The sequence below is a fragment of the Alnus glutinosa genome, chromosome 11 (assembly GCF_958979055.1).
Source record: "Alnus glutinosa chromosome 11, dhAlnGlut1.1, whole genome shotgun sequence".
NCBI lineage: Eukaryota > Viridiplantae > Streptophyta > Magnoliopsida > Fagales > Betulaceae > Alnus > Alnus glutinosa.
In genome coordinates this window covers 26,207,194-26,276,484 of record NC_084896.1, presented here as the reverse complement: position 1 = coordinate 26,276,484, position 69,291 = coordinate 26,207,194, and the positions used below count along the sequence as shown (strand labels likewise).

Here is a 69,291-nt window from a genome sequence, read left to right as displayed (position 1 = left end):
TGGCCTGGCTTTTTTTTTTTTTTTTTTTTTTTTAAAATAAGTTTGTTTATTTATTTTAAAATAAGATACGTTTAGCAGGCATTGTCCTCTCTCATCACAAGAGTACAAGAAAGTCGGAATTTCACTTGGGAGGGAAGATCACATCGAATAATAACAACAAAAATAAGTACCATGGATAAAACACACACAAAAAAAAATAAAAAAAAAATAAATAATAAATAAAAGGCTTCTGGGTCAGGGATATGCTAGGAAACTACTACGGCAGCCGTAAGCTGTAAGTAGCCACGCAACGTGATTTTAATTAGTAGCATCGGACGGCTGCTTTAATTCACCTGTTGGAAATGTCGATGTGGGAATTGTCAAGAAGGAAAAATCCAATTTGGTGCCTAGATTTTCATCAGATTTTAATTTAATCCTTTCAAGTTTTCAATTTTAACAATTCCGTCTTTACATTTTTCTCCGGTTTTAAATAAGTCTGTCTACCAAACTCATTGTACGTGTAATTAACAATATACCAAATCAGACAAATAAATTAGAGATATAATACATTGCCACTTCAAGACACAATTTCTAATCACTTTTGCCCACGTAGCAACTTATACCTTTCTTTTTTTCTTTTTTCTTTAAGATAAAAAAAACTCTAAAGCTAATTAGGGAATCACCTTGCCACGTAGATAAGGTGGTCAAAAATTGTGTCTTAAGATTACAAAAGATCATATCTCAATAAAATTAATGTCACGCGACTCTCATCATGTACCCACTATACGTGCTACGTGGCACAATTACGTTAAATTACAAATATAATATTTTTATTTATTTAGGATATATTTGTAATTTGACGTCTCATATTAGATACACGGATATGTCATGTTTGTTAGTATGTTTTACGAGGGTTTTGAAAAAATATTATGATATAACATAAAAAGTGAAAAACCATTTTTCGTGTTTTTAATTAGGAGTATTTGGATCAACAATGGCACAATCAATACAGTTATAGTTGCCATCCATTGGCAGTAAAAATCAATGATCATGCAAGTTCTTTTTTCTCTCTCTTTTTTTTTTTCCATATTTTTTTTTTTTTTAAGTAGGATGAAAAGAAAATAAAGAAAAAACAAAGTTAGGGAACGTAGAAGGAGGGAGAGTCTTTTCCAATACAAAGAGAAAAAGAACTAAATAGAAAGAAAAAAATGGGAATACGGCCAAAATTAATTCTAGTTGTACCACAATTTGCCATATGATGAGCACAAAAGATTACAAGTTCTTTGACAGCAGCAGAATCAGGTTGCACAATTTCAAAATATCCCCTATCATTGATCTGGTTTTACACTCAGAAGTGCATTATTGTTTGCTGTATTCTAGGTATCTTTTAAGCCCAACCCTCCCTCAACCTTTCAAACACAATCTAACTTTTCATTAGACTAAAATTCTTTCAAAAAAGAAATTAATTTGAGTTTTGATGCTTTGAATGCCATAACTGTTCTAACTAGGAGCAATTCTAGAGTAGTAAATTGCAATAAAGCAAGGCAATTAAGATGTGATAATTCTCTTTAATTTCCATTTAGTATATACCAGGGGCGGAGCCAGGTTTCAAACATTGGGGGGGCCAAATTGAGAAAAATAACTTTGGGGGGCCAAACCTAAGAAAATAAAAAAAATAAGGGGTAAAATTTTAATTTTTTTTTTTTTTTTCAGATTTTTTTTTTTTTTTGGGAGAAACTCCTTGGCTTGGGGGGGCCAGGCCCCCAAGCCAAAGAGTAGTTCCGCCCCTGGTATATACTTATCTATTTTTTTGTCCCTGCATTTTATAAAAGGAGGAAACTCGCATTAAGGCTCCTTGTTAATATTAACTCCTTTTTTTTTTTCTTTTTTTTTTTTTCTTTTTTCCTTATCTAATAAAGACAACACATACATTTTTTTGGTAAGGTTTTCTTCGGACTTTGGGATTTTGCCAAGTGCCAACAAGTTTCAACAGATTTTCCGTTACTCTTAGGTACATTATTTTTCTTGATTTTAAAAGTTATTCTTATTGAGTTATTGTTTATTTGTTACTTTATAAGTTTGGTAAATGATTGTGTTGTGAAATTTTTATTTGAATAGTAGTATTAAAAAGTTTGAAATTGCTTTATAGAGAAGTAAAAAAGTTTTGAGCTTGTTTGGCAAACAACTCTTACTACCCCTCTATTTTTTCACTTCTCCAAAAAAAAATCAAATAAAAAACATTTTTTTTTACACTTTTTATATCACATCAATTTTTTTTTTTTATTATTATCCAAATAAAAAAATTCACTACAAAACAAAACATTTTCAATTTTCTATAAATAATTCCAAGCTTTTTTATATTTTATATCACATCAATCACTTTTTATTATTATTCAAACAAATATTCCACAATTACAATCATTTGTATTGAGTTTTTTAATTTGAATATATTAAAAAATAATTTAAGTGATATAAAAAGTGAAAAAATGTTAGAATGTTTTAGATTTGACTTTTTTGGGAGAAGTGAAAAAAAATAGAGGCGGAAATGAGAGTGTTGCCAAACACACCAAAGAAAAGAAAAACCTTTTGGGTCAATTATTGCTTGGAAATTGCTATAACAACCAGAAATTATGGGTTGTTTGGCAAAAATTGTTGAGATTGATCTTTTTTTGAATTGCAGTAATAAATGATTGATGTAATATAAAGTAGATAGAATTTGTATGGAAAAGTAAAATTTTTTTTAATAGTAGTGAGTTTTATTATTTGAATAATAAAAAAAATTATTGATATGATATAAAAAGTAAAAAAAATTAAAATATTTTGGATTTGATTGGTTTATAAAATAAGTAAAAATAAATGAGAAAAATAATTTCAAAAAGTCAGCCACGCAACGTGACTTTAGCATCGAAGGCTGCTTAAAGTCCCCTTTGGAAGATAAGTTCGAACAAGTACACTGCAAGGCCAAATTGGGAATTTAGTACATACATTTGTATGGTCTTTAATTTCCACACGTCTTCACTCTTTCTTTCTTTTCTTTTTTTCTTTTTTTTTTCTTTTTTTTTTTTTCAAATAAGTTATTTCATCAATTTATTGTCTAATTAATATACAGTATATTATGTTGAGTAGTGTTATAAGACACTTTCATCACACTAGTAACAGATTTTTTATGCTTACTTGACACAAAAAGTCTGTCAATAGTGTGATAAAAGTATACCTTATAACACTACTAGTATGTCATGCTAATCAAATTAATGTCACGTAACTCTCATTTGATGCATTATATGCTCATTATACATGCCACGTGACACGACAATGTTAAATTACAAATGTAATAACTCGTCAATGACGTGAATGCCATCGATCTGTTCAAACACAATCTAACTTTTCATTAGATCTATAAAAAAAAAAATTAAAACTTTTCATTAGACTAAAATTCTTTCAAGAAGAAATTAACTTGAGTTTTTAATTTGGTGCTTTGAATGCCATCTGTTCTAACTAGGAGCAATTCTAGAGAAGTAAATAAAGGGAGGCAATTTTAATTCATGTTCCATTTTTGTTTCATTTTTTTTTTTTACTGGTGTTTACGTCTTACCATAGAGTAATGGTAAATGTAAGATTCATGACTCCCTTGCGTCCTCCCAAATTTGATATGGCTTTTAAAATTACTATTGAATTTGTGATAGATTGTTACTGAATTTTAATCCGATGGTAATTTTAAAAGGTGCATCAGTTTGGAAGGACATAGAAGGCATTGCTCATTACGATAATGCACATATTAATGAGGTGTTATAAATATGCTATCTGTGATATGCAAATTCTGTTATAAGTTGTTTTATTTCTATTGTGAATTGTGTTTGGTATATATATAAAGTTTAGTAGTAAAAAAAATTGTTATTTTAGTTCCTCCCCCACAATGACGAATTTCTAGCTCTGCCAAGGTTGATTTGGTTGAGCCCTTATGATCGTAATATTGACCCTATGCAATGTAGGGTGCCATAACAAACTGGGTATGATTCTATTCTAACTTAAATCCAATTTTTTAAAATTTTAGTTACCGGTTTTGATAACCGAGTACCAACCAATAATCACCAATTATTAGTTACCCAGTTACCAGAGCCAATTGATGATTTTGGCCAACCGGCTACCCTAGTTATGGCAGTTTTAACCAATAACTAGTAATCGTAATCGTAATCGGATTTTCACCCCTATTTACAGCCAACATAGGCTGTGCAGCTAAGATCCTATTCTAACTTAGAAAAGAATCTATAAGAAATGAACTTTTCGAGGAACATATCAACAGTGAGCCTGAAAAGTCCGGATCCAATATGGATTAATATTGAATTTTTTTCTACTAATTTGGTTCTGTTAAAGTATTAATTAAATGATTAAATTTATCAATTCCTATCGACCTAAGTTTTTGAGACAATTAATAATTTAATATGGTATTAGAACAAAAGTTATGAGTTCGAACCATAATTTCAAAATTCATCTGCATTTCACTTGTAAGCTTAAGCTTGCCAATTACCATACAGACATTGGACACTTAGAAGAAAACTGGATAAAACGATGGTTTATTTTGCTCAACTTTCATCAGTAATGATGCAACATTTTATTACAAAGGCATCATATGATCCCTTGTTTATTCCTTTTCATTTTAGATGATTACTGATAATACCCTATGCTTTTTTCTCCCACACAGCATACTGGTCACCAGAAGTAGCGAGTTTGTAAGTAGAAGGGACAAGGTCTCCAACAGCATCTCTTGGACCAATCTTGGCAATAATCTTCTCTTCTATAGCAGCTACATAGAGATCTGCATCAGCGGCTAGAATTCGCAAGGAACTGGTTGGTTTGATCCCATTTCTCGATCGGATCTTAATGAGTTCAGTGATCGGATATTTGATACCCCCGTTAAAGAAGTCAAAGAAGTGATCATAAAACTGTAACCAAAAGAAAAAAGATTTACATTAATTCATCTAATACAAACAAGAGCGTATTTTTTATTTTTATTTTGTAAGTAATTATTAGTAAGAGTAGCATAAAAGAATTCCTTGTCAATTATTGAGTAATTGTTTCACCCCACACTGATTTGATGAGATCAACAGCAATGGAAATTGGACCTGCTATATTGTAATTTTAGCCTGTTTCAAAATCCATCAGTATTGAACTCTTTTTCACTAGTGAAGGAGCTATATTGAGAAAGTAAATCTTTTCCTTATGAGTGGGTGCACTGCGTTAAATGAACAGCAGAAGCAGTTTATCTATCTAGTTTCTGGTCAATTGAAGAAATTGTTGTCGGCAAACAGTTTTCTGCTTTAAAGGTACTGAGAATTCCAGACCATTTCCTTGATCTTCTTTTTGTTTAGCTTAGAGGCACTCTCATGAGAATAACATGCAAACACCGATCATCTAGTGAGAGAAATTAGATCAAGTTTCAAAGAACTTACAACTGATGGGATCCCTGGATGAGTAAGAATGTAAACATATCCCTGCATGACTTTGTCTCCTTGGAATTGCGACACATTTTGGTTACCTGTATCATGATTGTCTATGAAAGTTACAGCATTTCCTGGTTTCAAGCCAATCACTCCGGGAGCACCTTCATTTGAGTGATTCAACCGCCACAGCTCCCCATGCATGCACTAATGCATATTGAAGTACCTCTTTTAATGTAAAATCAAAACCTGTGACATCTCCTCCAGTATCCTCTATCCATTTCACAATCTGGCGTCGATTACCATCCTGGTTGTCAATCTTAAATTTACCAAAATCAGGCCATATTTCGCCTACTGCAAAAGTTGGCTTTGTATTTGCCATATACATCTTAAAAATAGCTGGGGAAAATCCCATGCCAAAATCAAATCGCCACCCAGCAAACCCGATTTCGGTTTTTAGCCAGTTCATCCAATCTGATAGCTCTCTTGCGACTTGTGGGTTTGTGTGGTCAATATCCGGGCCCTAGTCAAAATCAGTTCCTGTGTCACGATTTCCTGTGCCAGAAATAGGTTTGTCATCTCTGCAAGTGAAAGATCTGTCCCAGTCAAGGCGATCATCTGGTGTCCCTCCTTCGAAAATGGTAAACATTCCATTACTATCTTGCTTCTCTGCAGACCTGTGGTTTATGACTATGTCTGATATGCACTTGACACCCTTGTCTTGGAAGGCTTTTATCAGCTTCTTCAGTTCATCATGGTTTCCATATTTTGATATATCGAGATCGTAGAGCCTTCCCGGAAAGTATCCTTCAGGGTCTGGAGAGAAAGTAAGGAAACAATGATTGGCAAAGATCCCATCAATATATATATCAACCTATCAAGCAGCAGCCAGATCAACGTAGCACGTCCAAGATAGAATACAGCAAGGAGCAAGACATAAATCAACTTGAAGATACAGATCAACATACTGTTATCTAGGCTGTCATTAAATAAGAGCACATACTCTATTGTAATTAAGTTAACTCTAGTTAGTTAGAAGATAGTTAGAGTTAATCATTGCGGTTTCAGTAGAGGAGCTTGGTTCTCACGCTGTATAAAACAATACACCTGATTATTCTTCAATATAGTTTTTCACACAATTTTTTCATTCCCAATTTTCTCTGTTATCTCTGTTTTTTCTAGACTCTTTGGTTCGTGATATGGTATCAGAGCTTTTCTGAGTTACTTCCATGGCGACTGTTTTGCAAGATTCTTCTTCTTCTTCTCCTCACATTGACAATTTCTCAAATCCTTTCTTTCTCCATAATGGCGATAGTCCTGGAGCGGTTCTAGTTTCTCAACCATTGATCGGTGAGAATTACAATACTTGGAGTAGGTCTATGACCATGGCTTTGAGAGCCAAAAACAAGCTTAAGTTCATTGATGGAACTTTGACCAAGCCTAATGATCCGGATGGAGCAGAAGCTTGGACTCGATGTAATGACATGATCCTGTCATGGATTCTGAATTCTCTTTCAAAGGAGATTGCTGCAAGTGTTATCTATATTAACACTTGTTCGGAAATGTGGATGGATTTGAAGGAACGATTTTCCAAGAAGAACGGACCTAGATTGTTTCAATTGCAGAAATCAATTTCGGCTCTCGTTCAGGATAATCTCTCGGTAAGTGCTTATTTCACCCGTCTGAAGTCACTTTGGGATGAATTAAGCAATTACAGGCCGATTCCGACCTGTACCTGCTCTCCATCTTATTCTTGTGGTGCTCTGAGTTCCGTAGTGGCTAACTACAATCAAGAATACATCTTTCAATTCTTGATGGGTCTCAATGACTCTTATTCTAATATCAGAGGCCAAATTCTGTTAATTGATCCTTTACCTTCGATCAACAAGGTATTTTCCTTGGTTGTTCAAGAAGAAAGCCAAAGAGAAGTGTTTCTTGGCTCTTTAACTCATGATACAGCAGCCTTGATGAGTAAGGTTGTGCCTGAGCAGCAGAATAGGGCTATGCCTGTGCAACAAAATAAGTTTACCAAATCTTTCAATAATTGGAAAGAGAAACCGATCTGTTCTCATGGCGGTATTGCTGGACATACCGTGGATAAGTGCTATAAATTGTACGGATATCCCCTTGGATTCAAGTTCACAAAGCGGTCATCTCCCGGTGGGTATGCTAATAAACCGATTGCTCATTCGGTTATTCATTCTCAAGAGGAAATTTCTAATAATTCCTCTCAACCAATGCCTCAAGTGCCATTCACTGCAGAACAGTGCCATCAGCTTTTGGCTCTTCTCAAGCCACAAGCTGAATCTTCTAATGCTTCCGCCAATCAAGTAGGTATGCTACCTACAAACCAAGACCACCTATTTTCCAAACTGACAGGTACTTTTGCTTTCAATTCTGTCATTCATTCCAAATATTCTATTTTTCATTCTGAGTTTATCAAGCCTACTTATCCTCATAATCCAAAGGATTCTCCTTGGATTATTGACACTGGAGCTACTGACCATATGGTCAATAGCATCTCTTCCTTTACCACCATTACAGCCATTGTTTCCACATCTGTTGCTTTGCCAAATGGCGAGCATGTTACTGTCACTCATATAGGTACCATCAAAATTTCAGAACACCTTGTTTTGACCAATGTGCTTTGTGTCCCTTCCTTCTCCTTTAATCTCATATCTGCAAGCAAATTGATTAAACATCTTGCTTGTTGTCTTATCTTCATTGCTAATTACTGTTTCATACAGAATTTGGTCACCTTGAAAACGATTGGAGTGGGTGAAGAAAGAGGAGGCTTATTTTACTTGATGCAAGCACCAAAAGCAAATGCTACTTCTTCTCGGGTTCTTACTGCATCTCTTAAGAATCCTTCTTCTGATCTGTGGCATTTTCGCTTAGGCCATTTGTCTACTTCTAGGCTGAATTTGTTACATACTCTAGTTCCTTCTATTTCAACTGATTTTAATAATGTTTGTAATGTTTGTCCAATGGCCAAACAACGACATTTGCCTTTTCCTATTAGTAATACTGTATCTCACAGACCTTTTGATCTTGTACATGTTGACATTTGGGGTCCTTTTTCTGTTCAATCAATAAATGGATCACGTTTCTTTTTGACCATTGTTGATAATTTTAGTAGATATACTTGGATATACCTTATGCACAGTAAATCTCAAACTCGATCCATTGTTCAATCTTTCTTTACCATGGTTACAACTCAATTTAACCTCAAAATTAAATCTTTGCGTTCTGATCATGGGATTGAATTCCAAATGACTGATTTTTTTTCTCACCAAGGCACTTTACATCAACTCAGTTGTGTAGAGACTCCTCAACAGAATTCTGTTGTTGAACGAAAGCATCAGCATCTATTGAATGTAGCTCGGGCTTTGAGATTCCAAGCTCATCTATCAAGCATCAGCCAGATCAACGTAGCACGTCCAAGATAGAATACAGCAAGGAGCAAGACATAAATTAACTTGAAGATACAGATCAACATACTGTTATCCAGGCTGTCATTAAATAAGAGCACATGCTCTATTGTAATTAAGTTAACTCTAGTTAGTTAGAAGATAGTTAGAGTTAATCATTGCAGTTTCAGTAGAGTAGCTTGGTTCTCACGCTGTATAAAACAATACACCTGATTATTCTTCAATATAGTTTTTCACACAATTTTTTCATTCCCAATTTTCTCTGTTATCTCTGTTTTTCCTAGACTCTTTGGTTCGTGATAATATATGTGCTATAGTTCTCACTGCAAAAGCCTAAAGACCCTATCCTATCCATACCACAACACATTCTAATGTTAAAATCTTGAGAAGAAGTAAAGACATTTAGAATGAACTTCAAACAGGCCTGTTGGGAATAATTCCACTTAGATCGGCCCATCTAAAACTGTGGGCCTCCAGGTTAGTACCGATCTAAGGAGCATTGGCGGCCCCAAGCCAAGAGAGCAGAACTCTCGGGTAGTCCTGTCTAAGGGGTTCGACGCCCAAAATTAGTCATCCCCGGAAAAGGATATTTCCAAGGATACCTAATAGGTGGTTCGTCCAGAAGAAGTCTTGGGAAAGGATATGTCCCGGGACCGAGAGTTCTCATCTAGCCAAGGCTCAGGACAAACCTGTCGTGGAAACTCAAGAAGTGGACGCTTGAGCGCACATCCGAGGCTCGAGTGCATAAAGCACTTGAATGCACAGTCAGACTATCGAGCGTTGGAATCCGAGAAGTCAGTAGCCAACTTAGTGCACGCAAGAGCACCACATAAAGGCTTGAGCATGCAAAATGCTCGAGAGCCTCAAAATTGAGATCGAGCGCATTTGGCGACGCCAAAATACAAAGCAGCAGTGATAGTTCAGAAAGGATGTAGGTGCCGAAATGCCTAATGCAGAGCAGGAAGAATATCGGCGCCGAGAATACCACCTGCGGTCTGAGCACCGAGATGCTTCCTGTACCTACAAGTGCAGGAGAATAAACAGGGAACAAAGATGCCTTTCTTGGTAAAGACGAAGGGCCCAAGCTTAAAGCTAGGGAAGATTTCTTGCTTCCCACTCCTAAGTCAAATTGAGTTCTATAAATACATCTCATACCTCAGGTATAAAGAGAGACTGAATTTTTTATTCATAAAAGCACACTATTTCTCTCAAATACTAACTTAGGCATCGAAGTGAGACCTCCGGAAGGGTCTCTTGGTTTTAATTGTTTTGCAATATCCTTAGAAACGTGAAGAACTTCGAAAAACGTGCTGCTCACACCATACCGAAAACTGCACCAACAAGGTCTACTGCTGAAAACTAAATGAAAAATATAACTACTGACTGCTAGCTGGGAGAAGTTCAATAAGACCAAAGAATTATATGAGAAGGGCAATTCCTTTCATTTTCGACAGAGACGCCATTTTGTAACACAAATCTTCTTGTATGCAAATCTTAATTTCAAGGACCTTCAAGAATTCAATTCAACCAAGAACGAAATCAATGTCGGGAAGTACGTTAGAATCTTCCTCTCAATCACACATAACGCATTAAACAAATGCCTAGAACCCACTAATCATTTCCTCATACAGCTACACTGCAATAAGTATAAATTGGCTTTAAATTGATATACACGCAAAAAGACAGGAAAAGAACATGAACTGTAGTTCAGCTAAAATGAAGAGACACCATAATTCATAAACAAATTAAAAATTCAATGGAGATTATGGACGTGTATTCTGATGAGTTTGGCACAGGCATACCATGTGACTGAGAAGGCGGAGGGAGCCAAACATGAGTAATCCCAGCATCGGCCAGGTCAGGAACCTTGGTTATGAAGAAGTTGTACCATCCTCCGTACGTCCTTCTTCCATGACTGCCAGTTGAATCCCTGAGCACCACCAAAAGCCCAGAAAGAAAATTCATACACTTTGTTGTGCAAACAAGAGGGTGCATGGGAGAAGATGTTATATATGTATATAAATATGATGCATGTGTACTGTCATTGGTACCTAAAACAGAACTTGAGAAGCTGTGAAGTTGGGTATGAGATCGGGTGAGAAAGAGGAGGAGATAGTAGAGAGAAATTATGATTCCCATCGTCATCTTCCTGTGCAATGTAGGTTCTGCATTTTGTCAGATACCTTTCAAAGGAATTTATAGGCAAACAACGCGCGCTGCTCACTCCTTATCAGATGAACATGTTCTTGACTGGAAAATTGTAAGTCCTTTCACCTTTGCCTTTTCTTTCTTTTCTTTTTTTTTTTTTTTTTTTTTTTTTTTAATTAAAAAAAAAAAGGCAAATGTGGTCAATAATTATATCATGAGGTGACCAAATATCATTTCTCTTTAATTAATAACACGTGACTCTTTTTTTTTGATATATCATATAATTATGTATGTTCCTCGTGACATCATTACTTTAAAAGTACAGATTATATTTATAATTTATTATAATTGTGCCACGTGACACGTATAGTGGATGGGATGGCTCCCCTTACCTCCACCCCCAAACGAGAGTGGCTGCAAGAGTGGAGTCACCCCTCCACATTTTTTTTAGCCCTTTTTTTTTTTTTTTTTTTTTTTTTTTTTTTTTTTTTTTTTGTGGGGGGGGGGGGGGGGTGTATACACAATATGATGAGGTAAGGGGATGGCTCCCCTTACCTCCACCCCCAAACGAGAGTGGCTGCAAGAGTGGAGTCACCCCTCCACATTTTTTTTAGCTTTTTTTTTTTTAGGCTTTTTTTTTTTTTTTTTTTTTTTTTTTTTTTTTGGGTATACACAATATGATGATATTGGTAATTTACCACTTATTCAAAAAACTTAAGCTTATAGGAATAGGTAAATTTAATCATTTAATCAACAATTTAACATTCCTCTCACGTGTGGGCTCAAACTCTATTTTAATAGGTGATGCCCAACACATGAAATATTTAATTAAAATAAGAGATAAATAAATGATATACAGAGTTCGAACTTATGACATCTGTTTTGATATCATGTTAAATCATCACTTATTCTAAAAGCTTAAGCCGTTGAAATGAGATAAATTTCTCTCTCGAGAAAACCCTAGCCGCCGAGTTTTATCTTTGGTTCTTGGTTAAGGGGGGAGGGGGCTTGCCCCCCAACCCTCTGTTTTGGTTTTCGTCTTTTTTTTTTTGTGTGTTCTGCTTTTCTATCGTTGTTGTTTCGGCCCGACACTGAGCCATGGGCAGCTGGCTTTCTTCTCTCTCGATGGCGCTCTGTGAAACCAATAGGTGAAGATATTTTCGTCTAATCCTTCTAAGGATTTGGAGTTTGAGGGTTTCAATCTACTGGTTGATTGATATGGGTAAGGTGCGAAGCTTGGCTTTCAGACTGTTTTTTGAAGCTAGATCTATGATTCCCCATTAATCTCTACATGTCACGCGCCCCCCAAGGTGTCTGTTGTTTTCCTCTGCCTCTGTTGCAACCAGGCGTGTTTACCCCGATTGCCTATACACCGGAGTGTGGTATTCATGCACTAGCAAGTGCTCCTCTCTCGCCGGAGCGTGACGGCTCTTTATCTCCTCCAGTTTGCGTTGGTGGATCCTGGGAGTTTTTTGTGGTTTTCCTGATGGAGAGGGGTCTTCTGGTCAGGGCACGTGGTATACACGCGCCGTCTCCGGCGACTCCCTGTACTCTTTGCCAGCCAGAGTTGTTTTGTTGATGTTTTGGTTTTTACTTATGTTTTGTTGTTTACCCCAGCAGCCTACCATGGTAGATTTTAGATTTAAACTGTAATAGTTTTTTTATATCAGAACTTTCACTCTCTTATCTCCTTTAGTGGAACTCATGTGTAAAGAAAGGTCTTATTATTTGTCCATCCCCTAAGGCAGGTGCTCCTCAAGTCAGGATTTAGTCCTGGACTTTGTTTTTATGAGTCATTGCACCCCTAATTATTGCAACTTGCCCTTTAAGTCTCATATTATAATGGAGGTTTTTTCTTGTTACAAAAAAAAAAAATTAAAAAAAAAAATAGAAGAAGAAGAAGAAGAATATATGTTTAGCCTTTGTCCTCTTACTTCACACATGAGTACAAGAAATTTGGAATTTCACTTGGAATGGAAGATCACATCCAGTAATAGCAACAAAAATAAGTACCATGGAATGGTCATTTCAATTAATGGTATAGCTAGACTCACCCAAAAGCTTGAAGCCGGCCCTAGACTTAACCTTTCATAAAATAGATCTGAGAGCCCTTTCCATTTCTACTCCCAGCTCTTACCCTCCCCCTTCCAGTTTGGCTTGTTTTTTCTGACCAGATCAGCAATTTTAGCTTTTCCGCTATGCATCCGTCCATCTACCTCCGTGTTATGCCGTTCATCTCCTTCCTAGCCACTGATGCTGTTTACTGTTGTGTTTTTGCTTTGAATAAGAATTTTATTCTCTTTAGATCTGCCATCATTAGCGATCTATGGGATGTAGGTTACTCAGGTGTGAATGGTTATATCTCATGGCCTGGATAGTTCGGTGTGAGGGGTTATCTCTCACGGCCAGTTTAAATAAATTTTTTTATGATATTTGGTTACCCTTGTCTTAAATCTAGTCTGCTCGGAGCATATATTTTCTTTAACTATTTTTTGTACATAGGTTAGCGAAAAATGAAAATCATAAATAGCACTTTATTATAAGAATTTTATTTGTATCTGTTGGTATAATTTCTGGTACGGTGTGAGCTGTACGTTTTTCAAAGTTCTTCACGCTTTCCAAGATCACTGCAAAACAACTAATATCATAAGACTCTTCCGAGGGTCTCACTCTGATGCCTAAATTAGATTATGAGAGAAAATTATGCTCAATGCATAAAATAATTAGTCTAAGTTTATACCTAGAGTATGGGTCTATTTATAGGCAAAGAAGTGGAGTCAAACTTGAATTAGGTTTCCTACTCCTTAATCTGTGTACTGTCAGAGTTTTGATTGGACTTTAATCATTTATTAGACTTCTTATCTGATCTCGAAAAATTCAGGATTAAATTAGACAATGAGTCCTATCTCAATTCTACCGGGAATAGGACTACTAATCAAACTATAATTGGACTAGGAGTCCTATCCTGATTCTACCGATAATAGGACTACTGATCAAACTAGACTTGTACTAAGAGTCATATCCCGATTCTGCTGATGATAGGACTGTTGGTCGGATTGTGACTCCTACTTCAATTCAACTTTGAGTAAAGTCCTTATATGAACTTCCTAGGATAACTGATACCTGATTTCTCAGGACAAGCTTGTCCTAGGCCTTGGCTGGCTGAGCTAACCCTTGGTCCTGGGTTGTCTGCATCCCCGGGACCCAATCTGGATTTACCTCTTGTCACGTATTCTTGGGAATAGCTGCTTAGTGTGTCACTCTAGGGATAGGACTTTCCGGGAGTCTTGCTATCTCTTCCTTGAGTCGGTACTGACCTGAAGGCCCATAATTCTTTTGATTGGCCAGTCTAAGTGGAATTATTCCTAACAATATATATCACTATGTAACCTCATAGCATGTGATTATGATTTTGCAGAACTTTATATTTTGTGATGTAAGAATTTTATACTCGTGATCTTTAATCAATGAAATACTTTGATATTTCGTTAGAAACAAAAAAAAAAAAACAAAAACAAACAAAAACAAACAAACAAATAAACAAACCTTGTGGGTCTAGAATTTGCTGGGAAACTGCTATGGCAGCCACCCCGTTAGAAAGGAAGTTTGAAGTTTGAAGGAGTCCACTCCCAGTCGATGTGGGAATTGTCTAGAAGGAAAAATCCAATTTAGTGCCTAGATTTTTATTTAATCCTTTTAATTTTTTTTTTTTTTTTAAATTTCTTTAGATATAATCCTTTTAAGTTTTCAATTTTGAGGACTCCGTCTTTACATTTTTCTCTAGTTTTAAATAAGTCTCTCCATCAAACTCATTCTACATGTAATTAATAGTATGCCACATTAAACAAATAGATTAATGTCACGTGACTTTCATTTGATACATTATGTACCCACTATACTTGTCATGTGACGCAATTACATTAAATTACAAATATAATTTTTATTTTTTATTTAAGGTATATTTGTAATTTTTAACTATGTCACTTAGCACCTAAAGTAATTATATTACTTGTCATATGAGATCCACGTGGCATGTTTGTCAATCTGTTTTTTTTTTTTTTTTTTTTAAAAAAAAATGTCCCGATGTAAAATAAAGGTGAAAATTATTATCATGTTTTTAGGAGTATTTGGATGAACAATGGCACAATCAAATCAAAAACAGTCATAGTTGCCATCCATTGGCAGTAAAAATCAATGATCATGCAAGTTCTTGGACAGCAGCAAGATCAGGTTGCACATTTTCAAAATATCCCTCAATCATTGATCTGTTTTTCCGTCAAAAGTGCATTATTCTTTGCTGTATTCTGAGTATTTTTTAAGCCCAACCCTCCCCCAATCTTTCAAACACAATCTAACTTTTCATTAGACTAAAATTCTTTCAAAAAATAAATTAATTTGAGTTTGGGTACTTTAAATGCCATATCTGTTCTAACTAGGAGCAATTCTAGAGTAGTAAATAAAGCAAGGCAATTAAGATGTGATAATTCTCTTTAATTTACATTTAAAAGTATTTACTTATCTTTTTTTTGTCCCTGCATTTTATAAAAGGTGGAAACTCGCATTAAGGCTCCTTATTAATATTAACTCCTTTTTTTCTTTTTTCTTTTTTCCTTATATGATAACGACAACACATTTTTTTTTTGGGGAGGTTTTCTTTGGACTTTGGAATTTTGCCAAAGTGTCAACAAGTTTCAAAAGGAAACACAGAGTTTCAAATCTTCATGTTTGTTTTTTCTATTGGGAGAAGCCAGACCTATTGTTAGGGATAAAATCAACCCTAGAGACATGTGGATTCAAAGACATCTCGGAGTTATGTCTCGGACATTTGTTCCGCCCAGCAAAGAAAGATCGTCTAGGTATAAAGACGTCTCGGACATATAAAGACATCTCGGAGGTATAACGACGTCTCAATCTTCACATTCCAAGCAACGGTATATCCCGGGATCTCCTAGTCTGAACGGAGCAAACATATCTAGGGTATTTGTGTCTCGGAGTAATAACGCTTCGGTGTAATATCGCCTCGGGGTAATAACGCTTCGGGGTAATAACGCCTCGGTGTAATATCGATTCAGCGCGACAACATCTCAGCCTTACACAACCCTGTTATGGTGCAGCGATACCCCGAGATCTCCAAGTCGGAGCGAACATATCTCGGGTATCATCACCTCGGAGGTTGGCTGAAGTGTGCCGCAGTTGTCTTAGAATGCGATGAGGATAGAATCCCAGAAGATCAGGGATAAACCACAATTCCATAATTAATGGGATAAGATAGTTATTGATACAGAATCAAGTTTAAAGAGGTACAAACGCAATCAACTTCGGACTCTACAATCCCATTCGAATTCCCTGAAGATATGGTTAAAGTTCAACTAAGCTAGGACTCCAACTCCTAATCCAACTAGGTGTCAAGAATTCTGGTAAGATTGCAAATCTGGTAAGACTGCAAGTCCAACCTATAAATACGACAGCCGCACCAGGTATGAAATCACGGATTCTCTAAGCTCTTGAGATTAAGATTAAGAATACTCTGCAGAAAATTGATTTAAACTGACTTAGGCATCGGAGTAGGCGTAGTCGGCACCCCCGACGAGCTGTTTGTTCTTTTTGCAGGATTGAGGTAGTAGATCAGAACCCAGCAGCGAATCACCCGGCGACACGTCACCATACCGGAAACTGTACCAACAGTTTGGCGCCGTCTGTGGGAACGATAAGTTGTTCTTACGAAAAACAAATCCGCGATGGTGACTACAAGACGCTCCAAGTCGATTCAAAACGATGCACCGCCTACCAGCCGAGACGATGTTCGTGGAGAAGCAGAATCTGCTGGACAGGAGGCTAGAATAAACCAACTGAGTCAACAGTTGGCCCAGGCGCAGAAGAATGTGGAGGATTTGCTGGCTCAAAATGCTCTGCTCCAAGCTGCTCAGATGCCGCCGCCATTCAATCATGATGCAGCAGAAGGGACAAACCTTGGTGGCAACCCAGAAAGGTCAGGAGAGAAAGCAGGGCCGCGGAACGAAGATCATGGAGAGCCCATCAATCCGGTTCCACCAACAGAATCGGAAAGGAGGTTGCAGAAAATGGTCCAGGACCTGGGCGCAAAATATGACGCGCTGTCAAAAAAAATTGATCAAAAGCGTGATGGGAAGGAGTCTCTCGTGGACAACCTCTTTCAGCACAAGAAGTCGATATTCACCGAAGAAGTATCCAACTTCGATCTACCCGGAAGATTCAAGGTACCTGATATCCCTATTTTTTCAGGCAGTGAAGATCCGGTAGAGCACTTGGACAATTTCCGATCCCATGTCTCCTTGCACAAGACACCAGATGCTGTGGCATGCTGAGCTTTTCCTCTCACCTTGTCAGGAAAAGCCCGAGACTGGCTCAGGAATCTCACACCAAGGTCGATTGATTGTTTCGACGCCCTTGGAAGGAAATTCCTGGCCCAGTTCGTATCCGGGAGAGCTAGAAGAAAACCCCGAGGATACCTACTCTCTGTGCAGCAGAGGCCAAACAAGTCTCTAAAAGACTATCTATGGAGATTCAACCAGGAGAAGCTGGACACAGAGAGTGGGCCAGATGATTTCATCTATGGAGCAATCTTCCAAGGCTTGAAGAAGGATGGGCCTCTGATGGCAGAATTGGCGTTGAAACCACCGAAAGATCTTCATACCTTTATGGTAAAGATGGACAGGTACATCAATCAGGAAGAAACGCTCCGAGCCCTTCTCGATAACTCCCAGCAACAACAACAGCCATCCACCGAGAAGCCTAAGAAGAAGAAGAATCCTGAGCCTGTACAGGACACCGGTCCCGGAGAATACAAGAAGGTGAAAAAGAATTTTGGAGATTACAAGTGGACACCATTGAACGCCTCCCTCACCGAGGTGCTCATGGAACTCAAAAGAGATCCGAATTACCAGAGACCGAGACCCATTCCAGGAGATCCGCCCTCGCGTTTGGCTCACAAATACTGTGCCTTTCATGATTCATACGGTCATCTGACCGAGCAGTGTATATCATTGAGGCAGTTGATCGAGAAGTTCATCGAGAATGGGAACTAGTCCGATTTCTTGCCAATGAGAGGAATCATCATGAGCGAGACCATTATCTGCGGCCTCGGAGGGAAGAGGATCGGAATGAAAGGAGGAATTATCAACCGAGACAAGAAGACAGACGAGGAAGAAGCCGAGAGCCAACACCTCGACCTCGGAGGGATGAAGGAAGAGAGAAGTAAGAGCAGACCTCGGGTGGCGCAGCAAGGTAATCTCCCAATCATCCACACTATCTCGAGTGGATTTGGAGGAGGAGGTGAGTCCAACTCGGCTCGGAAGGCGTATGCCAGGCAACTGGACGATTTTGAAGTATACTCGGTCCAGAAACCCCCAAAGTCTCGGAAATATAACCCTCTGGTTATTGGGTTTTCTGATGATGATTATGCTAGGGTCTCGCTTCCGCACACAGACGCCCTCGTGGTCACCTTGACCATAGCAAATTATTAGACTCGGCGGATCCTCGTTGACACAGGGAGCTCGGCTGATATTCTGTTTAAATCAGCTTTCGATTACATGGGCGTTCCACGAGAAAAGTTAGTCCCGGTCTCATGCCAGTTACAGGGTTTTACTGGAGAAAAGGTGTTGCCTCTCGGTTCTATTGATCTACCTGTGACGGCAGGGACTTATCCGAGGCAGAAAGTCATTATGGTGAAGTTCCTGATAGTTGACAAAGTCTCGGCCTACAATGCTATTATCGGACGGACAGCTCTCAACGACTTCAAGGCTGTGACTTCAACACCGCATCTCAGCATGAAGTTCCCGACAGAGGAAGGAGTTGGAGAGGTGAAGGGAGACCAGAGGGAAGCCAGGCGATGCTACAATCTGTCCTTAAAAGATACCCCGAGACAGCACAGTCGGGGGGAGAAAACCAAGGAAGATGGAAAATAGCAATCACCATTGGGGGAGCCTGTGGAAGCCTTGGAGGAGTTTGAGATAGGTGACTCGGGAAAGAAAGTTCACATAGACTCACAACTCCCTCAACCTATGAAGGAAGATCTGGTGGCATTTTTTAGGCGCAACAAAGATGTATTTGCCTGGAGCCATGAAGATATGCCGGGGATTGATCCCTCGGTTATTGTCCATAAGCTAAATGTGGACCCAAATTATCGCCCTGTGAAATAGAGAAGGAGGGCCTTTGCCGCAGAACGAAACACGGCTGTTGCAGAAGAAGTAGAGAAATTGCTGAAAGCTGGATTCATCTGAGAGGTGGATTATCCCGAGTGGCTGGCCAATGTGGTGCTGGTGAAGAAGTCTAACGGCAAGTGGAGGATGTGCGTAGATTTTACCGACCTGAATAAAGCATGTCCGAAGGATAGCTTTCCTCTGCCTCGAATAGATTTATTGGTTGATTCGACGGCCGGACACGAGCTCTTAAGCTTCATGGATGCCTTCTCGGGATACAATCAGATCTACATGGAAGAAGCAGACCAAGAAAAAATTGCTTTCATCACAAACCGAGGACTTTACTGCTATAAGATGATGCCCTTCGGACTGAAGAATGCGGGAGCCACGTATCAGCGACTTGTGAACCGGATGTTTCAAAGTCAAATTGGCCGAAACGTTGAAGTATATGTAGATGACCTGCTGGTTAAAAGTGTTCGGGCAAACAAACACATAGAAGACCTCCGAGAAACTTTTCGGACTCTAAGAAAATACAACATGAAGCTCAACCCCGCGAAGTGTGCCTTCGGAGTTTCTTCAGGCAAGTTTCTGGGGTTTATGGTGTCGCAGAGGGGCATTGAAGCTAATCCAGAAAAGGTCAGAGCTGTCCTCGAGATGGAGGCCCGGAGAACAACGAAACAACTCCAACGACTGACAGGAAGGATTGCGGCCCTGAACCGTTTCATATCACAGTCGACAGATAAGTGCCTTCCCTTCTTTAAAATTCTACGAAAAGCATTTATGTGGAGTGAGGGGTGTGAGGAGGCTTTCAGGAAGTTGAAGGAATACCTAGCCAACCCACCACTGTTGAGCCGCCCAACCGAAAGGGAGATTCTTTATCTCTATCTGGCAGTCTCTCCCTCAGCAGTAAGCTCGGTGCTAGTCCGAGAAGATTCAGGAGTTCAAAAACCAGTTTACTTTACAAGTAAAGCACTGCATGGCGCGGAAGAAAGGTATCCTCGGATCGAGAAGTTGGCATTCGCTTTGATTATTTCAGCCAGAAGATTGAGGCCATACTTCCAGGCTCACGCTATCAGAGTTCTAACCGAGTATCCGATGAAGAAGGTGTTGCAAAAACCTGACCTCTCGGGAAGATTAGTCAACTGGGCGGTGGAACTCGGATAATTTGATATCGAGTTTCATCCTCGAACGGCTATCAAAGGACAGGTTCTAGCAGATTTCCTGGTAGAATTCTGCAACATTCCTGAAGCAAAAGAACTTCCTAAGGAGTCAACCTGGGTTGTTTTTGTAGATGGCTCTTCCACACAGGGCAGAAGCGGAGTAGGAGTCCTCCTCAGGAATCCCGAAGGACAAGAGTTCGGTTTTGCTGTAAAACTGGACTTCGTTACGACGAACAATGAAGCTGAGTACGAAGCGGTGATAGCGGGTTTGGCATTATCCCGAGAGATGGGGGCAACTAATGTCGAAATCCGGAGTGACTCTCAGGTGGTCGTAGGCCAAGTTCAAGGGCAATTCGAAGCACAAGAAGATAGAATGGCCAGGTATTTGGAAGAGGTACAGCGATTTCAATCCTATTTCGAAAGGTTCGTCATCACAAAGATACCTCGGGAGGAAAACATCCGAGCTGATGGGTTCTCAAAGATTGCATCGAGAACAGAAGAAGAGATTGAAGCATCAAGAAGGCAAATTATTGTTCTGACCGAGCCTTCGATAGCCCCGAGGACCAAGGTTATGGAAGTAGACTCAGCACCAGATGAGCCAGAATGGGCAAGGGACATCATCCAGTTCCTTAGAAATGGGTTGCTGCCCGAAGATAAGGTCGCGGCTCGGAGGGTGAAGATACAAGCAACACGGTTCTGCCTTCTCGAGGAGACACTGTACAAAAGAGGATATTCCGAACCCCTGCTCAAATGCCTATCCAAGGCCGAATCGAATTATGTTCTCAGGGAAATCCATGAAGGTGTGTGCGGAGACCACTCAGGAGGAAGGATGCTGGCACAAAAAACCATCCGAGCGGGCTACTATTGGCCTACGATCAAGAAAGATTCAGCTCTTCTCGTCAGAACCTGTGACAAGTGCCAGAGGTTCGCAAGAATCATGAAAGCAAGTCCCGAGAAGCTCACCCCCCTCACTTCTCCATGGCCATTTGCGAAATGGGGGGTGGATATAGTTGGCCCAATGCCGGTAGGGAAAGGTGGACGGAAGTTCTTGGTTGTAGTTGTAGACTACTTTACTAAATGGGCGGAAGCAGAAGCATTAGCAGCTATAACTACAGCGAATGTTATAACTTTCCTCTGGAAGTCGGTTGTGTGCCGGTTTGGGATTCCTCATGCTTTCGTCACAGATAATGGGAAGCAGTTTGACTGTGAACCATTTCGGAAGTGGTGTTCAAAGCTCAGTATCCGAAACCATTATGCTTCGGTACTATACCCAAAGGTGAACGGTCAGGTAGAGGCGACGAACAAGACCCCGGTAAAGACTCTGAAGAAAAAGCTTGATAAGAAGAAATGAGCATGGGTTGAATATGTTCCAGAGGTGCTGTGGTCGTACCGAACCACCAGAAGAACTCCAACGGGCGAGACACCATTCTCACTTACGTATGGAACCGAGGCGGTGATACCTGTGGAAGTAGGATCTCCAAGCTTCCGTGTATCTCACTACAATCCAAGACTCAACGACGAAAATGCTAAGGTACACCTGGATCTTTTGCAGGAGAAAAGAGACGACGCTCATGTCACATGGGCAGCATATCAGAATCGAACGGCTCGGTATTTTAACAAACAGGTGGTGCCCAGAAAGTTCCAGCTCGGAGATTGGGTACTCAGGAAGGTGAGCTTAATGACGAAAGATCCAGCGGAAGGCAAAATGGGACCCGGATGGGAAGGTCCCTATAAGGTAATAGGATGCCATCAGAAGGGAGCTTATCGCTTAATGACCGAGACAGGGAAGATACTTCCGAGATCATGGAATGTCGAGCACCTGAAGAAATATTTTATGTAATTTATTGCTTTTTCCAGCTTTTTTCAAACAATTTCATATTCAATAAAGAATTTCTACTTCCAGTATATATTGACAATTGCAGAAATCCGAGAATCAATCTGAATTATACTTTACTTAGAAAAGAACTCACTTGCATCCTTTCCTCGAACAACCCGAGAGGGTCATGGAAAGGTTGCAATAGAAAGAAATCCCTCGATTAGGGGTTAAAAGAAAAGCCTCTCGGTTAGTCCAACACCGAGAGCAGGAAAAGCCTCTTGGTTAGTCCAACACCGAGAGCAGAAAAAGAAAAGTCTCTCGGTCTATCCAACACCGAGAGCAGGAAAAGCCTCTCGGTTAGTCCAACACCGAGAGCAGAAAAAGAAAAGTCTCTCGGTCTATCCAACACCGAGAGCAGGAAAAGCCTCTCGGTTAGTCCAACACCGAGAGCAAGAAAAGTCTCTCGGTCTATCCAACACCGAGAGCAGGAAAAGCCTCTCAGTTAGTCCAACACCGAGAAAAAGAAAAGTCTCTCGGTCTATCCAACACCGAGAGTAGGAAAAGCCTCTCGGTTAGTCAAACACCGAGAGCAGGAAAAGCCTCTCGGTTAGTCCAACACCGAGAGCAGAAAAAGAAAAGTCTCTCGGTCTATCCAACACCGAGAGCAAGAAAAGCCTCTCGGTTAATCCAACAAAGGATACAACGGCAGGATTGCAGGTTTTCAGAAGGACAAGAACATCCAAGATAGAATTCGTCCGAATCCTTTCCTCGAACGACTCGAAAGGGTTATGGAAAGGATACCACGACAAAGTTAGAAGATCCAAAGGAAAAGAGCATTCAAGATATTCTATTCCTCAGATGACTTGAAAAGATTGCAGAAAAGAATATCAAAGTAAAAGGCTCCTCCAAATGCTATGATCAAAAAAGAGAGATTTAAAAGGTAAAAATTCCATTCAAAAGATTACATTTCATATTTGAAGTCCATTACAGGTTGATAAAAAAGAAAGAAAAAGAAAAATTCAGGCATTAGCCCGAGAAGCTTTCAGCTTGTGGCACCATCAAGGGGATCTTCTCGAGGATCTGGCGCGTCATCGCCCCAACTCGGAACATCAGGCATGAAGTCCTTACCGAACTCTTCCATCTCTAAAATGGCTTCTTCAGGAAAACCCACAAGCATCGGCCCAACTGTCTCGGGGTCGAATTTATATTGGGGATTCGTTACCAAGGTTCGAAAATTTTTGAAACCCCAATGGCAACCCCGAGCCCAACTCTGATCCTGAAGGTATGGTGCATAGCTCAACTGCTTCAGATAACGCTTGAGCTTTGCCCGATCTGTATCATATCTAGCCCTGAGCCTAATTAAGAGACTCTCCGAGTGATCCTGCGCCTTAACAGCTTTATTTCTCTCGGCCTCAAGTCTTTCAACCTCATCTTTCAGTTTGTCCTTTTCGGCTTCGGCATTCATAGCATTTTTGCACGCTTCGGAGCATTCGTTTTGCATGGCCGACAAGCGAAGGGACAACTGATCTGCATGATCCAGCTCGGTAGAAAGGCTTGCAACAGAACGTGTGTACCGCTCATTGGCCTCCAGAATTTCTTTCTTCAAACGAGCATTGGCAGAACGCATCTCGGATATAGTCGAGTCCCGAGATGCGAGTTCTTCGTCCTTAGATTGAAGGAGGGCCTTCAGTGCCGCAACTTCATTCTCCAAGCCCGAGATGCGAGCTTGCACTTCGGGAGCAGGAGCAGGTGGGGGCGCCGGACAATTTTCGTACTTCTGCCAGAGGGCGGTCATCTTCACAAGAAGCTAAAGAGAAAAGTAAGCAAAGTCAGAATCAAGATGCGGATAGAATGAAAAAGCCTGGTTTCAGAAACTTACCTGATAATGAGAGATAAGAATGCCTTGAACAATCTTCTCGGGAGAAGACACCCCTGCATTTCCCAGATACCCCTCAGGAATCAGGTTCTTTATAGCTTCCATTGGATGACCTAGAAGGCCTCTGCCCAAAACCTCGAAACCAGCTGAGACCTTAGAAGAGGAGCTAGGACCCACAGGAGGTACAGCCCCTGTACTTGGAGCTGCTTCGGACCCATCAGATCTTAATCTAGAAGGGCTGGCCTCAACACGAGACCCACTCCTAGTAGAAGACTCGGGAAGCACCCTTGCTTCAGGAATGACGTTCTCGGAGTCGATCCGAGACTCTCCAGGCACTCCGAGATTGGGAATCACTTCGGGTTGACTTACACCCTGAACTTCAGAAGCAGAGCCAGGCATCTCCTGATCAACCACTTCCCGAGAAGTTCTAGGTTCTTCAGTATTTTCAACCTCAGGTACTCCGCTACGAGTTTCAAGTTGTACAGCTGCAGAACATGGAGCTTGGGGGGTGGTATGCCCCGTCTCACGATTTTCCTTGGGAGGTGGTGGAGTCTCTGGACGTTCCGAAGAAAGAGATCGGGGAGTAGCTTCGGCTTCAAACTTCTCAACAAGAGGCTCAGCTCGGGGGGTGCTAGCTTCCTCATCCCTCTCTTCAAGAGATTCATCACATGAAGCAATAGGCTCTTGACGCACTTCCTCGGCATCAGAAGGCCTTATAAACGCCTTCCCCCACATCCGTTCGGCCTCCAAGAGCTTTTCAGCAATTCGGTCCTGGGCTGTGAACTTTCGCTTCCTGGCCGGATGTTTTACTCTGCACGTGACTTGTATGTCTCGGGCCTCAGGAACAGTCTCATCTCCTTCTCCAGATCTCTCGGGTTCCGGGGCATCCGCTGTCGAAGTTCCGAGAGGAGGTTCCGCAAAAGAAGTTTCTGCACCCTGTTCACCCTGATACGAGGCCTCGGAGCCAGACTCATCCCTTAAAACAAAGGAAGAAGCAGCACTAGCTTCCGGCGAAGGAGAAACTTCTGGAATGAAACCCCGAAAACTTGCAGATCCCTCCTCAACGTTCATTCCAGATGACGGAACCGAGGGGGGAGTTCTCCTTGCACCCAAGGCAGCCAGAGGAATGTTTTGTTTCTTCCGCAAAGGGACATCCTTGGGAACTTCTTCGAAACTTTTGAATGGCCTCTTCTTAGTAACAGGCCTCGGAGAGGGAGGGGCGTCATTCCTCTTCTTAATAGCCCCTCTCTTGGTAATTAGCTGTTTGTCTCTCGGAATGACATATCCGAGAAATTGCCTTAAATTATCCTCGGTGACAAGGTTATCAAAATCAACTTCTTCAAACTTGTCAGCCTTGACCCTAGCAGCAGACCACCCACTTATCTCCTTGACATCCTCCAAGTCGGATACACTGAGTGAAGGGGGGTCGCTTCGGTCAGGTCGTAGCAATTGCCAGGTCCGAGGCATCCTACGGTCTTCAGGCAGAAGAGTGCCTTCAGGGCATTCCCACTCCCCAGAAACTCTGAAAAATTGCATTTCCCAGAATTTGTTGTTCGTTAGCCCACTCTTGAGCTTGATGAAGACAGGTGGGTGACGAACACAGAGTTCAATCATCCCCTCTGAAGTTTGCCTCGGTCTGTAGATGTTGAAGAATTGCAAGATATCCATCTCCTTCTTCAACACGAGCCTCCAAAGGATGTAAGAAGTGAACAGATACCTCCAGGCATTGGGCATAATCTGACTGGGTGCAACCATCAGGAAAAGGACAAAATCCCGAGCAATCTCCGGAAACGGTAACCGTAGCCGAGCGAGAAACATCCTCTCATACAAGGTAACGTCTCCGCCGTTGATAATCCGAGCTCCAGGCGCTTGATAGAACATCCTCACTGTTGGAGGAATCTCGTAGTTCAGACGAAGGACACCCTCATGCTTCGCAAAAAGGGCGGTTTCCACCCTACTCTCTAGGGGAGAGAGATCCACGAAGCCATCTGACCTTTTCGTCCGAGACCGAGACGTAGCAGGAACAGCCGAAGCAGCTTTTTTAGGAGCCATGGAAGGAAGAAGAAAATAAGAAGTAGAGGATACAGAGAAAGAAAAGAGTTTAGGAAGAAGGCGACAATGGAGGATCAAGAGAGAGAATAGATGAATGTCAAAGAATGAACAGTGAAAGTGTTCAAAACCTTAAATACCCCCTCCCCTACGTGTCTAAAATATCAAAAGGCGCCATCATTTCAAAATTCCCGAAGTTGAAAAGGCGCGCCTTCCGTATTCCAGAATTAAATGCGCTACCTCGACAGTACCGTTTCATGATGACAAAGAGCGGCAGTACAGAGCTGACGTCGTCATTGGAAAAAGAAGCGGTAAGATTTAAATGTTTGAACTGTTGAAAAGACGCGCCCTTCACAGTAGCTGGTACAAGTTGGCAGACGGAAAGTAATTCTCTTATTTCCATTTATTTTTGAAATCAGAGAATTAGGGGGGTAACTGTTAGGGATAAAATCAACCCTAGAGACACGTGGATTCAAAGACATCTCGGAGTTATGTCTCGGACATTTGTTCCGCCCAGCAAAGAAAGATCATCTAGGTATAAAGACGTCTCGGACATATAAAGACGTCTCAGACATATAAAGACATCTCGGAGGTATAACGATGTCTCGGTCTTCACATTCCAGGCAACGGTATATCCCGGGATCTCCTAGTCTGAATGGAGCAAACATATCTCGGGTATTTGTGTCTCGGAGTAATAACGCTTCGGGGTAATATCGCCTCGGGGTAATAACGCTTCGGGGTAATAACGCCTCGGTGTAATATCGATTCAGCGCGACAACATCTCGGCCTTACACAACCCTGTTATGGTGCGGCGATACCCCGAGATCTCCAAGTCGGAGCGAACATATCTCGGGTATCATCACCTCGGAGGTTGGCTGAAGTGTGCCGCAGTTGTCTTAGAATGCGATGAGAATAGAATCCCAGAATATCAGGGATAAACCACAATTCCATAATTAATGGGATAAGATAGTTATTGATACAGAATCAAGTTTAAAGAGGTACAAATGCAATCAACTTTGGACTCTACAATCCCATTCGAATTCCCTGAAGATATGGTTAAAGTTCAACTAAGCTAGGACTCCAACTCCTTATCCAACTAGGTGTCAAGAATTCTGGTAAGATTGCAAATCTGGTAAGACTGCAAGTCCAGCCTATAAATACGACAGCCGCACCAGGTATGAAATCACGGATTCTCTAAGCTCTTGAGATTAAGATTTAAGAATACTCTGCAGAAAATTGATTTAAACTGACTTAGGCATCGGAGTGGGCGTAGTCGGCACCCCCGACGAGCTGTTTGTTCTTTTTGCAGGATTGAGGTAGTAGATCAGAACCCAGCAGCGAATCACCCGGCGACACGTCACCATACCGGAAACTGTACCAACACCTATACTTCACTCCTCAGAAATCATATATGATCTGCTCCCTCCTTTTCTTCATTTCCCTTTCTACTCCCCATTCCTACCATTTCTCTTTCATTATGGTTTTTTCTTTTGTTTGTAAGTGTTCTCTGACCAGATCAGCAATGTTGGCATCTCCGCTATGCATCCGTCTATTTACCTCCGTGCTATGTCATTCATTTCCTCCTTAGTCGTTTCTGCTGTTTGCTAGTTGTATTTTTGCTTTGAATCAGTGTTTTCTTCTCTTTAGATCTGCCATCATAGGCGATCTATGGAATGAAGGTTACTTAGGTGTGATGGGTTATCACTCACGGCCGGTTTAAATAAATTATTTTAGGATATTTGACTACCATTGTCTTAGATCTAGTCTGCTCGAAACAGATATGTTCTTTAACTATTTTTGTATATGGGTTAGCGGAAGATGAAAGTCATATATAACACTTTATTGTAAGAATTTTATTTGTATCTATAACTATGTAACCTCATAGCATGTGGCTATGATTTTGCTGAACTTTATACTTTATGATGTAATAACTTTATACTCGTGATCTTTGATCAATGAAATACTCAAATATATTGGTTTATTTTATTGGCATTATTTTCAAGATCTTTCGTTAAAAAAAAAAAAAAAGAAAAAAAAAAATCAAAAGATTTTTCGTTACTCTTAGGTACATTATATTTCTTGATTTTAAAAAATTATTCTTATTGAGTTATTGCTTATTTGTTACTTTTTGTTACTTTTGTGAGTTTTTTTGGCAAATAATTTAACAGTCTTTATTTAAAAGAAAATTGTTGAGAACTTTAATTCATGTTCGATACTTGATGATTTTATTTCTCTACAATAGCGTGGGATGTAATTTTAGACATTTTGTGTTTTTTTTTTTTTTTTTTTTTTTTCATTTTCTTACTAGTGCCTACATATTATTCACCAATTAATTAACGGAACTGTGCCACATGTCACGTATACTGGGTACATGACGTGTCAAATAAGAGTCACATGACATTAATTGTCTGATAGGACATATTGTTGATTAATTAGACCGTAAGTTGATGGATGAACCTATTTAAAACCAGATAAAGTAAACCTAAGAACTATAAATTAAAATTAAATAAAAACGTTGGCAATAATTTTAATTGGTTTTTAATTTCCACACGTCTTCACATTTTTGTTTCAAATAAGTTATTCCCTCAATTTATTGTCTAATTAATAAATAATATATTATATTAGATTAATCAATTAATGTCACGTGACTCTCGTTTAATACATTATATACTCACAATATATGCCACATGGCACAACAACGTTAAATTACAAATGTAATAACTCATCAATGATGTGCTGTTCAAACACAATCTAACTTTTCATTAGACTCAAATTCTTTCACGAAGAAATTAATTTGAGTTTTTGGTGCTTTGAATGCCATCTATTCTAACCAGGAGCAATTCTATAGTAAATAAAGGGAGGCAATTTTAATTCTTGTTCCATACTTGATTTTATTTCTCTAAAATAGCGTACGCTGCAATTTAGACATTTTGTTGTGTTTTGTGTGAGTTTTTTCTTTTTTCTTTTTTGTATTTTTAATTCATTTTTTTTTTTACCCGTGTCTACGTATTACCTTAGAGTAATGCAAAATGTAAGACTCATGACCTCTTATATCGTTCCAAATTTAATATGACTTTTAAAATTATTATTTTATTTGTAATAGATCGTAACCGAGCCACCCCCAAGGCTTGTGGAGTAGTTTCGGCCACTTCTATTTTGCTTTTTAGAGGTGGTTGGACTATGAAAATGGCTCGGCCACCTTCACACACCGACAATGAGAGTGGTTAAGTCAATTGCATAAATTAATTTTCCATTTTTTTTTCTTAGTTCTTATTTTAAAAAGGTCATTTTGTAATATTTAATTAACTAACTGTAAGTCATATCATACTAATAAATTAATACCAAGTGCCACGTATTACACAGGCACATTTGTTGTTATTACTCGATGTGATAAATTCCAACTTTCTTTGTACTCCTGTTTAAAGAAAGGGGACATGGTCACATGGGCTAAAAGTGTCCTTTTATTGAAAAATAAAATTGTCCCTATCTTGAAGCTTTGACAATAAAATATCTCAGTTTTGACTGTCCAAAATGTTGTTCTCGTCAATTTTTTCGCTCAGGTTTCAACGATTTCGAGTAGACACACCGAATGTCACTAGAGAAGATAGTTAAAAATTATTTCTTTTTATTTTAATTATTTCCTTTTTTAAAGCATATTAACAGCTACATTATTTTAACTACTTACTATTAATATTTTTTTTCAAAAGAAAAATGGTGTATGATGCATGAAAGAGAAACTAAAAATTAAAAAATTTAATTGTTTTGGTCAGTATTCACTATTCACTCATCCATTTTTTTATTTTTTTTTCTTCTGCCTCAAATTAATGAAGCTGCTGGAGACTCATTTTGGACCATTTTATAAGTTGACTCATCTTTTTAGCCTACTAAGAATTAGGGGTGAGCGAATCCCCGCGAAACCCGCCCCGCCCCGCAGAAACCGCCCCAACCCGCCCCGTAGAGCCCAAAACCCGCACCTATGGTGCGGGTCATGGGGCTTTTTTTGGCCCCCCCGCGCGGTGCGGGGCGGGTTGCGGGGGGGACCCTTGAATTTTCGCGAGTCCCCGCCCCGCCCCGCAGGTCTTAAAAAAAAAAAAAAAAAAAAAAAAAAGAAAGAAAGAAAAGGGGAAAAGAAAGACGAAGTGTAAATCTTCACCTTCGGTCTTTCTTTTCCCCTTTTCTTTCTTCCTTCTCACTTCTCACTTCTCACTTCTCACTTCTCTTCACTTCAGTGTCTTCAACTCTTCACCTTCGGTCTTTAGTGAACGGCGCCCAGCTACAGAGCTGCCCACGCCACGACGCCCACGCGGCCACGCCCAGCTGCCCACGCCGCATCCCATGACACCCACATCCAGCTGCCCACGCTCACCGGCCACCACCCACAAAGTCGCAAACTGCTGGATCTCTCTTTCTCTCAGTCTCGACCTTGACCCAACCCCGACCTCCGGCGATAGAGAGAGATCTGGCTGGATCTCTCTTTCTCTCACCCCGACCCATACCCAACCACATGCGACAGAGAGAGATCCGGCCGGTGTGCGTGGGTTTCCGGCCGGATCTCTCTTTCTCTCACCCCGACCACCTGCGACAGAGAGAGATCCGGCCGGTGTGTGTGGGTTTCCGACCGGATTTCTCTTTCTCTCACCCCGACTCAATCCCGACCACCTGCGACAGATCCAGCCGAATCTCTCTTTCTCTCACCTCGACAGAGAGATCTGGCCGGTGTGCTCATTTTTCCGGTCGGATCTCGTTTTAGTTGGGGATTTTGTTGTGAATCTTCTGAAGAAAATGCTGTGCTTCATCCCCGCGGGGATCCCCGCATACCCGCGGATCCCCGCCCCGTTCATCCCCACCCCGAGCCCACCCGCCCCGCACGGTTGCTGGGAATTTTTGCGGGGCGCGGGTTCCCTTTGGGGAACCCGCACGCCTGCGGGGCGGGGGCAAAAAAAGCCAATCCCAGCCCGCCCGCACCCCCCCCCCCCCCCGCCCCATGCTCACCCCTACTAAGAATGTTCATAGTAACTTTCAGCATCTTCTCCACTTCAAACTAATAAAATTGCACCAGGTGTATTAAAAAGCCGTACCATCATATTGTGTAGAATAATGTTTCTTACACAACAATTGTACACACTTTGTACAATAAAGCTGATGTAGAAATAATTTTCACAATAATTGTACACTTTTTTTTCACTTTCAAGAAGAAGAAAAAAAAAATAAAAGGTGAAAATCATCTCATCTTTGTTACACTTACAAAGCCGATGTAGAAATGATCTTCACAATAATTGTACACACTAATTTTTTTTTTTTACTTTCAAGAAAAAAAAAAAAGGGAAAAATCATTTCCATATCAACTTTGTTATACAAAGTGTATACAATTATTGTGCAGGAAATATTATTATATTGTATATCACACAAAAAAAAAAAAAAAGTTTAAAAAAAAAAAAAAAAATGATGGCTCCACTCCTGCCGCAACCATCTTTCATAGCGAAGGTGTAGGTAGTCATCTCATCCACATCATGGTGACATGAATTATGATAAAGTTAAAAATAATGAAAAATGCTACACTCTCAAATGTACACTCATTACGTGGCATTAAAAATCATCATTTAATTAAAAATTTAATGGTAATTCATTTAAAATTTAATAATATTTTTAATGTCACGTCAAGAAGTGTGCATTTAAGAGTAAGTGTATATAGCATTTTTAAAATATGATTGGGTAGAGAGATCGATTAGTTAATAAGAGCACTCCCAATAGCTTATGTATATTTCAATATAGAATAGCTAACCAAAATTCACTTTTTTTAGTTTAACTAATGGGTTTTAAAAAGTATCATATATCCAATTATTTATTATTAACTTTATATTTTTTTTTTATTCTTTTTAATTATCATATATGTTGACTGTTAAATTTAGACATATTTGTTGACCAAACAAAATGATCATTTTTCTATAACTGACTCGAGGACTGGTCTCACATAATCCCTGAAATTAACTCTACCAAACAGACAAAACCAAAAAGCAAGAAATCTCTTCTCCTCCCTCTCTCGGTGGTAAAACTAGGGCTGAGCATGGGGCCGGCGACCGGGGGGGGGGGGGGGGGGGATGGGGATTTTTTAACCCCGCACCCCGTGAAAAACCCCATGCACCCACACGGGGTGGGTGTGGATGGGGCGAGGATCCCCGCGAGTTATGCCAAGGTGAGAAAAATTGGAACAAGAAGCTTGATTTTAACTGGAATAAGGTGAGAAAAATTGGAACTCCCTTGACTTTGAAATACAAAGGTTCTAACAAATTCATGAATAGGTCTGATGTTTTCTTCTTCCCCATTGGTAATTCATTGTATTCATGCTCAGCCAGTCTACAAATATATCTTAAACCAATCCAACTGGCTGTAGAAGCTCCAGTCCTTGATCTAATGGACAAGCGAAAGCGTTGAAAACCAAGACAACTCATATAACTACGTATAGGTCCATATCATGAAGAAACATTTTGGCCACCAGAAGGTAAGAAAATAAAGGAAACTAAAAGAGAATAAAAAGATTAAAATTTAGAGATCCTGCCGGAATTGTCGCTGGGAATTGCGCCTTAGACCACCGGAATTGCTCTTTAGGCCACCCACGGCGACCCAACGGCGAGCTCTAGAGGATCGAACCTCCGGCTCTCACGATCGGCCTTTGGTCTCTCTTGGCCTCCAACTCCAATTCTCCCTCTCTGTCTCAGCTTCTCTCTAACTCTCAGTCTCTTTTTCCCCTTCTCTGCATCAAGCGAATACCATTACAATCGGCGATCAAAATCCACAACGATGAAAAATAAATTAAAAACATAAAAAGGAAAGCCAGTGATCCGTTACCTCCTTATAGCCCTCCCCTTCCTCTGCTGCGGCCTGTGGGTGTGTCCGTGCGTGCGGGGAGGTGAGGGCGTGAGGGAATGAATCACCTAGTTCTCTTCTTTCTTCCTTCTCGCTTAATCTTCTTCCTTCTGTTCTTATTCTTCTCTCAACCGACCACCACGAGAGAGGAGAAAAACAGAGAGAGTGAGAGCTAGACAGGGAGAGTGAGACTGGAGAGATCAGAGATCAGAGATCAGGAGAGGGGGGAACAGTGAGGGGCTGCGACGCTTAGGGAGTTAGAGAAGTTAAAGACTTAAAGTTAGGGTTATGTTAGAAAAGTTGAAAGTTCCTGCCTCTTTCTTTTCCTTTTTTTTTTTTTTTTTTGTTTTTCAAAATCTGCGGGGCGGGGACCCGAGAAATTTCAAGCCCCCCCCCCCCCCCCCCCGCGGACCGCGCGGGGGGACCAAAAAAGGCCCCGTGGCCCGCACTATGGGTTCGGGTTTTAGGCTTTGCGGGGCGGGTTCTGCGGGGATTTGCTCAGCCTTAGGTAAAACCTTTATTCAACTTTTTTTTTTTTTTTTTTTAAAGTCAAATTTCAAAATTCACAAATAAAATAAACATTCAATTCTTATTTCAAAAATGCAACACCTAAACCGACCATACCCTCTCTCTTCACTACTCCACCCCAAAGTTTCAGTACCTCTCCTGCAAACGCATTATAGCTAACTCCATCGTAAACCCTCATTTTCCCCTCTACCTTTCACTGATCCCATTCCCTCTCTCTCTTCTAAAAAGCAAGTAGCTAAATCTATACCCCACTTGTATACTGGCTCTCCCAACCATGGAAGCTATCAGCTTGCTCAAGTACTAGAGAGGTAGTTGCAGTATTAAAACGAAGGCAGCTGTGGAGGTTACGGAGACTCCACGAGAACCGCCGGTACCACCACAATCGTTGCCGCGGTGACTCGTAATACAACGGAGACTGACGAAGACAATGGGTCGTTCTTCGACTTGGAGTTCGCTGTTCCTGACGAAGACGACGATGCAGAAGGGGGAGACGAAACCCAGAACAAAGAATAGGAGGGAACCCAACTGCGAGAACGAAAGCGATGAAGAAGAAGACGAGAGAGTTCAACTTCAAGCTTTCCTCTGGTTCCAGCAACGACCGCACAGATTCGAATCTGTCTTTGTCTCCTTCTGATGAACTGTTCTTCAAGGGAAGGCTCATGCCGATTGAGCCTTACTCGCTTGTTTTCAACCCCTCCAAACAGCCGCAGTTATACACTGTCTCGTTGTTGAAATTCGCCACCAAGTTCCCCGTCTCCATGCTCGGGCTCAAGAAATCGAAAACAACTGCAAATGCAACCGGCCAAAAAACAGACCCAAGTGGGTTCGTTTCCAGCATTGCTCCCAAACCACAAGAAGAAGAAATGCAACAAAAGCAAGAACAACTGCGGAGCAAGCCTTTCACTGTGAAGTTCAAGGTGGAGGAGGTTCCGATTGTGTCCCTATTCACTGGAGATACGCAGAGACAAGAGAAAGAAGCGGGAGAGAAGATGAGGGAAAAGGAAAATAAAAAATAAAAAGAAGCCGCCGCCATTTTCGCTCGTGTAGCTTTGCACTATTTACAGTTCTTGCAACGCTACATAGCTTTGCACTATTTACAATACTAAGCAAAATTTATTCTAGATTTTGTTTAAATAATTCGAAGGAGTGTGTTTTTAACTTTTTATTTAGTTATTTTAACTTAAAGATGTAAATAGTTAATTCATTGAGAGTACTATAAGGGGTCGGTGAACACCTTTGTCATTGAGAAGTTTCCTATTGAAATTATCTCAACCGTTCCTCGTAGAAGCTCGGTCTTTGTTTATATTATTGTGGACCATGGCTTTTATTGGAGTAGGGAAGTAAAAAGTTGTGTTTTAAGTTTTTTTTTTTTTTAAAAAAAAAAAAAAGAAAAAAATACTTGAAAGGAAATTACATCAACTAAGGCTAGGCAAGCCAAATAAAACACTAGGAAAGTAAGTATACGGGGACAATGCTTCTGAATATGTGGGCCCAATAATTCTTGGCACGGATGCCAAGAATACAACCACCATTGAAGGTGGTTAAATGTGTAGACGGAACCCAAATGACCCAAACACCAATTGTGTAACCGTTACAAAGAAAACAATGAGAATATATACAACAAAAAGCCCAAAAATACAAAGCAGAAAAACCCAACAAAACAGCAAAACACAGGCCAAACGGGAGTCGCCTGAGCTTGAAGGCCACGCGCCGGCCTATGACAACCTCTCTCATGCCGAAATTGCCGCAGACTGCCAGACGCCACCAACAACAGAGGTAGTGGGGGAAAAGTGGGAGCAACGTGATCCCCACACACCAGCGTGTGAGATGCACATGCTGGCGCGTGCAGGCCACGGGCCGTTGAGGGAAGGTTCGATGGATGTGCTATTGGTATAGGCTGAGTCGAGAGACCGCGGGGAGCATAGTGAAGAGGATCGTGTCGCGCTGAGTCCGACTGAAGAGCGTAGATCTAGTTTTGAAAAACTCGACCCAAAGTCCTAACCTAACTCGACGGTGAACACGGTGGATGAAGGTTTTGGCCGGTAGGGGTTGTGATGTTGGGAGTAAAAACAAAGATAAAAGCAAAAAGATAAAACCTCAAAAGAGGTAGATAAAGCCTCAAAAGAGGTGAATAAAGCCTTCAAGAAGGCAGTTGAAACCTCAGAAGAGGCTGGAAGGGGAGGGGAGGTAGGAAAAAGGAAGGAAGGGGGAAAGGGGAGGGTGGCCAAGGCTAACAAGGAAGTTTTCTTCAGGACCACAAAGAACAACAAAAACACAAACACACGGTATATTCTCCACCAGCAATGTATAATTTTGCCGGAAAATTTACTGAATTTTAACCCCCTTCTAAGAAACCAAAGTAAAACAAAGGAAAATTTTGATCAAGACAGTTATAGTTGCCATCCATTGGCAGTGAAAATCAATGATCTTTAACATTCAAAGAAAAAGTTAAGTGCAAGGTTCAAACCATAATGAGACAATAGCAGGATGAGGTTGAACATTTTCACGAGTAAAGCTAAAAATCACACTTTTATCACACTCGGTTGACGTGGCAGTATCAATCAGCCCTTGTTAAAAAAAACAAAAACATAAAAGATTGATTAACACTACAACATTAACAAGATGAGATAGTGATGGAATAGAAGTGTAGTTTCTAACATTACTCAATAAAATATAGGGGCAATGCCCACAAAAAAGGAAAAAAAAAAAAAAAAAAAAAAAAAAAAAAAAAAAAAAGAAAGATATTTTTTTCTTCTTTTTGGATCTTCATTTATCCGTTTTAAGCACTAATCAAAACAAACCATTATCCAGAGAACAATTATACACGAATAGCCTATTGTTTATACACCAAAAAGATATCATGAAGAGATATGCTTAATGGTCCTACCCACTCATCTCTACCCGAAGAATCGAGGGAAAATTAGAAACCAAATAAAGGTGCCAACCCCCTCCAATTGGTGCAATTGGAGATGACCGATTGAGATCAGAGACAAACCTACAACAAAGACGTCGAAAGTAATTCCCTGGGGGCTACATCATCAATGAGAGCATGAAAACTTGATCAAAATCTTCCACCTATTCATCGTCCTCTGAATCTGTATTAAACAGAGATAATAACTCTCAAGTGAGAAAATAAAAAATAAAAACGCTACTTTAGATTATAAATAAAATAATACATAATGGATAATGTTGCTTTTTCTTCTCTAATGCTCCGTTTGTTTCGACGTAAATTGGTTTCCGTCGTAAAATATTTTCGACGAAATCAATTTCAAAAGAAATTATTTTCTCGAAAATATTTTTCGGCGTTTGGTTCGGACGAAAAAATTACGAAAAGTGAAAAAAAAAAAGGAGCTATATTGTAGTGATTGTTATACCATTTCCTCATTCCAATTCATTTTTATATGTCAAATAGTGATAGTTATACCAACATGAAAGCACTAAGAGTTTCTTCAACAACTATCACAATCAAATTACCCTAAAACTATAAAGCAGGAGCAGAAAATTTTATTGAGGTAATGGGTATCCTCAATGTAACAAACGAGACCTGTAGAGTCGGAGTTTCATTTTTATGGGTAACATATAGGTATTCATCTCAACATTGGATTGATGAATTCTTCCTCCACATTTTATACTCTGGTATACCTGTTAGCCATTTTGAATCGAAGTGTGTGTGTATGTGATAGACAGATTTAGACCAAAGGCCATGGCATAACTGGTTATATCAGATTCCAGACAAAACAAAAAGATCTGTTCGATTTTTTATATTTTTTTTCCTCTGATAACTAGTAAAAAAAAATTATTAATAACAAGCTCATGCGACTAAATGATAACAGGAAAGAAGTGAGTGGCTTACCAGATCTTATATCTTCTCCAACTTTTCCTCTATTTTTCAATTGTCTCTGGATCATTGAGCATATAAGTACCCACCAGTATATGTGAAACACAAGTAACATCACCAACATTGTATTGAAAAGATAGTAAAGGAATCTATCATACGCCTCTGATGGATTCAAGCATTCAAGAAGATCACAGCTGGGAAATGCCAATAGTAAAAACAGGTAAGTAAATGGACCACTAAAGCCAAATATGGTGAAATAAAATCATTTACCAAGAGGGCAAACCTTGTTGCTTTTATAACCCAAAAAGGAAAGAATATTAGCCGTAGAATAAACCATGAAATGGCGAAGAATCCAAAGAAGACACTTGCTGCAAGCTCCTTCTCAGAATATTTAAAAACCTTAGCAGCTTCCATGAATACATCACTCGCATCATGCAGGGCAAGGATAATTGAGCCAATCCGAAAAAAGCTGTAAATGGAAAATTTAAAAGCTGTTCTCTCACTGGATATTTCCATGTTAACATTAATATAAATATTGTTTACTTACATCAACCTACTCTTATTTGAAAACCACAAAGCAAAATAGCAGACGTAACCCCCAAGGCCCAAGATTTTTCAATTTTAATCGTTCTCTTCCACAAACACTTTGTTGACACCTATGCACCTTTTATTTTTAAAAGTAATCGAAAATTTATTAAAAAGCGTAAAAGGTGCAACCCAAGTACAAGTATTCTCTGGAAAGAACCAACCAGAGAATCCTTGATATTGCATAATTTCAGTTCAGTACAGCTACAAAAGTGCTTTTCTTAATGTGATGTTGCATTAGCAATATTAAGATGGGACATGAATGTGAAGCCAAAAAGAAAGAGTAGAGCAAATACTACAACAAAAATAATGCCACAAACAGTATACTAACAATGAAAGTACCCCAGAATAAGAAAGCAATTATGGATGTACTTTATAAAGCATAGCAACTGACAAGCTGCTATACTGGGTATTGGCTAACACGGCAAACAACAACTAACTATCAGAAAGATGCAAGTAACTAGAACAGGGAATATAGTTCCATGAACAACTTATCAAAAAGCAACAAATGTTCCAAACAGAGAATAAAAACTGTCAAAAAAAATGAAAATAGTTAATGCAATTCCAAGAACATGGATAAACAGATATGTAAGGATCAGCTTAGCATACTCAGGCTGGTTTGTCACAGTAGAGTTAACAGAATGACAGACAATATTGCACTAATAGGATTAGGCTAAATTCTTTGCATTTTTTTTTTTTTTTTTTATAAGTAAAGTATATTCCAAAAAAAGCGCAGAGGGGCGCAACCCAAAGTACACAGATGTATACCTGATACCCCCTAATTCAAAGAGAAAGAAGAACACATGTCTAAAAAATTAGAATAAGAACACTCATAAATAGACTGTATCATCACTCTCCACATAAACAAGGTTTGTATCACCAACTTCTTTAAGTTAATCAAACCAGTCTTACAATCTTCAAAACTGTGTGCATTCCGTTCTTTCCATAGACACCATATCAAACACAACGGAGCCATTCTCCAAATTGGCACCAACAACCGGTTGCCCCTTTGCCCTCTCCAACTCCCCAACATTTCTTTCACCGATCGCGGCATTACCCACACAACACCAAACAACTGCAATATCGCACTCCACAATTCTGTAGCAACCATACAATGTAAGAACAAATGATCAATGGACTCTCCACAAGTCTTACACATATAGCACCAGTCCATCATAATAATATTCATCTTGCGTAAATTATCCAAAGTTAAGACTTTCCCTAAAGTCGCCGTCCACACAAAGAAAGCCACTGTTGAAGGAACATTAACTTTCCAAATACTCTTCCAAGGAAAATAAAATTGTATAGGACTAGATAATACCTTATAGTAAGACTTCACTTCAAATGATTTTCTTCGCGCTGGAATCCAACAAATTTTATCATCTCCTTCACACCTTACTTTAAGAGAATACATCTCAAAAAATCTAGAAACCATTTCCACCTCCCAATCATGTACAGGTCGAGTAAACAAAATATTCCACAGAATGTTACCATTTTGTCTCTGCATATTCTCCTCCACCCATGTATCCTTACCACACGCAATAGTAAACAATTCTGGAAAAAGAAGCTTTAAAGGTAGATCCCCACACCACACATCATGCCAAAACAAGATTCAAGAACTATCTCCGACCTCATATCTCACATGACCTGCAAAAGCATCCCAACCCCTCCTAATACATTTCCATACTCCCACTCCAAAAGAAACCCCAACCTCCTTTGAACACCAACCACCCCTCACACCACCTTTCTCCAAAGAACATCCCTTTCCGTAGCAAACCATCATAGCCACTTACCCAGCAATGCTCTATTAAACTTAATCATATTTCTCCCCAGAAACCTAATCTAGATGGTCCTTCTTTTAATTATGTTGGTGCTGAGGGGAGGCTATGTGGATGGAAAGAGCCTTTGAGAAGAGTGAGACTTTTGAGGTGCTGAAAGCTCTAAACGGCAATAAGGCCTCAGGCCCCAATGGTTTCTCTTTGGCCTTCTTTCAATCTTGTTTGGAGGTTCTAAAAGAGGATGTCATGAATTTCATGCCTTAGACAAGTTTGAAAGGAGCCTCAGTGACATTTTTATTGCCCTTATTCCCAAGAAAGAAGGGGCGGTGGATTTAAATATTTTCTCCCTATCAATCTTGTGGGCAATGTCTATAAAATTATCTCTAAAGCCCTAGCTCACAGGCTGAAATCGATGTCGGAGAAGGCTATTTCCAGGTCTCAGAATGCCTTTACTAGGGGGAGACAGATTTTAGACTCAATCCTTATTGCAAATGAATGCCTTGACAGTAAAAGTAGATCAAGGGATCCAAGTGTGCTCCGCAAATTGGACCTAGAGAAGGCTTACGATCATGTTAATTAGGATTTCTGATAAGCAAAAGTCCTCTGGTATTAATATAACATCTCAATAATTATAATTCATCATCACATAATTAAAATATTCATATACAATTCGATCATGTATCAGCCAAGCTTCCGTCTTAAAATGAAGCAAAAGCCCATTGTTTAACAATATATATTTCTAAGTAATCTGTCACTAATAATCAAAAACTAAAAATTCCAAAGACATCAGCAACCTACTGACTTTCTAGTTCCGAAATCGACAATAAAGGCAAGAGAAAATTAATCCAGAACACCTTTACAGGCACAGCTGGTTGCATGACAGTAAAATTAATAGAAATCAAGACAGCTCCATGCCAACAAATAGGATCTAAAAGAACACTACAAGAGATCCCGCACAAATGAAAGAACAACAAAAAACATTCAAATTTATGTCGTGTAGTACTGACTGCTAAGCCATTGTATGTTAGACAAAAACTGAAATAATACCTTGAAATATATGAGTACCCAATCAGGGCAACAGTAATTACATGATGAGACATCATCACTGAGAAATCCTTCCTTCGAGTCTCCCATGTAAGGAGGGCAGCAATGCTATAGATGTAGAATCCACATTGGCACATGTAGTAAAGCTTTAGGGGAAGCCTGACATGAGAAATGAAATGGTCAGTTCAGACAGTTTATGCCGACTCATTTTGACTGTATAACTCAAATATGTTTAGAACCATCCTAGAGAAAAGATTTTAAATACTCAAGTTGCTGCAAACATACATCCTGATCTGAAACCTACCAAGTACCACCCCCCCCCCCCCCCCCCCCCCCAAAAAAAAAAAAAAAAAGCGAGAGAGAGAGTTATGTTGTATGAAAAAAATCAGAACTGACCTGCTGTCTAGAGAAAGCAATATCATTCAATCAAATGCATTCAGGAGAGAAGCAAGGGTCACTTAAACTTAAGGCAATAAACCACACTTAACAACTAGATGAATATGCGAAAAAGAGCAAGAAGCTAACTCATTTGCATATTGCCATATGTCCTATAATCTGTGAGGAATTATGCTTGCCTATTATGACCAAAGTACATAATTGAAATTCCTTAATATTAATAAGTATTTGGTGTGTTGGGGGTGTTGAAAACAATAAAACTATAGTCAATCCTCCTTTACAAATTACTTTTTGAAAAGAGATTAGACATTCTACCCTGCAAGAAAAGAAAGCCCAAATCTTCCATCTTGTCCAAAGATTATGAAAAACAATGTATATTTATACCATAAAAATATATCTCAGAGAGAAAAGAAGACTGAAAAAAAACTGGGTCATCTTCCATTCAGTGCCAGCATATATATAGCTCTAACCATTCTAAAACAGTTGCAAGAGAAATTTTATCTCATAAATTATTTAGTTCCCTCTCAAGGAACCTGCACTAATTTGGCCCTCTTCTCTTACAATTACATAAATAATGCCTGAAATGATAAGCCTATTGTGCAATGCCATAGTAAAGTTTCGGAAAGCAGAGACATACCAACATGCGTTTAGACAATGCTTTTCTCTCGTTTTACAAAATACAAGCGACTTGGTCATTTTAATTGCACAATAACAAAAGGAATAAGACCCATTGCATTGAAAGTCCAAGCATGGGAATTACTCACAGCAGCTCTTGATTTGGCCAATCTCTAAAGAATCCTTTTGCATCCCTGAACCATGGTTCGTTGAATGTAATTTTGATAATGCATGCTTCGACAGTGGCATAGTATGTTAGCTTCCACATTGACTCCGAGCATTTTACAATCTTTCCCCGTGTTGCTTCATCAATCTTCAATGGAACATCTCCGTTACTCAACAACCAGATGGCCAACCTCTGAAAGAATAATTAAAATAACATTAATGTGAAATTATTGACAACGGATACTGTTTATCACAAAGACAAAAGGGTGTTTCACCGGAGATTTGTCATTAACAAAAAAAATAGAGAAGAAACATGACACTTGAAAAAAATTTGTCACATCAGTGGACACATGTATGCTCTCATGAGCAAAGTAGCTTATGACATGGATGTGTAAGTGAAGATGTAGAGAGGGAAAGTATGCGGTCTGTGGTTTGTGAAAAGTCAAGTACACATATTAACACTATGCAGAAGGTGACTTGTGATGTCTTCAAACAGGAAATAAGTACTATGAACCATTAAAATAATAAATAACTGGCCATATAATGGAAAAACTTCAGCAACAACATAGTTATTTTGCAAGCTGAGCTTTCTAAAAGTTTCCAATGCATCAACTGAAGCACGGAATATCAGCATCATGCAGTAACGTGGAGCCTTTAAGGGGAACATCTAATCCCAGTAACTTTGATATTCTATTATTACAACAGTCATAAGTTCCTAGGTTCCTTTTCATTTAATTTATCTGTTCACTTACTATTGCTCTATGTCATTGACAATCATTCATATGGAAAAATTGAATACACATCAATTGAACTTAGCACAGCAAATTCTTTACTTTTTTTTTTTCCTTTCTTGATTAGTTGTAACAACAATTTCAGATCTTCAACTCCTAAGGGCAAGCTTGTCTCCACCAATTACAACGGACCTGTCATGCTCAGTTCAAATTGATAGTGACAAAGAAACTTAAGCCATAACAGATGGCGCTGTATTATTATTGAACATATTCTTTCATCATTAGATTTCATGGACTCACAAAATGCCACTCTACGATCAATGCCTCACTTGAACCATTCTTGGTTAACATTTATTTACTTCCCCTTAACAATTATAGAGACCAACTAAAAATTCAATATCCTTGAGCAGCACATACATGCCGAATTGAATTATTATACAATTAAGTACTTGGAACCAAAGAAAAGTCAAGAACATGCACTCAACTAAACCTAATACAGCTCAATTTCAGCTTATTCATCTTTCTTGAAACCAAATGAATCGAACACAAGACATTAAGCTCAAAACTTACTTTTCCTTTCCACAAGTTTCTCATCGACCAAACACAAGGCTAAAAATCACCATAAAAAAAGAAGAATTCGCTAAAACAAAATGATCTAGGGCGAAGCAGATATAGAGCAAGAACCTTACGCGAAAGATGAATTTGTCAAAGAAGAACCTCGCGACGACGAAGCCGACAGCGTAGTAGACAGCGACGACGAAATGCCACGGGTGAGGCGCGCCTTTGTGGCTCCAGAACGATTCCATTCGAGCGTCCGAACCAGAGTTTTGCAGAGAAGCATCAATCGGCGAATCAGTCACCAGCGACACCTATAATCCAGCACCCGAAATCCGAGAATTGGATGCAATTAGCTCACGCAGGACAGCCTCCGAGATCTAAAATTCTTACCCTAATTTGCACAGGGAAGAGACATTTTGAGAGGCTTTTGGTAATTGAGCGAGACAGATAGAGGAGGTAGGTAGAAACGGAAATGAGAGAAGTGGAGGTTGAGATCTTGTGCAGCGTTATTCTTTATTGGCCGTTTCTTTCTCTCTTTTTTACTCTTCTTGAATCTTGGAATTGCTTCAAAGCAATAGTTATTTTATGCAACTGGTTTTGATGGCACTCACCTTTATATACCCAATTTAGAATTTACTTCTCCAGACGACTAAACTTGTATGAGATGAATTGAAGGTTCCGAGTGAAACCGGGCCCCCTTTACTAACTCCCTCTCCCTCCCCTTCCCTCCCCTTACTTTTACCTTCCCAAAAAACACATCAAATTGAAAACATTCTTTTTTTTTTTACTTTTTATATCACATCAATAATTTTTTATTATTATTTAATTAAAAAAATCCACAACAATACAAATTTTTTCCACTTTTCCATATAAATTTTTTCTACTTTATATCACATCAATTACTTTTTATTTTCACACAACAAAAAAATTCTCGCAAAGAGAAGGAGAGGGGATTACTATACAAATTAATTAATATAGATGCCGCCAGCAATTTTACCGTTTCTCATCAAATTTTACTCACTAAAATAATTAAAAATTACTTTTTCCTATTCTGGTGAGCCACTTTATTAAAATTCCTCCAGCAGCCTCATCATTTTAACTAGTTAATATTCACTATTCCATTTAAATAATAATTTTTTCATATTTTTTTATTTTTTCTCTATATAATCTTTTTACAAAAAATCATTCATATCCATGAAATAAGGACATTGTCGTAAGAGAAATAGGAGATGGGATAAGAAAATGAGAGAAAAAAAAAAAAAGAAAAAAAATGTGCTAATCATGTGAGAGAGAAAGGTGAAACAAAATTTGGTGAGTAGGATGTTGAATGAAAATGCCTCATCTAATTTGGTTAGTAATTTTAGTCATCAAATTTTTTTGGTTAAAATGGTGAGGCTGCTGTGAGTGGTTTTTCAGGATTTTCATCAAATTGGCTCACCAAAATAGCTAAAAAATTATTTTGGTGAGGCTACTAGGAATGCTCTTAGATGGTTAGTAATTTTTAATAATAAATATGAGAGTTTTTATAAAACATTTGTCTGAGTAAGTTTCGAACAATTTATCCGTCTCAAATAAACTTTATAAAATTTTTCTCATATTTATTATCTTGATAAATAGATATAACATGGCATTAGGCTTGTATGGTGTACGCTGAGTTTATTTTTTTATAATTATTATTATGAGAATAAAGAAACGAATAAACAAATTACATGGGAGGATATTCCCACTAACAATAGGAGAACAAAGAAAAATACTACCAAAAAAATTTTGGATAAAGGGCGAAAGTTAGTACTCCTATAAATCTTGAAAGCTGACCAGAAAACAAAAAGTTAAGAATGTCAGGCATTAGTGTGGAGATCTTCTAATCTAATGTAAGATGACTATGATGGAGAGCTAGGATTAATACTATAGAGCCTTCTTCAAGGATAATGTTATTGATCTTGAGTTTGTGGCTGAAGATATCGCAAGCAAAGTTGTTGAAGCTTCACTTTTTTTTAAAAAATGACCGGAAATCCTTTCAAGGTAAGGCTAATTTATGTACCCGCCTTCGTGGACTTCATCTAGAAGACTGGTCCCAAGAGATCAGTTTCAAGTCAATAGGGACTCAAACTTGAAAATGAATAACCCCAAGTGATCCTTTTAACCATTGAGTCCATCCCTTGAAGCTTAGCTTCGCCTCTATTTGGCTCCCATGGGGCCAACATTTGTTTTTGCAAAGAGAATAGAACCATTTGACTTTTGAGTTGGAACTACAACAAACAACAACAATCATAGAGAAGTTTTCTCCAAGCACAAGTCACAACATTAAAGTTGAGTTTGATGATGCCCATGGGTGGGGGAGACCAAGCGGGACAATATGGTAAAGGCCTCCTCAATGGTGAGGGAAGCAAAAGGCCTAATGATATTTTTGATCCAATATCCAATGGACAACCCTTCAAGCTTAAGGGTATCTAAAGGTCAGAAAATTGACACAAACACACATGGACAACCCTTCAAGCTTAAGGGTATCTAAAGGTCAGAAAATTGACACAAACACACACACCAAAAAAAATAAAAATAAAAGAAAAGAAAAGAAAAAAAAAAAAAAGAGAAGAAGAATAAGAAAAGAAAGAAAAAAAGGATGAGATGCTCATACGTCTCAATCGCTGAATTGCAAAGGGAACAAAAAAGGTTCTTGGGCTACTAGCTAGTGGGGAATGCAATTCCAAATCGGCGTTCACATGAAGAGAGGATTGAATGAGGAAGGAGATTGGAGAATTTTGTACTCAGAGTGGAAGATAAGTTTATCATTGGAGGGATGAAATTTTAAAATGTTCTCAACTATATAGTCGGAAAAGTTCAAAAAAAACAAGCGGATTCTTTTAGAATATTAATTAAATGATTAAATTAATCATTTCTTATCAACTTAAGGTTTTAGAATGAGCGATGATTTAATATAATATCAAAGCAGAAGTCTTAAATTCGAATCTCATCTCAATTAAATATTCTACGTTGAGTGAAATATTTATGAAATAAAAGTGTAGTGGGTGAACTTACTATTTATAGTTTATATAACCAATTTTACCAACTACTTCAACCAACAAATAAACCATAAGTAGTTTATATAAAACAGCTTTTAATAGGAAATGTGAGTCTTCTAGTAAATGCTTGACAGTTAAAACTTAAAAGCAATAGTTATAGCAATTAGCAAGAACAGAGTTGAATAATGAATATAAGGGTTTCACCCAACAAAAAAAAAAGTAAAATTGATTCACCAAAAAAAAAAAAAAAAAAAAGAAGAGAGAGAAAGATAGCATAATTGTAAATCTAAAATAAAAGTCTGAGTTCATATAGAAAAACAAAAATGAAAAAAAAAAAAAAAAAAAATTATGACTTTAGCTATCCAATTGTGTTTCTTGAATTAGTGTTTTTTTTTTCTTCCTAATTTTTTTTAATGAGTTTATTTCTTCGTAAAATGTTTTCATCTCCAAACACTTTTTCTTTGGAAAAACTGTTAATTTTCATGCACAAAGGCTCCGTTTGTTTCAACGTATAATGTTTTCTGTTAAAAAATATTTTGAACGAAATTATTTTTCAGTAAAATGATTTCAGTTGAAAACATTTTTTGATGTTTGATTTGTACATAAAATTAGCAATGACTGGCGACCTCTGTAAACTCTGGCGGCAAACTTTAGTCAATTGAAAAACTGAAAAATAAGAAAATCGTTTTTCAAAAAAAAATTTACGTCGAAACAAACGGAAAAAATGAATTTGATTCCGTTAACATCCAAATTTTCCAAGTTGAAAATGATTATTGATCAATCTGGTTGGCAAGTTTCGGGTGTTCGAGACTTTAAATGGGATGGGCTTGAGTTGGGCTTGGATCGGTGAGGACTTTCTCGTCCCAAACCCAACCAGTTTCCATCTTTAATCCGAACTTATTATATTGAATCTCCTACAATCCGGGCCTGAAAATCAAGTCCTTTTTCCAACGACCAGGCCTTATTTTTCTTCTTCCTTACGGTAGTGAATACTGAATAGTGACCATTTCAGCACTTTTATCTTCTATCAAATCAATTATTTGTTGGTAAAATATTCTTTTTCTTTGATACGTGCTACTATTAACTTCTAATGAGTCGTGAATGTTACAAGAATTTACTTCTTTTTTAGGGAAATTGTTCTTTACCTCTCAAACTATTACTTTATTTGTAATATTTTTACATACTTTAAAAAATTGCAATATCCTTTCAAACTATCTGATCCCTTTACTTCCAACCCCTTCTCTTAGGGCTTTTTTGTTAACTTTGATGGAAAATGAGTCATGTGCGATATGCATGATCCAAACCGATAATAATACCACTTCGTCAAATAAGTTATTCACTAACTAATTAAATTGACAAATCTTTTTTCAATCATTTCACTAATTATGAATTGTCACCTCAATTTATAAGAACTTTATAATGTCCCTATCAATACTCATTTAAACTTGATTTGAGGTATTGTGAACAAATGGAGATTGATATTTAAACACGAAATGTTTTTTGACATTTTTCCAACATACTCAGCTGAAGTAGTATGTTTAAGAGAAATGCTTGGTTGTACACTCTCATCCCACTCCTATCCCACCCTTGTGTATTTGGACCAATAATGTGAGAGATAGTAGAGAGAGTATAGTAGGACCCTATTTTTTTAACAACATTATTGGTCCACGTAGACAAGGGTGGGATAGAAGTGGGATAAGAGTGTACAACCAAGCATTTCTCTTTTTCTTTATAATATCATGTTTTGGATCAGGGTCAAATGTAATCCACTCCACCTCAGGAAAATGAGATAATTACATTACTGATCATTGGGGTTGGCCTAAATTACAAATTATTCATTGTGATATAAAAAGTTCATGGAAAGTCCCCGTGGTAAATTATGATTACGAATCACTCTTGAACTGTTTTTCCTTCCACTTAGTTAACAGATTCTGTTAGTTTATCACGTTATACCTAATAGGAAATCGACACGTGGTCACCTTAAGCCTAGGGGAGGCCATGCGTCAACCCTCATATGTGGTCGGGCCACCCCCGACAACTACCCATTTGCTATTTTCTATTTTTTTAAAAAAAATTATATATATATATATATATATATATATATATTGTAATGGACATGTGTCGATTTTTTATTGGGTATGATGTGGCAAACTAACAGAATCTGTTAATTTGGTCGAAGAAAATGGGTTCAGAAAGTGGTTCGTAATTATAGTTTACCATTGTGACAATTTATGAACTTTTTGTACCACATTGAGTGATTTGTAATTTAGGCCAACCCTAGGGATCAGCGGTGCAATTATCCCCATAAAAGTTGATAGCTGCATAGATATGAACTTTTCAATCTTTGGGCCGGGTAACCTTGTCTAGTTGGTTTTTGTGTCAATTTTCAAGCCAAATCAAGAAAATGCTCTACTGTAAATCTTACAAAGGCTCATACTTGTACTCAAATCCTTATTTTACAAAAAAAAACAAAAAGAATTTTGGGAGAACTTCACTTAAAAGTATTGAACTATTGTCTTTTTTAACTTAAAGTACCTGAATTTCAAAATTCTCAAATTAGGGTATCAATTTTTTAAAACGTTTCAATAACATGTCATCTGTTACGATTTACTGTTAAATCCTGCTAAAATTTTTAAAATACCCCAATCTTTTTTTAAAAAAAAAAATTATAAACTTTTTCAAAGATTCAAGTATAGGTATTTTTGTAAATTCTGTTAAATTATAACCAACACCTAAATCCTAACAATTTTTTTTTTTCCTCAAAAAAAAGAATGGATATTTTATAAATTTTGGCATGATTTAACAATAAATTCTAACGGATGACCTGTTATTGAGACGTTTTAAAAAATAGATACTATAGTTTGAGACGTTTTAAAGTTCAGATACATTAAATAAAAAAGGGTGATAGTTCGGTACCCTTAAGTAAAGTTATCCCAATAATTTAATTCAAAATAATGGCTTTGTTTGATAACATTTTTTCCTTCTCACTTTTGTTTTTTATTTGCAAAAAAACATTAACAAACAACCCACAACTCTAAACTCTCAAAACTTCTTTCAACTTTGCATCAACCTAGAAAGCTTTTTATGTATATATAATTTAAAAAACATTAACAAACGAGATCGATGTATTATGTAAGAATGTAATTTGGTTCAAGCATACTTGTTAAGGGTGAGGGTACTTAGCCAACATAAAATGTTGGAACATAAACTCATATGAAAACAAGAAAATAATATGTCGTTTTTCCTCGGTCTATATTTGTCCCCATTAATTTTATTCAATGGCGTGCATCGAGTTACATCAAGTTCGTCTCCAAAATACAATGATGTCCAAGCCTAATTTGACTGTGTTATGCACAAACGAAATTAAACTAGAATTTCTTCAGATTTTATTATATATTCAGGCAAGAACATTCATCCATTGTTTCATGTTAAACTTCAGAGTCTTGTTGAACTTCACCGAGTCTTTCACTTCCCATATTTTTGGATTACGTTTTCTATTTTCATTTTTTTGTTGGGCAGGTAATTTTATCTTAATTGTATCTTACTATACCAACATGAAGCTTTCAATCTACATTTTATATATAGATAACAAGAGCTTATCTAATTTTAGGATAGAGTTTTTCTTTAATATAGTTTATTATACTGACACATGTCCTTAGATCGAACATGTAAGTTTCGCATGCATATGTAATAAGGGTGCATTTGAGATTGCGATTTTATAGATAAAAAGTGCGATTTTAAACCAAATCGCAGAAAATGAACAATTGGAGAATTGTGTTTTTAAAAAATTGCGATTTGAAAACGTAGAAAACTACTTGTTCAAATCGCAAGCAATATGAAATTTTTTTTTAAAACGCAGAATTTTAAAAGGCTAATATGCGATTTTAAAGGCCAAAACTATGATTTTGCTAAGCTCTTAACTGCGTTTTTAAAAATTATTTTTTCAAATCACACATTTTAAAATTGTAAATCAAAACAGACCATAAGATTAATTTAGCATATGATTCTCGTATGCCTTTTTGAAAATATAAGTGACAATCACGTGCTCTAATAACAAACATCAATTTAATAGGTTAGATTAAAAGAATTTCATTATGCCAGAATTGGAGTAAAACTTTATCCCAAATTTTATAATGGGTTTGATTGGCATAGGATGGTCAATATTGTATGGTCCAAAATGTTTATTAAGACCCGGACAATATTGGTTGATTTTCTTCATCTTTTTTTTTTTTTTATTTTCCCAGTCACGTCTCCGTCTCATTTATCTTCAATTGATTTAAACTACTCAAACAAGTTGTTCAATTACTATTTATTGTGGCAGTATCGTGGGGCAAGTCCTGCAGACTTTCCCAATTGATAAGAAATCCATCTTTTGATTTTGTTTTTGATATTTGATTTTAATTTTTTTTTTCTCAAACAGGAGATAAAAAGAAAAAAGGAAAAAGAAAAAAGAAAAAAGAAAGCAAAGGAGCATTTCGTTGGGGCCACCAAGGGATTCAGGGAAAAATCCAGAATCCGTGCTTCTCTGATTCTCTCTGCTCCCCAAACAGAACCTCTCGGACTCGCTCTGTCGGCTCACCCTCCGATTCAACCATTCAGGTTCTTCGGCGCTCTCTCTCTCTCTCTCTTCTAGGGTTTCTGATTTCAGAGTCTTCCTCTGATCGTAGAGCTTGGGGATGGCGACCGCTTCAGGTACTTGGATCTTTTCGCTTCCCCGCTATTTCTCGTTCTCTCATAAGAACCTAATTTTATTGTACTCTCTATTTTATACTTCAATCTTCAAATTTTTTGGATCAATTGGAGCATCTGTTTCTATATTTTTTGGATCAAATGATTTGAAAGAGGGAGCATCAAGACCGGAGGATAATGTCATGGGTTCATTACTATAGGGGTCCATGTGTTGTATTTATCAATGAGAAAACCATGAAGCATGTGAAAACTACAAGTCTACAAGACATGTTACTTGTGCTGATAGTGGCTTATTTGCTTATGTTATTTATTTCGGAAATTTTTATATCGTATTACTGTTATAGGCTTATAGCTGTTGAGTAAGATGTATAGCGTGGATATTAATTGCTATAAAATTGGATTTCTTCTTTCTACTCGTGATAAATAATGTTGTTGGTTTTAACACTAATTTATCAAATTCCTGGTACTTAGTCCAATTCGCGATTTTGTGAAGTGTTGTCTTTCATCTTTCATGACGTTAACATTTTAAATCATCCAATATTTATTTTGTTTATATGGTGGGGCTTGCAGTTGCATTTAAGTCTAGGGAGGACCATCGGAAGCAAATTGAATTGGAAGAAGCGCGTAAAGCTGGGCTTGCACCTGCTGAGGTTGACGAGGATGGAAAAGAGATCAACCCTCATATTCCCCAGTATATGTCATCTGCACCTTGGTATCTCAATGCTGAAAGACCTGTAAGTATATTTCTTCTCTTGTTATTGGTCATCTAGACAGGCATGTAGAGCTTGTAAAAATTGAAATGTTCTTTATTTTTGCATCTTTCAGAGTTTAAAACATCAAAGGAAATGGAAATCAGATCCAAATTACACAAAATCATGGTATGACAGAGGTGCAAAGATTTACCAAGCTGACAAGTACAGGAAGGGTGCATGTGAAAAGTGAGTGATCTCTCTCCCTCCCCCCCACTTGAGTGTCAGTATACCTCCTACTCTATCTAGCAATCAAATGGCTAAAAAAACCTAGTCTAGCAATTTTACTTAGGGGCGCCTTGCACTTTTTTTTCTAAAACTTTCCATTACTTATCAACCAAAAAAAAAAAAAACCTAGTCTAGTAATTCGTCCAAAAGTCCATTGGTGGTAAAGCCAAAAACTTGGGTTTTTGGCTTGTGTACGACCTTCTCTTCTTACCAACCAAAAAGAAGCCTATGTTATTAGTTCTTGTCTTTATTGCATGTGCATCATAATAATTGATAAATGCTTTTTAATAGTTGTGGAGCTATGACACATGATTCAAAGTCATGCATGGATAGACCCCGGAAAGTGGGAGCAAAATGGACGAACAAACACATTGCCCCTGATGAAAAAATAGAGACATTTGAGCTTGACTATGATGGTAAACGGGACCGGTGGAATGGCTATGATGCATCCACTTATGCCTATGTCATTGAGAGATATGAAGCAAGAGATGAAGCTCGAAGGAAATTCCTGAAAGACCAACAACTTAAGAAACTTGAGGAGAAGAACAATAACCAAAATGATGAGGTTGGGGTAAGCGATGATGATGAAGAAGAAGATGGTCTAAAGGTAGATGAAGCCAAGGTTGATGAGAGCAAACAAATGGACTTTGCAAAGGTTGAAAAGCGTGTACGTACAACCGGTGGTGGAAGCACTGGAACTGTGAGGTGAGAGATCTCCTCTACTAGCACCTGTTTACTATCACTCCAATTAAAGAAGAAAAGTAAATGTTTTCCTTTTGGAATATAGAAAGTTCCATGGTTGTGTTTGCTTGGTCTCATATACAACTATGTGGAAATATATTCCCACTTTGTGTGTTGGATGTTATAAATAGTCATTACTTAAGTATACATTTTGCAGGAACTTGCGTATTCGGGAGGACACAGCTAAATATCTTTTAAATCTTGATGTCAACTCTGCACATTATGATCCCAAAACCCGATCCATGCGTGAAGATCCTTTGCCAGATGCAGATCCTAATGAGAAGTTCTATGGGGTAAGTGCCCTTGAAGATTAGATATTATATTATGTTAAATTACCGCTTGTCCCAAAAGCTTAAGTTAAAAGCCAAGGGGTTGGCTTAAGTGGTAAAGGCCTTGGTCTTTGTGGTAGTCCCATGAGGTCTAAGGTTCGAATCCCCTTGGGTGTAAACAATTCCTTGGGGCCAGCCTATCGGCGAAGCCGGAGTATTACCTGATCCGTGTGGAGGGGGCGCTTTACATGGGTTTGAGGTTTACCTTACAGGGGTGGGTACACGAAGTGGCCCTGACTTGGAGGGGTTCCTCGTCATAAAAAAAAGAAAAAAAAAGTTTAAGCTAATAGGAATGAATGTATTTAATCATTTAATTAATATTCTAACATATTATGATTTTTTTAAGGTGCAGCTGCAAGGTTATATTATATATTGATCTTACTTTGGTTTTTTTGAATTTTTATATTATAGGGAGATAATCAACATAGAGATAGTGGTGAAGCTTTGGAATTCAAGCAACTTAACATCCATGCTTGTGAAGCATTTGACAAGGGACAAGACATTCACATGCAAGCTGCTCCATCCCAAGCCGAGTTGCTTTATAAGAATTATACGGTCATCAAGGAGAAACTGAAATTCCAAACGAAGGACACCATCTTGGAGAAGTATGGCAATGCAGCTGCTGAAGAAGAACTTCCAATGGAGCTTCTTCTAGGACAAAGTGAAAGACAAGTTGAATATGATCGTGCTGGAAGGATAATAAAGGGGCAGGTATGATTTCTAGTAATGGTCTACTCTTAATTCTGTTACTCTTTTAATTTTTTGCAATTTTAACTTTTGATGAGCAAAAGATGCTCACAAAGAAGCATGTGGTTATATTGAGCATTAGAAGCTGAATTGCTTCTTCACGCTGTTATGGTTTTTCAATGAAATGAACTACATCAGATGGTGTATCTTGATCTGAATAATTTTCTTTAGCATTGTCAATCTTGTAAAATCATTACAGAGAAAGTCATCTTTCATGTTTTATTTTCTTGTTTGCTTAAATAGTCCAACTTATTCTATGTACAGGAGAGGGCACTTCCAAGAAGCAAATACGAAGAAGATGTTTACATTAACAACCACACATATGTTTGGGGTTCGTGGTGGAAGGATCATCAGTGGGGCTACAAGTGTTGCAAGCAGATGATCCGAAACAGCTATTGCACTGGTGCCGCCGGAATAGAAGCTGCTGAGGCTGCTACAGATCTTATGAAGGCTAATATTGCTCGTAAGGAAGCTACTGAAGGTGTGTATTATTTTCAGTCTTTTTATTTTGGGTCTTCCCATTTATGTAATATTCTTATTGAAATAAAAACCATATTTGTGTTGGTTTTCAATTTTTTCTATTATTGCTTAAAGTTGACATTGTATTATGAACATGAAAACAGAGTTGCCTCCGCCAGTGGAGGCGAAAAGGCTTGCTACTTGGGGAACTGATATACCTGATGATTTGGTTTTAGATGACAAGTTACTTGCTGAGGCGCTTAAAAAGGTGAACTTTATTATATTAGTTGTCTTTCTTCTTGTTCTTAATACTTTTGTCATCATCTACTTCTTTCTTATAAAAAAAAAAAATCATCTACTTTTTTCTTAATATAAAGTCTCATTAGGATTTTGTCATTAGAAGTGGTGTCTATAAACTTCTCTAGGCTTAATACAAGTTAGAATTTGAGTTGGTTTTTTAAGAAGTGGAAGGATAACCAATTAGAAGCAATCTAGCTCTATTAAGGGCATGAAATTTCAGAATAAGTAGCAGAGATATCTTGTTTATACCATCTAAATTTTGAATTGATCTGATTAAGCTTCAGAGGTGTACATTTAAATTTTGTTGCTAGATTAGTTTGTTAACATTGTTCTGCACATACATTATCATTAACTAAAATTTGTTTTGCTTGGACAGGAGGACGAAAGGAGGAGAGAAGAGAAAGATGACAGAAAACGTAAATACAACGTCAGATATAATGATGAGGTAGGATCTTTTAAAAGGGTAGTAGATTGTTTGTGTGGCTTTCTTGTGGAATTTTTCACCATCATTTTGATCTACTGTAGGTTACACACGAGGATATGGAAGCATATAGGATGAAGAAAGTCCATCACGACGATCCAATGAAGGAGTTCTTACACTAAGGTCACGCAGGTTCTTTTCCTTTCCCTCCTTCATTAGAAGACATGGTTGTTGGTGAGAAAAGAGAGGTATTGTAAGAAAGACGTTTGGTATGCAGAATGATTATTTCATTGGTTGGAATAAAACTCCGAATATGTATGTCAATATTTGTTACAATGGTGAATGGAATTAGTGTATTCAAATTTCTAAAAAATACCCTTATTATACAATTCTAATTTACATTTTATGTTTTTTTTTCTTTCTATTTTGTAAAAAATAAAAAAGAAGATAATTGATTGAAATATAATTTAGCCCTCCCAAACAATCAGTCTTTCTTCGGATGGCCCCCTAAACTACCAAAGCTTGCACTCTAGCCCTCCAAACTATTGGATCAAACGACTTATATACTAGTGATAAAGCTAAAGTGATAGAGTTAGATTAAGTCTCTTGCTGTTTAAATAAATGTTAAGCTAGTTGAGTTGTAATACACTAGGTCTATTATTTAGGGATAAGGTTAGATAGGTTATGCTACAAGTTCTATTGATGTAAATCACATCTAGAGGTTATCTAGATGTTTTGATATTCTATATATTCAAGCTACTGTCATACATTGAAGTATGCAGATGATCAAATAAACTCTAATCTCTATATGGTATCAGAGCCTTCTCAAGACTCACGTCTATGGCAATTCCTGCATCTGAAACCGATTCTACAAACACTTCACCTCCAATCTCCACCATCCTTCCCTCCTCCATCCCACCAATCCAGCTCCAAAATGTGTATCATCACATCTCCGAGAAACTCACCCAAGACAACTACATCCTCTGGCAGTTTCTCATGGTTCCCTTCTTAAAGGTCAAAATCTGTTCAGGTATATCGATGAAACAACTCCACGACCCTCTCAGCTCATTCTCGACACCACATCCGGTCTCTTAGTTGCAAATCCCGGCTATCAATCCTGGTATCATCAAGATTGGATGATCTTTAGTGCTATTATCTCCACCCTCTCCGTTGAAGCCTTACCCCGTGTCATTGGACTCTCAACTTTTCGTGAAGTATGGCTCACATTGGAAACTCTCAACAAAGTTTCCCAATTTATGCAAGACCCCTGGGACATTCATTGAATTGCAGTGAAGCGTATCTTGCACTATTTGAAGTCTACCATTTCTCATATTTTCTGCATTCACAAAAACTCCTCAGTAACTCATTGCCTTCTCGGATTCAGATTGGGCTAGCTGTCTAGATGACAGACGTTCCACATCAGGCTATTGTGTTCTTCTTGGTAGAAATTTTCTCTCACGGAGTTCCAAGAAACAACCAAGGGTATCTCACTCTAGTACTGAAGCCGAGTACAAAGCCATTGCAAATGCATTAGCCAAGTTAGTATGGATTCAAACTCTACTCGGTGAACTTGGTATCACTTCTCCTCGCCCACCAGTTTTGCATTGTGACAACATTGGAGCCACATATCTCACGTCCAATCCACTCTATCATGCTCGCACAAAGCATATAGAAATTGATTATCATTTTGTCCGAGACATGGTTGCTGAAAAGACTCTAGATGTATGCTTTATTTCAGGGCAAGACCAGCTGGCAAACATCGTCACAAAGCCTTTGGCTGCGGCACGCTTCATTCTACTCAAATCCACCCTCAACGTTCAGCTACCCACATCGAGTTTGAGGGGGCGTATCGGATCAAACGACTTATCTACTAGTGATAAAGCTAAAGTGATAGAGTTAGATTAAGTCTCTTGCTGTTTAGATAAATGTTAAGCTAGTTGAGTTGTAATACACTAGGCCTCTATAATCAAGGGATAAGGTTAGATAGGTTATGCTACAAGTTCTATTTATGTAAATCACATCTAGAGGTTATCTAGATGTTTCGGTATTCTATATATTCAAGCTACTTTCATACATTGAAGTATGCATATTATCAAATAAACTCTAATCTCTATACAAACTACCAAATCCTTTGAAAATGGCCACTCCATCAGTGTCCACCGTCATTTTGGATGGAAAATTGACCACGTGACTCTGAAGGATAGGAAAACACCCGTAAATACCCTTAATTTTAACATTAAAATTACTAGATTGCCTTTTGTGAGAAAAATAGGCGTATGAGTGGTTTAGGGCTAGAATATTACAGAAATGCCATTCGGGTAGTCTTGCTGGAGAATCACAGGGTAGTCTAAGCAGAGGGAACCACCTCCACTGCCTTGAATTTCTTTCAAGGTTTTTCTCTATAGGGTAGTCTTACAGGTAGTCTTGCCAGAGAATCTTCCAAATATGAAATCTAATATCATTCACACACAGGAGTGCCCGATCCATCTCCACTTTGATTTTTTTTCAGTTGACTTTTCCTTGCCTTAAGCTTCCCAGCAATTAGCCATGACAACGTTCAACTTTTCTTCCTCAAAGTTCTCGTTACCCTCTGAAACGCGAAAGGGGAAAGAAGCCGAACATCGATCCTTGAAGCTAGACTTTGAATGTGCTTGTTGGCCAAATCTACGTCCTTAGAGCATTTGTAATGAGCTCGTCAAAGTGAGGAAATCACAAAATTCAGCTGAGTTTCATCAAAATCATGTCTGTAACAAACTCTACCTTGATAAAGTGAGGAAACCAGGAAATATGTTAGTTTGTGTGTTTTGGGGCCATGGAAAATGCAAAAGTGTACCTGTAACTCTACCTTGATAATGTGATTGTGTGCTTCAGTTCAAGTGTTCTGTCAAGTTTTGTACTTTCATTACAAAAACAGTGCAGATTGTGTTTATTTTATTTTATTTTACTGTTAATCCTCATAAATCATCTCACAGGTTTGATCAGCAATAAAAACTTAGAAAGCACAAACAAACACAGGAAAACGAAATACCCATTGTTTTTTACAGCACCACCCAATATCTATTGTTTTTTCTCATCTCTGTTTCCACATATTCTGTGTAACCGTGTGCAATTCCAAAGCACTCAAATAAAATAAACGAAAAACCTCAAAACAAGAAAAGGGTTCTACATATAATTTTGTTAGAAATTGGTTTTTCTTTTTGCTTTTTTAACTATAATTTGTTTATTCAAAATGGGTTTTTGGTAAATCAGTTATATACGTTTAAGCTATGTGATTGACGTATGTTCTAGGTAAAAATGCCCTTTATTTAGTTTAGTTTTTTGTGCTTTCTAGATCTAGACTGGTTGAGATAAATTTGTATGCTTTGTGGTTGAAGGGGTTGCAAATGATTTACTGGGTTTTGGTTATGGGTTTCTTGGATACATTTGTTTCATTGGAATGATGTTGTGGTTGGGTTTTTTTCTCTGTTGCAAGTGTTTTTTATAACTTGCACCATTGACATTGAGCTTCTTTCTTGCTATACCTTAGGCTTAGATGTATAATAAGAAGTGTAAAATAGTTGAAGTATGATTAGGATTTTGTTATCTGCGTTATTCCTTTGATAATTGAGATAGTTTTGAGATAATACATTTCTGTTTTAGTTGTCATAAGTTGAATGGTTACTCTAAGAGACCAGAAAATCTGTTTGTGATCCATGGATGTTTGCGGATAAATCAACTAAAAAGGTACTCTATTTTTAATGTTTCTGAATTTTGAAACCAGGAAATGTGTTAGTTTGTGTTTTGGGGCCATGGAAAATGCACCTAAAAAATTATCTTTAGGTGCTGTTTACTTGTACCAGCAAACTAAATCATTCTCTCGATTCACTGATTACTTGCACCAGTAATTCCTTCTCTTGCTGTCCATTCGTTTGTGTTTGTTTGTTCATCCTTCAATGCTTCTGTGTTTCTCCCTTGGTGATACATAGGCCAACCCTGATTGCCATAATATTTCTGACCTTGCGTTGAGAATCTGCATCTCTATTTTCAAACTTGATGTTTTGAGTGGCAGCCCGTTGGGAAAAGGGGTTTTGAAGAATGTAAATAGCATTCTGGGGTTATGTATTATGTTGGAGGCTTGGAGCTTTCAGTTACGAAGACATGGTGGTTTTAAAGATTCCCAATAATTTTGGTAGAGAAAATCTCCATCTTGCTCTGAGATTAACCATCATCATCCTGTTCAAGTACTTCATTGTTGAGGACATATCTATTGGTTGGTCTGACCCTTTTAAATGCTAATGCATCGTCGATTGATTTTTGCTTTTTGTGCTGTATGGTGTTGATTTCATTCACAAAATGACGTTGGAGAATCAATTGTCATTTATAGATGATATTCATTAATTGGTAGCTTTCATTGTCATTTATTTACAAGCGCTAGATGGGCGTTGCATTTCTAATAAATTTTGGTTTTGATCGTGACAGTTAAAAGTGGTTGTTCTAAAACCAATAAAAAATAGTATTTATTTAAAATAGTGAATATTTAGAGAGTTTGATATTTGATGCCTTTAAAAAGTGGATAGTTAAAATAACAAAAGTATATTTGACGATGCGTTTCAAATGCTCAGCTTTCGGTAAATCTTTGCACCTGTCATCGATACCATGATTTTTTGTGTAATTTGGATCTGATTTCCATTTCCTTTGATGTTTTATACTCTGAAAGACGCAAAAATAAAGAACATTTCAATTTTTACAAGCTCTACATGCCGGTCTAGATGACCAAGAACAAGAGAAGAAATATACTTGCAGGTCTTTCAGCATTGAGATACCAAGGTGCAGACGACATATAAACAAAATAAATAAATATTGGATGATTTAAAATGTTAAGAATTTGATTAATTAGTGTTAAATCCAATTATAAGCCTATAACAGTAATGCGATATAAAAATTTCCGAAATAAATAACATAGGCAAATAAGCCTCATACTATCAGCACAAGTAACATGTCCTGTAGACTTGTAATTTTCACATCATTGATAAATATAACACATGGACCCCTATAGTAATGAACCCATGACCTTATCCTCCAGTCTTGATGCTCCCTCTTTCAAATCATTTTTTAAGAATGTTTGGAGTACTACAATTTTCTTATAAATTGAGGTGACAATTTATTAGTAAAATAATTAAGAATGTGTGGTTGACAAGTTAGCCACTAACTAATTAAATTGATAAGTCGTTTTTTAATCATTTTCCCAATTATGAATTATCACCTTAGTTTATAAAAACTTTGTAGTAAAAGTTATAGTGTCCCTATCAACACTCATTTAAACTTGATTTGAGGTATCGTAAGCAAATGGAGGTGGATATTTAAACAATGAGAAATGTTATTTTGCATTCTCCCAGCATTTTCTCAGCATTCTCAATTGACGTAGCATGCTTAATCTACCTTTAGATCAATCTTAATTTTGAAGGAAAAATAAAAATAAAAAATCGATGTATTCTGTAAGAATGTAATTTGGTTCAAGCATATTTGTTAAGAGTGCGGGTACTTAGCCAACATAAAATATTGGAACATAAACTTATATGAAAACAAGTTACATCAAATTCGTCTCCAAAATACAATGATGGCCAAGCCTAATTTAACTGTGTTATGCACAAACGAAATTAAACTAGAATATTGTCAGATTTTATTATTCTGACAAAAACATTCACACATTGTTTCATGTTAAACTTCATTAGTCTTGTTGAACTTACCAGGTCTTTCATTTCCCATATTTTAGGATTACATTTTCTATTTTTCATTTTTTTTTGTAGGGTTGTCATTTTTTTACACGAGTCGTGAATTAGACATAAATTCAATACGAAATTAGTGAGTTATAGGGATTGAGAGGTCTAACCCGTTTAATTAAATGAATCAAATTAGGATTAACCTTTATAATCTTATACACGTACCCCTCGACATGATCTGAATTCGATACGTGATATTAAGACTGGTCTATATAATTAGTGAATTTGAATCAAAAGGTTTAATTTATTTAATTAAATAAATTAAATTAAAACCGACCTATATAATCTTATTTTTATACCTCAGTACGAGCCAAATTAACACGCATACGCAAATTATTGGTTCTTTACTTTTTGCTCCCGACGAGGATTCAAACAGTCGGGGATATTTTGGTTGGAATCATCCAGACAGGGTTGGGTTAGTGTACTTTGGATTATTTGTTACCACACGTTGCCATTGAAAACAGAACCACAGAAGGTTGGCTAATCCACCGGCAAAAACACCACGCGCAGCTTGTTTATGGGTCCCTCGCTCAGTCACTTTGCCTTAATGCCTTCGTGGGGTTGAGTGCCCTCCAGCCAAGGGCACCCCTATTTTTCCGCAGCTGATCAAATTGACCGGTTGACCGGCCTCCACGTGAAGCGATTATGTACCTGACGTAGAGGATAGGGAAGAAGAGGAAGCAAAACAGACACAACAACTACAAAAGGTTTCGAAAACTTACAAGGAAAATAAATAACCAAAAGAGAAAGTTGTATAATAGTAATACATGTCATGTAGAAGTCTAGTTTAGGAAATGAAATATTGTCAGATAATTGCTGTGATTCCAGCTTGTTATTGTGCCGGAGTGTTTTGTCTCTAATAGATTGGATTGTCCTTGAGCACCTGTCGAGTGGGTCTCGAGCAGATCATGATGCTTGCAATTAGGGATGTACAAGCAAGACAATTATTAGCCGGAAATAATCAGTAACCGCTAATAATTGTCAACAACCATTAACTGAAAAAAAAAAAAAATCAAAAATAACCGCAACCGGATAGCCGAGTACCCAGTTGCGATTACCGGTTATAAAATTTTAGGAAATCGGGTAACCGGCGGTTGGTAAAAACCGTAATCGGTAGACCGGTTGCGGTTGCGGTTGCATACCCCTACTTGCTACGCAAAGAGGCACTGCTTGAGTGGTGCACACTGTTTGCATTGTTTGTCGTTTGCCGAACGTTCGGTAGGAAGCACTCGAGTTGACACGTCATACATCAGTACCCTTAACCCATTCAAACAAAGCCACTTGGCAATGATTCGGTTGATGATCAGTCGCACAAAAATTCCCACTATTGAATATAGTGTATTGCTAGGAATCATTCTTTGGTGATAAGTGATTGTGAGTTTTTTTTTTTTGAAGGAATAAGTGATTATGAGTTCAATGTTTGGGAATGATTTCCGTTTACGAATTATTAATTTACCATCAAGGTTTCTCTTTGGTCCTGTTTTTTTTTTTTTTTTTCAAGCAACATATATGTGTTGAAGTATTAATTAAATTATTTAATATTGTATGAGAATAGACATCATGAATTTGAATTCTGCATCTGTTAATTTATTTCTTATTTTAATTAAATATTTTTAAGTGTTGGTCTTACATATGAAGAGTACCTGAACGTTAAACCTACACATGAAAGAGTGTATTAAAATACTAATTAAATAATTCAAATTTATATTTTTCTAAATAATTTAAGACCAAGAAGAGAGTTAAGAAGTGGAGAGAATAAGAGGTCTGTTTGGATGGATAATAGGGTGAAATAGGATGCGTGTAGGAGTTACTTCTTTTTGCTCAAAAAACCGAAGAATTTTTTTTTTTTTTTTTTTTTTTGCCTATCATTCACATCAAAGCCGAAGTCTAAGAGTACAATATTAGAGAAATTAACAATAGAGATCTTAGATTAGTGGGAAAAAGTTTCCCATTGAAAGTCTCCCTTTTACCATACATAGTCACATCCAAATTACCATTTCATAGCTCCACTAAAAATCACATTAGAGTCATAATGGAAATAAGATATCGCATGAATGACAAAATAGATAGAAACCTCCATTGTAAAATTAGAGGTTTAAATGGATTCAAATTTTCAGCAATTTGAACAACAAATGTGAGAGAGTTCTTATGTGAGGTCATCTGCCCGAAGAGGAGAATAGACTGCCTCAAATTTGCTCATGCAAATAGGTTTCATAAGAGATCTCTCGTATTTCCTGTCTCAACAAAATTGTTGATAATTTCTATTCGATTTAATTTGGATTAGAGACACAATGTCTTGTTTCGGACTCTCGAGCTCTTTCCAAAATTTGGCTGGGAGTCCGTGCTTTGGGACTGGGAAAGGGCAATACTGAATCCCACTTTGAGATCCCACCACCTCCCACCTACGGAAGAAAGAAAGAAAGAAAAAATAAAAAGCCTTGTCAGCTTATGTAGATATCAAAAGACATGCGTTAAGATTCGAATTCAAGACTCATGGGTTTTGAAATGTTGATTTTTAAACTCATAAAATATAATAAATATAATAATTTAATTAATACTTAATAAGTTTAATTTTACTGTACCTGAACTTGGTTACTAGATGGTGGATAAAAATGAGCATCTCTAGCTTAGCAAGCTCGTTGCCGGGACAAGCGTGCCCTCCGTTGCCAAATGGCATGAAAGTATTGGGTTTTGGAGCTACCTACATCCACCCACACAACCAAAAATAATTAATGAAATAAATAAAATAAAATAAAAATCCTGATCTCTTCTGTTGACTAATCTCTGACACCCACTGAAGACTCCTGAGAGAGTCTAATGGCATTATTGGGTGACACTTGTTTCTTTTATTATATTTTAAAAATATGATCGAGTTGTTTTTTTGAATTTAACTTCTATTAAAGTTTTATCTAACTTTTTTTTTTTTTTTTTTTTTTTTAATTTTGTTTTAAATTTTTTAAATCATTCGAACATAATTTCAAAAAACGATTTTTTTTTTTAATTTTCACAATTTTAAATAAAATAAAATATAATATAAAAAAAATCGCAAACAAATTAACCCTAAACAAATCTTTGTTGTATTTGACTAAATGCCAACTCTTTTGTTTGCAACACCACATATATACCTCAAATCTAGATGCATCAAACTTCTGAGGATCTGGGAAATATTCTGGATTATGATGAATGTTCCTGAACAGTGGCAGTACTTTCCAACCCTTTGGAATGAGAGATCCTGTAGCCAAACAATATTAACATAAACTTATAAGAAAAGAAAAGAAAAGAAAATTCCAGGTAAAAAAGATAGAAAATCTGATTGCTTTCAATTCGGATTCTTATCTGAATTTTACTGAAATTTAAGCCGTCTACAAAAAGAATTTTTCAGATAGTTAATTTTATATTTATGAAAAAATTTTACTAACCACCCTTATTCTTCATCACTTTTATAATTATATTCTTAAATTTTAAAAAGTATTAATTTAGTGAATGTATCTTTCAATTTTTTTTTTTTCAATTTCATCCATCCGTTAGGATTATCTGTTAAATCCTATCAAAATTTTCAAAATACTCATTTTTTAAAAAAATATTATAAAATTTTTCAAAAATTCAAGCATGGGTATTTTAGCAAATTCTGTTGACTTCTGACCAACGCCTAAATCCTTATTTTTTTTTTTTCTTAAAAAAAGAAAGAGTATTTTAGGAATTTTGATACCCCTCCGTTATGATTTAATGAAAAATTTTAACGGGGTTGAAATAGAAAAAATAAAAATAAAATATCAATACACTAAATTGACACTTTTTAAAATTTAAAGTATGATTACAAAAATAATAAAAGATCTTAGGTGACAACTAAAGTTTTTCCTATATTTAGACTGTCTAAAACATATAGGGTATGCAATCCTTAATATAAGGTGCCTGAATTTCAATAAAAATCGGACACTCAATTGTAAGGATCCTCTCTGCTTTCGATCCTTACCCTTGTACTCTACATCAACCACTGCTTCCCTGAAGGTGAAAGATATGATGTTCGCCATCCTCAAGCTCTCTAATATAACCTGGAAGTTAAAATATATGAACATGTTAGGAAGTCGAATTTTCTTGAAATTGTTTCCCCAGAGGAGTGAAAGTAGCACATACCCTATATGTAAGTGGCATGTTCCTAGTCTGAGCCCATGTCAAGGGCCTCTTCCCTCCGTCATTCGCTTCATATATCGCATTTTGCTCTGCCTGCAGTAACAAGTAATTAAGTTATCTTAAAAGTTTAAGTCGATAGAAAGATGTAAATTTAATTATTTAATCAATACTTAAACATTTTTCTTCATGCGACAGAGATGAATGAAAGATACATAGTTCGAACTTAGAATTTCTACCTTTACAGCTTCAAAAAGTTTCTGGTCATCATGGAGGTATTTGAGAATCCATGTCAGGGCACTAGCTGTTGTGTCTTGAGCTGCAAACAATACTCCGATGATGTTGTCGGCGATTTGATCCTTAGTTAAAGCTGTTTGCCCCCTTTCATCTCTGGAGTTCATCAAATACCACAAGAGATCCTTCTTCAGTGGCTTCTTCTCCTCCCTTCCACATATTATCTCGCTCACAATCTGGCTTAGCCTTTTCCTTGCCTTCAAGAATTCATTCAGTAGGGAATTAAAGAGGAAGAAGGGGGGGAAAAGAGAAGTCAGATTATATTATATAAAGAGGTTAGAATGTTGCTTACCAAGAGTGCTTTAGAATATGCAGTGCCAGGTAGGTTTGTTGGAAAAGAATTGTAACCCTTATCTACCATGCAGTAATTCTCCTTTAACTTTTCTTTATATTTAGCTTCCAACTGACCAAAGATAGAAAGAATGCCGACCTCAAAAGAGAGCTGTGGAGGATCAAGGAGATGCATATATTAGAAAAAACGTCATCCGAAACATGGTACCATGTATAAAAAGTTAAGAACAAGACAATAAAAGTAAAAAACCTGAAGGTTAAACTACATAGATAAGCCAAAAAAACCCTGAAGTTCACATTAGAAACATGGGTTTTTTTTTTTTTTTTTTTTTTTTGGTGTGTGTGTGTGTTTTGGTTAAAGTATTTATTAAATGATTAAGTTTATCATTTTTCATTAGTTTAAGCTATTAACTTTGAACTTGCTCGCTTATTGAAAATGAGTTTGAGACTACGCGTGAAAGAGAATGTTATGTTAAAGTATTAATTAAGCGATTAAGTTTATAATTTCCTATCAACTTAAGCATGGACGAACCTTTTTCATCTCGCAAAAGGTATTGATGAGGGCTTGGCCGCCGGCCCATGACTCCAAGGCAGAAATGGCTATGACTTCGATATCGGGAACCAGTTTCCGGATTGTCTCCGGCGATAAAGAGCCTTGAACAAGCTTCCTAAGTCGACTGTGATAGTCTCCTTGGTGGAAGAAGAGGGCAGAAGGGCCAATCATCCTCTCTTTGCTTTTGGGGTACGTAGGCTTGAACAAATGAGCATGAGTCACTAGCACAAATCGGGCAGCTTCAGGGCTAGCCAGCACGACACACGGGCAGCCAAGTATGTGGGTTTTGAATATTTCTCCATATCTAAACAACAACAACAACAACAACAACAACAAAAACAGGGAAGAAGAAGAAGATCACCATCTTTGCAAAGGAATTAAAGCTCGAAGAAATTAATAAATAACATTAAACAGATTTATTTGAAGCACCTCTTTTGCTTTGAAGCAAAGAAGACGTTTGGGTCTTGAGAGTAGAGTAGGAGAGTTTCTCCTATATAAGGCCACCCTACTGAGCCTGGAGGAAGCTCAGCTTTTCTTTCAGGTTTTTTCTTCTGTTTCTTCATGGATGGATATGAGAAAAGAGTGGTGAGAAAGAGAATCACGTATATCAGAATACAAACGGTATCCATACAAATTAATGTAGCCCCTGATCTCTATATATCTCTCTCTTTCTCTCTGAATTATAGCTCGTTATTGCAGTAGAATTAATGGCCTTTGAGTGAAAGGAGTCGATCGTTTATATAGAGCGGATGGAGATATCTTTTTTTGCCTTAAATTTGGATTAATTAGATACGTTAATGCATTTGTGAATGCGTGGAAATCCAACTTTATATATGTACACACACACACACACAAAAGGCTTGACTTCTGGAGTAATCCATAGGTTTATTTCTAGAAAAGTAAAGAAAAGAAATTGTCAGCATTAATGAGGGAAGAATACAGGCATACGTACCATTAAGTCGGGGATAGTATCGCCATCGGCCCATCTTTGTCAACTACTGTATTTAGTTTGAATTTTTCTTTATTTTCAATTACGTTAAAGAAATAAGTCAAAATATAAAATACTTTTTTATAAAAATATATTCTTATCTTATTATAAGAATATTTTGACAAAAAAAATACTATAGTGGCCACCCCTCTGGAAGGGTGACCACTTTTTTTTTTTTTTTTTTTTAAGTAAAGTTTTACATCTAGGGATTGAACTAAGAATGTAACTTGAAGGGGCTAGATTGTATTGAAATCTTTTTTGAGGGGTCAAGGTTAAAAAAGAAAAAGAAAAAGAAATACCTAAAATATTTTATCTTAACAAATTTAAAGGCTATTCTTTTCAAACCACTTTTCAAAATATATATGCATGTGTCTCATGTACCCCACTCTCCCCATTTAAATGAAATTTCATAGTAAATCTAAAATTAAAAAATAGAGTGGGGTACTCAAATTGCATGCAATGGTATCAACAAGTCGACATGTGAAATTATTGGTGTGTCAACTCAAGAAATAATCTAGAATTTAACCAGTATATAAAGAGTCTATTCCAATTCAGGCGAGCAATGAATTCATAGTTGACTTTTGATTTGCTCAAAAATTTGATGCCATGAACTTAGATTTCAACACTCTTCTAGTCTAATGATCTAATTATATATAAAACAACTTATCAGCATCAACCTTAATTAATTCAGTTTATTATATCGATAATTTAGAAATGTGTTTATATATATATAGATATATGGAGTTTTAGACCCAACCAACTATATATGTATAAATAAAAAAATGTCTATTACACTAATTCCTAAACTTCTGTCATCTGCATAAGTGTTGAATCTTCTATAAACGAACTTTACCAAACTAACGATTTCCATGCCTCAATTCAATTTGTTTGTAATTTCACTTTCAATATCTGTGTACTAGCCACTATGGTGGCCGCCGGATCTGTCAGGCAGCCTTCACGGGGGTGGCGGCCGGGTACTATATTATCCATGGAGGCTAGCTCCAAAATAATTCTCAATTTTCACTTTTTTAAAACTCTTTTTAAAACACAAAATTATCCAAAACACTTCTCAAACTTTACTAAACACTAACGATTTTCATGCCTCAATTCGACCTAGTTTTGCTTCCATTTCTTTTCTGTAATTTCAATGCTCTGTTTGTTTTCGGTGTAAAATGTTTTTCGTTGTAAAATATTTTCGATAAAATCATTTTTCAGAAAAAATAATTTTTTTAAAAATATTTTTCGATGTTTAGCTCGTACGGAAAAATCACAATGGCGAAATATCACCGACGATCATTTACTGGCCAGATTCGCCAGAATCAGGATTGGCCAGGTGGCTGGACTCAACTCGCCGGATTCCAGAGACGGTGGCCAGACATCGCTAGATTCTGGTGGCCAGACATCGCTAGATTCTGGTGGCGGTCGCTGGCCCCGGAATCCGATAAATGAGAACCTTCAACTGTAGATTCGAACTAGTAACAAACGCTAATGTTCGGCAGTGGAGGATTCCTACAAACGTGCCTGCAAGAATGAAGGGTTTAAATTTGAAAAATGATTTACTATTTCCAAAAATTAAATAAGCTTTTATGTCAAACTGAAAATGATTTATGGTGACCATTATTTTTGCCCCCACCAAACACCAGAAAAAGCCAAAATTATTTTTCAGAAAACATTTTATTTTTACGCCAAAATAAACAGAGCATTAAATACAATATCTTGTAATTATCAATGACATAAAGGTATAATAACTGAAAATAATATTATTGATGAATTCCACAGTATCTTTAGTAATTTTTTTCTTCTTCTTCTTAATCATGCTTTAATTTTGAAAATGAAGATTAATAACAGCATTAACCGGTTTTTGGTCTAGAAAATACAATACACACAAAATCTGAAGGGGTGGCTCCTTTGGGTCAAAATGGGGCCGGCTGGATTGGCTAGGGATGGTTAGAGCTACCCCTTCAGATTTTTATTTTATTTTTATTTTTATTTTCTTTTCTCGATATTTAAATTTAAATTTTTAAAATTGTAAATTTTTATTATTTTTTAATGAAATATATTACACGTAACCTGAGTATTATAAGGATATACTAAAAAAAATAGCAATTTCTACACATTTTGTTAGTTTGATGGGCCACTTTAGCACACTTAAAAATTCATGAGGTTATTTTAAAATCGGTTGTTAGTTCATGGGACTTTTTTATATTTTTCCCTTATAATAAGGTTCAATTATTTAAACACAAAATAACTCACTTTTTTCTTTCATAAAAGCAACTTAAATAACTCCCTTAGTGAACTCTCTATTCTTTAGCTAAAACCTGACTAAAAAATTCGGGCGTATTTGGGTAACACTTGTTTTTTTATTATTATATTTAATTATTTTTCAAAAACATGTTTGGATTGTTTTTTTAATTAAAATTCT

At 37.5% G+C, this 69,291-nt stretch overlaps 4 protein-coding genes and 1 pseudogene across 4 annotated transcripts; 2 read left to right on the top strand and 3 right to left on the bottom strand.

Moving 5' to 3' along the window:
- Positions 1-4,655: 4,655 nt before the first annotated feature.
- LOC133881305 (alpha-amylase-like) lies at positions 4,656-10,890 on the bottom strand (annotated as a pseudogene).
- Positions 10,891-33,385: 22,495 nt separating this feature from the next.
- Positions 33,386-34,479, top strand: LOC133881303 (probable membrane-associated kinase regulator 2). The gene is made up of 3 exons (XM_062320229.1): positions 33,386-33,443; positions 33,795-33,972; positions 34,056-34,479. The coding sequence occupies exons 1-3, from the start codon at positions 33,386-33,388 to the stop codon at positions 34,477-34,479; spliced, it is 660 nt and encodes a 219-aa protein (XP_062176213.1).
- A 1,712-nt stretch (positions 34,480-36,191) lies between these two features.
- Positions 36,192-43,766, bottom strand: LOC133880896 (ceramide synthase LOH2). Its single transcript, XM_062319853.1, has 6 exons — positions 43,305-43,766; positions 41,869-42,077; positions 40,712-40,867; positions 37,585-37,770; positions 37,317-37,495; positions 36,192-36,558 (listed from the first exon to the last, which is right to left on the bottom strand). Exons 1-6 carry the CDS (start codon positions 43,419-43,421, stop codon positions 36,539-36,541), a joined length of 867 nt encoding a protein of 288 aa, XP_062175837.1. The 5' UTR covers positions 43,422-43,766; the 3' UTR covers positions 36,192-36,538.
- A 6,860-nt stretch (positions 43,767-50,626) lies between these two features.
- LOC133881809 (pre-mRNA-splicing factor SLU7-A-like) lies at positions 50,627-55,180 on the top strand. Its single transcript, XM_062320847.1, has 10 exons — positions 50,627-50,885; positions 51,453-51,616; positions 51,708-51,820; positions 52,151-52,564; positions 52,758-52,893; positions 53,341-53,640; positions 53,941-54,157; positions 54,300-54,403; positions 54,812-54,880; positions 54,961-55,180. Exons 1-10 carry the CDS (start codon positions 50,870-50,872, stop codon positions 55,036-55,038), a joined length of 1,611 nt encoding a protein of 536 aa, XP_062176831.1. The 5' UTR covers positions 50,627-50,869; the 3' UTR covers positions 55,039-55,180.
- Positions 55,181-62,516: 7,336 nt separating this feature from the next.
- Positions 62,517-66,577, bottom strand: LOC133882201 (abscisic acid 8'-hydroxylase 4). The gene is made up of 9 exons (XM_062321315.1): positions 66,311-66,577; positions 65,861-66,185; positions 65,330-65,479; positions 64,983-65,234; positions 64,750-64,839; positions 64,589-64,667; positions 63,741-63,847; positions 63,198-63,316; positions 62,517-63,017 (listed from the first exon to the last, which is right to left on the bottom strand). The coding sequence occupies exons 1-9, from the start codon at positions 66,508-66,510 to the stop codon at positions 62,855-62,857; spliced, it is 1,485 nt and encodes a 494-aa protein (XP_062177299.1). The 5' UTR covers positions 66,511-66,577; the 3' UTR covers positions 62,517-62,854.
- Between the last annotated feature and the right edge of the window lie 2,714 nt (positions 66,578-69,291).

Coding starts and splice junctions, on each gene's coding strand:
- LOC133881303 (XM_062320229.1), top strand. CDS start 33,386: ATGGGTTCGGGTTTTAGGCTTTGCGGGGCGGGTTCTGCGGGGATTTGC. Junction 33,444..33,794: donor GGGGATTTGCTCAGCCTTAG/GTAAAACCTTTA, acceptor ATTAAAACGAAG/GCAGCTGTGGAGGTTACGGA. Junction 33,973..34,055: donor GACGAAACCCAGAACAAAGA/ATAGGAGGGAAC, acceptor CTCTGGTTCCAG/CAACGACCGCACAGATTCGA.
- LOC133880896 (XM_062319853.1), bottom strand. CDS start 43,421: ATGGAATCGTTCTGGAGCCACAAAGGCGCGCCTCACCCGTGGCATTTC. Junction 40,868..41,868: donor TGGCCAAATCAAGAGCTGCT/GTGAGTAATTCC, acceptor TTCTCATGTCAG/GCTTCCCCTAAAGCTTTACT. Junction 36,559..37,316: donor TGGAGAAGATATAAGATCTG/GTAAGCCACTCA, acceptor TGTTTAATACAG/ATTCAGAGGACGATGAATAG.
- LOC133881809 (XM_062320847.1), top strand. Junction 52,894..53,340: donor CTAATGAGAAGTTCTATGGG/GTAAGTGCCCTT, acceptor TTTATATTATAG/GGAGATAATCAACATAGAGA. Junction 54,881..54,960: donor ACGTCAGATATAATGATGAG/GTAGGATCTTTT, acceptor GATCTACTGTAG/GTTACACACGAGGATATGGA.
- LOC133882201 (XM_062321315.1), bottom strand. CDS start 66,510: ATGGATACCGTTTGTATTCTGATATACGTGATTCTCTTTCTCACCACT. Junction 63,317..63,740: donor TTGATGCATCTAGATTTGAG/GTATATATGTGG, acceptor GGGTGGATGTAG/GTAGCTCCAAAACCCAATAC. Junction 63,018..63,197: donor CATCTAGTAACCAAGTTCAG/GTACAGTAAAAT, acceptor TTTCTTCCGTAG/GTGGGAGGTGGTGGGATCTC.